Here is a 72,089-nt window from a genome sequence, read left to right as displayed (position 1 = left end):
TTATCTTTATGGGGTGTCTTGCTAAGTTTACACTGATCATCGCAGTTTGCAGCATTTGTTCAAGCAGAGGGATCTAAATTTGAGGCAGCGCAGATGGCTGGATTTACTAAAAGATTATGACATTACTATCTTGTATCATCCGGGCAAAGCAAATGTGGTTGCAGATGCCTTGAGCAGCATGGCGGAGAGTATGGGTAGTTTGGCTTTCATTTCAGCAGAGTAAAGACCATTAGCCTCAGATATTCAGTCTTTGGCTAACAGACTTGTGAGGATGGATATTTCAGAGCCCAGCCGAGTTCTTGCATGTGTTGTGGCCCGGTCTTCACTATTTGAACAGATCAAGGCTCGCCAGTATGATGACCCACACCTGGTGGTTCTTCATGAGACGGTACTACGAGGTGATACCAAGGAAGTTACTATTAGAGCGGATAGTGTTCTGCGACTCCAGGATTGTCTGTGTGTTCCTAATGTGGATGAACTAAGGAAAAAGATCCTAGAAGAGGCACACAGTTCTCGATATTCTATTCATCCTGGTGCTACTAAGATGTATCGTAACTTGAGGCAACACTATTGGTGGCGACGAATGAAAAAGGACATAGTAGAGTATATAGCTTGGTGTCTAAATTGCCAGCAAGTTAAATATGAGCACCAGAGGCCAGGTGGCCTACTCCAACAGATGACCATACCAGAGTGGAAATGGGAACGAATTACTATGGATTTTGTAGTTGGGTTGCCGCGGACCTTGAGGAAGTTTGATGCAGTTTGGGTGATTGTTGACAGGTTGACCAAGTCGGCACATTTTATTCCTGTTGTGACTACGTATACTTCAGAGAGGTTGGCCCAGATTTATATTCAGGAGATAGTTCGGTTGCACGGTGTGCCAATTTCCATCATATCAGATAGAGGCCCTCAGTTTACTTCACATTTCTGGAGAGCATTACAGAGTGAGTTAGGGACCCGTGTAGAGCTCAGCACAGCCTTTCATCCGCAGACTAATGGACAGTCAGAGAGGACAATTCAGATTTTAGAGGATATGCTCAGAGCATGTGTGATTGACTTTGGAGGTCAGTGGGATCGTTTCCTGCCTTTGGCCGAGTTTGCTTATAATAACAGTTACCAATCCAGCATCGAGATGGCTCCGTTTGAGGCTTTATATGGTCGGCGATGTCGTTCACCTATCGGATGGTTTGAGCCAGGTGAGGCTAAGTTATATGGTACTGATTTGGTAAGGGATGCCTTGGAAAAGGTAAAGTTGATTCAGGAGCGACTTCGTACAGCACAGTCCAGACAAAAGAGTTACGCGGATCAGAAAACGCGTGATATATCATTTATGGTAGGTGAAAAAGTTCTCTTGAAGGTTTCGCCGATGAAGGGAATTATGAGATTCGGGAAGAAGGGCAAGTTGAGCCCAAGGTTTATAGGCCCATTTGAGGTGTTGAAATGAGTTGGGGAGGTTGCTTATGAGCTTGCCTTGTCTCCCAGCCTATCGAGAGTTCATTCAGTTTTTCACGTATCTATGCTCCGGAAGTATCATGTCGACCTCTCACATGTGTTAGACTTCAGCACAGTTCAGCTAGATAATAGCTTGGGTTATGAAGAGGAGCCAATTGCCATTGTTGATAAACAGGTTCGCTAGTTGAGATCCAAGAGGATTTCTGCAGTAAAAGTCCAGTGGAGGGGCCAACCAGTCGAAGAAGCGACTTGGGAGACCGAGGAAGACATGCGGAGCAGATATCCACACTTATTCAGCACTCCATGTACAATTCTAAACCCGTTCGAGGACGAACGTTTGTTTAAGAGGTGGAGAATGTAATGACCCAACCGGTCATTTTAACTTTTAGAACCCCGTTCCCTAAAATAAAACTTTCCGGAGGTGCTTGTAATGATTTATGACTTGCGGGGATGGTTGGTTCGGGATTTGGAAGTGTTTGAGGTTAAACCGGAACACTTGATTCCTTAAGTTGGCCTTAAAGTTCTAAGTTTGACTTCGGTCAACATTTTGAGAAAACGACCCCGGAATAGAATTTTGATGATTCCAACAACTCCGTATGGTGATTTTGGACTTAGGAGCGTGATCGAAATTGTTTTTGGAAGTCCGTAGTGAAATTAGGCTTGAAATGGCTAAAATAGGAATTTAAAGTTTGAAAGTTTGACCGGGGAGTTGACTTTTTGATACCGGAGTCGGAATTCAGTTCCGAAAATTTTCATAGCTCCGTTATGTAATTTATGACTTGTGTGTAAAATTTGAGGTCAATCGGAGTTGATTTGATAGGTTCCGACATTGAATGTAGAAGTTGAAAACTCTTAGTTTCATTAAGCTTGAACTCGGGTATGATTCATGGTTTTAGCGTTGTTTGATGTGATTTAGAGGTTCGACTAAGTTCGTATGATATTTTAGGACTTGTTGGTATATTTGGTTGAGGTCCTGAGGGCCTCGGGTGAGTGTCGGATGGTTAACAGATCAAAAGTTGGACTTAAAAAGTTGCTGCAATTTTCTCTTCTGCTGCATATTCTGGGATGTGACCGACCCTCAGATCGAGCCCTAGATATCGAGCCTTAGGTCGAGCCCCAGATATCGAGCCTCAGGTCGAGCCCCAGATACCGAGCCTCAGGTGGAGCCCCAGATATCGAGCCTCAGGTCGATCCCCAGATACAGAGCCTCAGATCGAGCCCTAGATATCAAGCCTCAGGTCGAGCCCTAGATACCGAGCCTCAGATCGAGCCCCAGATATCGAGCCCACTATCGAGGCCTGAGTCGAAGTCAGGGACGAGGCTTAGTATCGAAGCATCGATCGAAGGCAAGGCTCGAGGGCATGATCGAGGGTAAGGCTCGAAGGCTCAAGCTCGATGCAATGATTGAGGCTATGATCGAAGGCCCAACCTCAATACCCTGATCGAGGCCATGACCGAGGTCCAGACTCGAACCTGTGATCGAAGTCGCGATCGAAGGTAAGGCTCGATGTCATGATCGAAGGTATGGCTCGAGGGCTAGGATCGAGGCCCAACCCTCGATGCCCTGATCGAAGGCACATGTTCGATGCCGCGATCGAGGCCCTGCTCGAGGCCAAGTTCTGAAGTGCTGGGCAGTGTTATAAAGAGAAGACATTCGTCACATTTGCCATTTTTGACGAACTTGAGCTTGAGCAGAGACGACTTTTGGCAGATTTTCAAGGGAAAAACATTGGGGTAAGTGATTTTAACTCGGATTTGATCAATATACAAGAATATATCATTGTTTTCACAATTTAATTAGTGTTTTGAGATTGAAATTTGAAAAAGTTTATAAATCTCATAGAAACAAAATTTTTAGATTTCGGTATCGATTCGGAGTCGGATTTGAGTGAAACTGGTATGGTTGGACTCGTAATTGAATGGGTTATCGGATTTCATAACTTTCGTCGGATTCCGAGATGTGGGCCCCGCGGGCAAAGTTTTAATTAATTTCGGGATTTTTATTTAAAATGTAGTATTTCCTTATAGAAGTTATTTCCTACAATTTTTAGTGATTGTACTGAATTATTTTGGCTAGATTCGAGCCAGACAGAGTTGGATTATCGTGGAAAAAGGCAAAATCTTGGATTAAATTGGAGCAAGACGAGGTAAGTCTCTTGTCTAATCTTGTGAGGGGGAAATTACCTCATAGGTAATTAAGATTAAATAATTATTGCTAATTGTTGGGGCTACGTACGCACAAGGTGACGAGAGTCCGTGTGTAGCTAATATTAATGCTAAAATCCGGGTAGTTTAGGACTCAAAAGCATGTATTACTTGTGTAAATTGTATCCTTTGATTAATTAATATTAATTGATATATATGAATATATATTGTGAATTGTTTGATAAAGATATTAAAGGATGGAAAATCTCATATTCTTGATTTCTATTTAAATCAATTAATTGTCAAAACAAATTATTCTCCTACCAAATTTATCATATAATAAATATACTCTCCTTCCGGAGGTACATAAAAATGTTTTCCTTTCTTGTGGAGCAGGCCGAACGCCTCGGCAGGATAGATGCATCTATGGATCGCGCCGCACGTCCCTCGCAGTGTACACGACACTCTGGATCGGGTCGTACGTCCTCGGCAGAAATCGTGCTTAATAATAATAATAATTACACGATGCTTTAATAATTTATTTCAGCTTGTAAAGCTAATTAGTAAATTGAAAAATCTTTGGAATTTAATGAATTATTATTCTTGCTTGTTAAGGAATTAATTGTTACTCCTGTAAATGAGATTTAATTGATAAATTAGAATTTATTTGAATTAAAGGAATTTAATTAATATATTAAAAATTTATACATTTGAAGGAATTTGATTATTTTCGCTGATTAAATAAATTCTGTAAATCACGTTGATTTAAATATTCTAGTTTTATTTCAATTGTTATTAACCTATAGTGAGTGTCAAATTCGGCCATCTCGTCTCTACCACTTTGAGATTAGGCTTGATACTTACTGGGTACACGTTGTTTACGTACTCATACTACACTTGCTGCACTTTTTGTGTAGGATCTGAGACAGGTACTAGTGGAGGACCTATCATCACATACCCACGTCATCCAGAGGCATAGTGGTGAGCTGCCTTTCTGAGCCGTTCTGCAGCTACCAGTGACTCTTCTGATATTTATATTCTGTCTATTTTATTTCAGACAGTATTTGGAGTTTTTGTATAATCTACTAGATGCTCATTCACTTGTGACACTAGGTCTTGGCACACGCATTGGTAGAGTTTGGATTTATATTTTCTTGATTTTAAATTTTATCAATGTATGCTTAATTCATTAGTTGGCTTGCCTAACTGTAGTGTTGGGAGCCATCACGACCTACATGTGAAATTGGGTCGTGACAGATTTTCAAGGAAAGACATTGGGATAAATGCTTCTAACTCGGATTTGGTCTATAAACACAAATATATCATTGTTCTCATCATTTAATTAGTGTTTTGAGATTGAAATTTGGAAAATTTTTAGAAATCTCATAAAAACGAATTTTTGAGATTTCGGTATCGATTCGGAGTCAGATTTGAGTGAAACTGGTATGGTTGGACTCATAATTGAATGGGTTGTCGGATTTCGAACTTTTGCCGGATTCCGAGACGTGGGACCCATGGACAAATTTTTAATTAATTTCGAAATTTTTATTTAAAATGTAGTATTTTCTTAAAGAATTGATTCCTATAATTTTTAGTGATTGTATCGAATTATTTTGGCTAGATTCGAGGCACACAAAGTTGGATAATCGTGGAAAAGGCCTTCTAGTGGATTAAATTCTAGCAAGACGAGGTAAGTTTCTTGCCTAATCTTGTGAGGGAGAAATTACCTCATAGGTGATTAAAATTAAATAATTATTGCTAATTGTGGGGGCCATGTACGCACGAGGTGACGAGAGTCCGTGCGTAGCTACTATTAATGCTAAAGTCCGGGTAGTTTAGGACTCAAAGCATGAATTACTTGTGTAAATTATATTCCTTGTTTAATTTATATTACTCGAGATATATGTGTGTGTGTGTGTGTGTGTATATATATATATATTGTGAATTGTTAGCTAAAAATATTAAAGGATGAAAATCTCATATGCTTGATTTTTTGTTTAAATTAATTAATTGTTAAGAGAAATTTTTCATTCTCGTGAATTTTATTTTATAATAAATATACTCTCATTCCGGAGCTACATAAGAAAATGTCCTCCTTTCTTGTGGAGCGAGCCGAACGCCTCGGCAGGATAGATGCATCTATGGATCGTGTCGCACGTCTCTCGGCAGTGTACACGAAACTCTGGATCGGGTCGTATGACCTCGGCAGAAATCGTGCTTAATAATAATAATTACACGATACTTTGATAGTTTATTGCAGCTTGTGAAGCTAATTGATAAATTGAAAATCTTTAGAATTTAATGAATTATTATTCCTGCTTGTTAAGGAATTATTGTTATTCCTGTAAATGAGACTAATTGATAAAATTGGAAGTTTTATTGAAATTGAAGGATTTAATTAATAGATTAAAAATTGTTGCATTGGAAGGATTTTTATTATTTCTGCTAAATGAATAAAAATTATTAATTTTATTTAATTATTATTATTGACTCATAGAGAGTGTCAAAGTCGGTCATCTCGTCTCTACCACTTCGAGATTAGGCTTGATACTTACTGGGTACACGTTATTTTTCATACTCATGCTGCACTTGTTGTATATTTTATTGTGCAGGTACATATATGTCTAGCGACCTTGTGGGCGCATAGGTGTGGTTAATAATTGTGGGGACATAGGTGAGCTGCATTCTGTATTACGATCCGCAACCAACAGAGTCTCCTTCAGAGATATTATATTTTCCTGTCTAACTTATATTCTGGACAGATGTTGTATTTTAAATTTTAATTCCCTAGTAAATGCTCATGTACTTGTGACACCGGATTTTGGGAATGGTTGTGAGTTGTTTAGAAATTTAGTTGCTATAAATATTTATCATTGACTCTATGAGTTTTATTTTTATTATTTCATTGAAGAAATTTTGATTTTAAATCCATTAAAATGGGTAATTAAGCTAAGTGTGTATTGTTGGCTTGCCTGACAGCGGTGTCCGGCGCCATCACGACCTTTAATGGATTTTGGATCGTGACAGTTTGTTCCTTGTTTATTCTTTATTAAATTAGCAAGTACTTAGTACTATACATTTACTAATATGAATTTTATTATCTTGTAAATTGGATTAATATTTTGATGATAATTCTCTTTTAATATAACATATATATATATTTTTTAATCTAGAAATATTCTTATTTTTTTTAAATCTCATTTTATTAACAAAATCTCATTTTATTAATATTATAGATTAGTTTCTTTTTAATTTTGATTTTGACATATAATCAAAATACTATTATATTTAAATAAAATTATAATTTTGAATTTTTTAAAAATATAAACATATATGTAATTTTACTATTTTGTCATAAATTTACTGATATTCTAAATAATTGCTATTTTTGCATTATTTGCCATAAGCAAATGAACTTTTATTTTATACCAACTCAAATATTTCTAGCTATAAAGTTGAAATAATATTTTATCTTTAAATTCGAAATCAAATTATTTTCTATATAAGAAAATATTTGAAGTATTATATATATATAGAGAGAGAGACTACCATATTAGGAAGAAACTACTCCCCAATTTTAATTTACAGTTTTGTTTTTATTATTTTGTTTTTTATTTTAGAATAATTTTACGAGTTAGATGATCAACTTTTGGAAGAAAAAAAAAAGGGTTGAAAACATTTCTGCTGGAAAGATTTGAGTTTGGGTGTGTTTATATCCCAAGTCTATCATGACTCTTAGACTTGTCTTTTGACTACTTTATGATGGACATTTTCTTTGAAGGCTGCTATGGGTGAAAGGAAAGTTTTATTACTCACAAAAATTTTGGATCAAAATAATAACATCTACTATATACAGTGCATGTGATAGGTTTAATTGGTGTAGATCCTTAGATATTACATTGGGTTTAAAGACTTTGTGCAACTTCCAGCACCAAGCTCACGTGGAAAGGCAATCTCTAGAATCTCACACATATTTTATTATCTTTTGTACAAATCATGTGATACTTCGACCTAAGATACTCGTGCAAAGCCACATAACATAAAGACTAGTAATATATTAAAAGCATTAATACTCTTAGCGAAATATCGTTCGGATTTTCTATCTTTTTAAAATCGATATTACACTGGATAAAATTATAATTTAATTTATATTCCTAATATTTTGAACTTTGAAATCTTACATTCCTAACATTTAGGACATTGAAATCTATTAAAATTTTACTTATTAAATTTTTCCATATATGAACTATACAGGTAGGAAGCCCTATTATTTAGGATTAAAAAATATATTATGCAAATAAATAATAAACGTATAAAAATTTCTCCAACAAAGTAAACCAATCTTATTACATGACATCTTTAAAATTGTATTGGAAAAAAAACTTTTTAGTTTTCGACAATAAATAACTTTGAAGACATTGTCGACACTTTCATATATTTAATATTTGACCTCCTTTCATAATATATTTTCTCTTCATCGTTTCTTTCATAATATTGGAACTATACTAAATGAACAAATCACTAAGTAATTCTTCATCGATTATATGTGTAGTACTTGAAACTACTCTCAACAATTTAAAAATAAAATAAGAAAATTAAAGAATGTAAAAACAATTTTACGCGAACAATATTGAAGGATAATAATCTTGAGATAGAATGTGAGATTATTCAATTTCATATTTGGTTGAATTTACATTTTCGACATAAGAAATTACGATAATAGTTATACCATAATTTGGTACTATTTTAATTTTATATTCAATGTGAGATAATAATATAGAGATTAGCTATGTATCACAAGAAAAAATATAAACAAATGACCTACTCCTTCAAAGCTTTTCGCCTAAATTATTTAAAAAGTCTAACGTTAAAATTAAAAATAAAAATTTATTCAAGTTTAAATATGATAAATCAAACAAATATTTTTATTATACTCCGTATATTCTATTTTAATCCAATGATTCAAACATCTACCAAAATAATTTATATCCAATAAATAATTTTGATATTATTTAATCACAACATTATAACCTACGTATAATGTTTTGCGGTATTCTAAATGAGAGTTTATTAATTATTTTCTTTCTTTTTCATTCATTCCAACAAATCTATATCTTTTTATACATTACTAAGTTATTTGTTGTAAAATATCAACACAACATTAGTCATCCCTATACTATACACTATCGCTAAAAAAGTTTTTAAACTATAGTGCAATCTCTTCATTCCCAAATCTCTAAAGATATAACGATTTAACTTTTAAATAGGTATTATTAAATAAATATTTAAAGAATTTTGATAAAAGTATTTATGCATAAATATTTATTTTTAGTATTAGGTCACAAAAAATAACAATAAAATTTCATAAATATTCACACGGAAGTCATTAAAAATTGCAATAAGGCATCTTAGAATTTATATGGAGAAGGACTTTATTAAGTCAGCTAAGTGAGATTAACATTCACTACTTTCAAGAACTTACACTTTTTTACTTTTTCTTTTATAACTAAAATATATTTAATTATTATTTATATATTTTAAATTATATATTTATTAGTATGGGGTACACGCGTGAAACACGTACCCTATGACTAGTTTTAGGATACGCGCGATACGCGTCTACCCTATATCAATGTATATAAAATTAAAAAACATATAAAATCTTGAAAATAAAATTTTAAAAAATATAAGCTCTTGAAAATGATGAATATTAATCCTATTTAGTCAAAAGTAGAGAATGACCTAGCTAAGCATGAAAACAACCAAGATAATCTTGAAAGATCAATGTTCTATTATGTATCTCTTTTTTATTTTAATTTTGTATCAAAATGATCGTCTAGGTACTTATTATAGACATGTCAACTACGAAAAATAAAAACAAAAATAGTGATGGACCAATTTCAGAGCTTAGTCGAGTTTTAGCTTGTGTGGTCGCTCGGTCTTCCCTATATGATCATATCAGAGAGTGTCAATATAAAGACCCCCATCTTCTTGTCCTCAAGGACACAATTCAGCACAACGATGCCAAAGATGTCACCATTGGGGAGGACGGTATATTACGAATGTATGGTAGGCTATGTGTGTCCAATATAGATGTTTTCTGTGAGTTAATTTTCTAGGAGGCTCGGAGATTGCGGTACTCCATTCATCTGGGTGCCACCAATATGTATTAGGACTTGAGGCAGCACTATTGGTAGAGGAAAATGAAGATGGACATAGTGGAGTATGTAGCTCGGTACCTAAACTATCAGCATGTGAAGTTTGAGCATTAGCGATCAAAAGGATTGATTTAGAGGCTAGAGATCCCAGAGTGGAAATGGGAGCAGGTTACTATGGATTTTGTTGTTGGGCTCCCACGAACTCAGATGAAGTTTGATTCAGTATGGGTGATTTTGGATATCTTAACCAAGTTGGCCTATTTCATTCTAGTGGCAATTATATATTCTTCAAAGCGGTTAGCTGAGATCTACATCCGAGAGATCGTCCATCTTCACAGTGTGCCCGTGTCTATCAATTCTGATTGAGGTACGTAGTTTACTTCACACTTCTGGAGGGCCGTGCATCATGAGTTAGACATGCAGGTTGAGTTGAGTACAACATTTCATCCCAGATGAACGGACAGTCCGAACGCACTATTCAGATATTAGGGGATATTCTTCGTGCATGTGTGATGGAGTTTGGGGGTTCTTGGAATTAGTTCTTGCCACTTCGAGTTTGCCTACAAAAACAACTACCGATCCAGCACTCAGATGGCTCTATATGAGGCTTTGTATGGGAGGCGGTATCGATCTCCAGTGGGTTAGTTCAAGACGGGTGAGGCTAGGCTACTAGGTACCGACTTGGTTCAGGATGCTTTAGAAAAGGTTAAATTGATTCAAGATTGACTTAGTACAGCCCAATCAAGAAAGAAGAGTTATGCAGATCGGAAGGTTCGCGATGTTGCATTCATGGTTGGGGAGCGAATCTTGCTCCAGGTGTCACCAATGAAGGATGTTATGAGGTTCGGAAAGAAGGCCAAGCTGAGCCCAAGGTATATCATACCTTTTGAGATTCTTGAGAGGATTGAAGAGGTGGCCTACAAGCTCACACTACCAACTAGTTTATCAGCAGTCAATCCAGTGTTCCACATTTCCATTCTCTGGAAATATCACGGTGATCCATCCCATGTGTTAGATTTCAGCTCAGTCCAATTGGACAAGAATTTGACGTATGAGGAGGAGCCGGTAGCTATTCTAGCCCGGCAGGTCTGGCAGTTGAGGTATAAGAGTTATCCTTTAGTTTGAGTGCAGTTGAGAGGTCAGTCGATCGAGGCAGTCACGTGGGCGTCTGATTTGGATATATGGACTAGATATCCATACCTTTTCACCAGCCCAGGTACTTTTCTATGTTCGTTCGAGGATTAACGTTTGTTTTAGAGGTGGAGAATGTGATGACCCGTTAGGTCATTTATAGTTTTAACCCTCAATTCTATTTTTTTGAAACCTCAATAAGCTCTGTTTATCCTACCTCGATTTGTGTGCGTAGTCTGTGTTTTTTTTTTCCGAAAGGTGTTTATATGAAAAAATGATAAAAATGCAAAAACAATTCTTTAAAACTCATTTTAGTTGACTTCGGTCAATATTTTGAGCAAAAAGAACTCGGATCAGTATTTTGACGGTTTTGGTGGGTCCATATCGTGATTTGGGACTTGGGCATATGCCCAGAATGTGTTCATATTTTAGAACTTTCGCCAAATTCCGAGACATGGGTCCCACGGACGAATTTTTAATTAATTTCAGAATTTTTATTGAAAATGTAGTATTTTCTTATAGAATTGATTCCTATAATTTTTAGTGATTGTATCGAATTATTTTTGACTATATTCGAGCCAGACAGAGTTGGATAATCGTGAAAAAGGCCTTCTAGTGGATTAAATTGGAGCAAGACGAGGTAAGTCTCTTGTTTAATCATGTGAGGGTGAAATTACCTCATATGTGATTAAAATTAAATAATTGTTGCTAATTGTGGGGGCTACGTATGCACGAGGTGACGAGAGTCCGTGCATAGCTACTATTAATGCTAAAGTCCGGGTAGTTTAGGACTCAAAGCATGAATTACTTGTGTAAATTATATTCTTTGTTTAATTAATATTAATTGATATATATGAATATATTGTGAATTGTCATATAAAGATATTAAAGGATGGAAATCTCATATGCTTGATTTTCTGTTTTAAATTAATTAATTGTTAAAAGAAATTGTTCTTTCTCCCGAATTTATCTTATAATAAATATACTCTCCTTCCGAAGGTACATAAGAAAATGTTCTCCTTTCTTGTGGAGCGGGCCGAATGCCTCGGCAGGATAGATGTATCTATGGATCGTGTTGCACGTCCCTCAGCAGTGTACACGACACTCTGGATCGGTCTGTATGTCCTCGGCAGAAATCATGCTTAATAATTAGCTAATTGATAAATTTGAGAATCCTTGGAATTTAATGAATTATTATGCCTACTTGTTAAGGAATTAATTTTTATTCATGTAAATGAGATTTAATTGATAAATTGGAAATTATTTGAATTTAAGGAATTTAATTAACATATTGAGAATTATTGCATTTGAAGGAATTTGATTATTTCCGCTGGTTAAATAAATTATTGTAAATTCTGTGAATCATGCTGATTTAAATATTCTAGTTGTATTTCAATTATTATTATTGACCCATAGTAAGTGTCAAAGTCGGCCTTCTCGTCTCTACCACTTCGAGATTAGGCTTGATACTTACTCGGTACACATTGTTTACGTACTCATATATATATATATATATATATATATATATATATATATATATATATATATATATCAAATAATATTAATTAAACAAAGAATACAATTTACACAAGTAATTCATGCTTTGAGTCCTAAACTACCCGGACTTGAGCATTAATAATAGCTATGCATGGACTCTCGTCACCTCGTGCGTACGTAGCCCCCACAATTTGCAACAATTATTACTTTAATTACCTATGGGGTAATTTTCCCCTCACAAGATTAGACAAGAGACTTACCTCGTCTTGCTCCAATTTAATCCACTAGTAGACCCTTTCCTCAATTATCCAACTCTGTCTAGCTCGAATCTAGCCAAAATAATTCGATACAATCATTTAAAATTTATAGGAATCAATTATATAAGAAAATACTATATTTTCAATAAAAAATCCGAAGTTAATTAAAATTTCGTCTGTGGGGACCACATATCTGAATCCTACAAAAATTACAAAATCCGATAACCCATTCAATTACGAGTCCAACCATACTAGTTTCACTCAAATCCGACTCCGAATCGATACCGAAATCTCAAAAATTCGTTTCTATGAGATTTTTAAAAATTTTCCAAACTTCAATCTCAAAACACTAATTAAATGGTGAAAACAATGATATATTTGTGTTTACAGACCAAATCCAAGTTAGAATCACTTACCCCAATGTCTTTCCTTAAAAATCTATCCAAAATCGCCTCTGCTCAAGCTCCAATTTGTAAAAAATGGCGAATAGGACGAATGCCCTCTTTTATAAATTCTGCCCAGGTAACCTTCGAAACTGGGCCTCGAACTGGCTTCGATCATGGCTCTCGAGCCTAGGCCTCGATCGTGACTTCGATCACAGGCTCTCGATTATAGCATCGAGCATGGGCCTCGGTCATGGCCTCGATTATGGCCCTCGAGCCTGGGCCTTCGATCAAGGCATCGATCATAGCCCTCGAGCCTGGACCTCGGTCATGGCATCGAGCCTGGACCTTCGATCGTGGCTTCAATCACAGGCTCGAGCATGAGCCTCTTCAACCCTGGGATCGATACCTGGGCTTGATGTCTGGCTCGATAACTGGGATCGATCACATCCTAGAATGTCCAACACAAGAGGAAAAATTGCAGCTGCTTTTTAAGTCCAATTTTTGATCTGTTAACCATACGAAACTCACCCGAGGCCCTCGGGACCTCAACCAAATATACCAACAAGTCCTAAAATATCATACGAACTTATTTGAAAACTCAAATCACATACAACGACGATAAAATCACGAATCATACTCCAATTCAAGATTAATGAAACATAAAATTTTCAACTTCTACATTCGATGTCGAAACCTATCAAATCAAGTCCGATTGACATTAAATTTTGCACACAAGTCATAAATGACATAACGGAACTATAAAACTTTTCAGAACTAGATTCTGACCCCGATATCAAAAAGTCAACTCCCCGGTCAAACTTTCAAACTTTAAATTTGTATTTTAGCCATTTCAAGCCTAATTTAACTACGGACTTCCAAATAAAATTTTGATCACGCTCCTAAGTCCAAAATCACCATACGGAGATGTTGGAATCATCAAAATTTTATTCTGGGGTCGTTTGCACATAATTCGATATCCGGACACTATTTAAACTTAAACTTTTATTTTTTTATCAAAATTCCATATCTCGGGTTAGGGACCTCGGAATTTGATTTCGGGCATACGCCCAAGTCCTAAATCACGATACGGACCTACCAGAACTATCAAAACACTGATCGGAGTCCGTTTGCTCAAAATATTGACCAAAGTCAACTCCATTGAGTTTTAAAGCTCTAATTCACATTTTAATCTATTTTTCACATAAAATCTTTCCAGAAAATTTTACGGACTGCGCAGGCAAGTCGAGAAATGATAAATAGTACTTTTCGAGGTCTTATAATATAAAACTAATTATTAAATTTAAAGATGACATTTTGGATCATCACACCTTGACCCTAACTCTAATGAGCCAACAGTATTTAATTCCACACAATTTAAGACTTTCTTTCTTTTATGCGCAAGAAATACTATAAAAAAAGAAAAGGAATATACTATAATTTTGATTATTGTTTGTTCCTTGTTTATTATTTATTAAATTAGCAAGTACATAGTACTATACATTTACTAATATGACTTTTATTATCTTGTAAATTAGCTTAATATTTTGATGATAATTCTCTTTTAATATAACATATATATATATATATATATATATATATTCTTAATCTAGAAATATTCTTATTTTTTAAAAATCTCATTTTATTAATAATATAGATTAGTTTCTTTTTAATTTTGATTTTGACATATAATCAAAATACTATTATATTTAAATAAAATTATAATTTTGAATTTTTTAAAAATATGATGTAACGACCCGTCCGATCGTTTTGAGAGTAATAGCCCTGATCACCTATTAACTACTTTTCCCAAATGTATTTCTGCTATTGTGACTTGCCGGGATGATTGGTTTTGAGTTTCGGAGTGTTTTGGGACACTTAGTCCCTAAATGAGAGCTTAAGCCCTAGGATTTGGATCGTAGTCGGAATTATATGAAGACGAATCCGGAATGGAATTATGTCGATTCTGTTAGCTCCGTTAGGTGATTTTAGATTTAGGAGCGTGTCCGAATTGTGTTTTGGAGGTTCGTAGCTCATTTAGGCTTGAAATGGCGAAAGTCAAATTTTTGGAGTTTTGGGTCGGTAGTGAAATTTTTTATATCGGGGTCATTTTCCTATTCCGAAAGTTGGAGTAGGTCCGTAATGTTGATTACAATTTGTGCGCAAAATTTGAGGTCAATCGGACGTGATTTGATAGGTTTCGACATCGGTTGTAGAATTTTGAAGTTTCAAATTCTTTAAGTTTGAATTGGAGGGTGATTCGTGATTTTAGCGTTGTTTGATGGGATTTGAGAGCTCGACTAAGTTCGTATGGTATTTTAGGATTGGTTGGTATATTTGGTCAAGGTCCCGGGGGCCTCGAGTGTGTTTCGGATGCTTAACGGGTTAAACTTGGACTTAGAGGAATTTCTGATTTTTTGCTGGTTTTGGTGTTTTCGCACCTGCGGTGGGGAATCCGCAGGTGCGACCTCGCAGAAGCGTAGCTTGCAGGCGCAGATGCGAGAAAGTCGAGAGTTGGCCTGGGGTCGCAGGTGCAAGGATGTTCCGCACCTGCGATGCCCGCAAATGCGCAAGATGCGCAGAAGTGGAAAGGTTGTCCTCAGGCACGAATGCGCAGGTGCGAAGGCAGAGGTGGTAAGTGAGTTGCGCAGATGCGCACGTTTTTTCGCATAAGCGCACCCGCGGGTGCGAGCCCAGGTTCCGCAGGTGCGGAAATACCTAGGCAGTGATTAAAACCGAAGGGTTTCGTGATTTTTATCATTTTTGGCTTTGCAAACTCGGGTTAGGGCAATTTTTTAGAGCATTTTCGAGGCATTTCTTGAGGTAAGTTCCTTGTGCTTATTTTTGGTCAATAATCTTGCCTTGCCATGTATTTTCCCACCTAGTTAATATGTATGTAAGGTGTAAATTTGAAGTTGGAGACTAGGGATTTGGGAGTTTGAATTGTGGATTGGAGGACCATTTGGTGTCGGATTTTAGTAAATTTGATATGGTTAGACTCGTGAGTGAATGAGCTTTCTAGTTTCGTAAATTTTGTCGGGTTTCGAGACGTGGGCCCCGGGGGCCGGGTTTGAGCCAATTTCGGGTTTTTGGCCTAATGTTTGTAGTTTTCTTGTGGGATACATTCTATTAGCGCGTATTGATGCTATTGTACTATTTTGAATAGATTCGGGCCATTTGAAGTCAGATACTCGTGGCAAGAATGTGATATCAAGTTGATTTGAGCGGTTCGAGGTAAGTGGCTTGCCTAACTCTGTGTTGGAGACTTCCCCCTTAGGATATCTTGATATTATTTGGTATGTGGGCGCCGTATACGTGAGGTGACGAGTACGTACACGGGCTATTATTGCAAAAATCTCGTTTTTCCTTTCTAAATCATAAATTATTTTTTTTCCTTATTAAATTGCACTAATACGTTTAATTGTGAAACTTAGACTAGAAAAGCATGCTTACGTGTTTTAACTGCCTAATTGACATTCTGTGCGTCATGTTTAGTTAAGTCCTTATTTGCCTTATCTGTGTCCATTATAAACTGTATAACTCGGTGTCATACCTGCCATTTCATCTTGCATTGCATATTTAAATTGGGACTACGGACGTATTTCGGGAGATCCCCATGTACTGCATATTTAAATTGGGACTACGGACGTATTCCGGGAGATCCCCTTGTACTGCATATTTAAATTGGGACTACAGACGTATTCCGGGAGATCCCCCAGTACAACATATTTACTTTGGGACTACAGACGTATTCCAGGAGATCCCCCATGTATTGCATATTCATTTGATACTACGGGACGATATCCCGAGAGATTTTCCATTGTGTTTACCTTGTTCTGAGCCGAGAGCTCCCTTTTAAACTGTGTTATCGTAAATTTTACTTATATCTTTTACTGTTTAAATTACTATATTTACTCCGGTAGGGCCTTAACCTGACTTCGTCACTACTTGACCGAGGTTAGGCTTGGCACTTACTAGGTACCATTGTGGTGTACTCATGCCCTTTCCTGCACATGTTTTTCTTGTGCAGATCCAGGTACGAGCTATAAGCCTTGGGATTAGCGCGTGTTGCTGATTCTAGGAGATTTCAAGGTATTTCTGCTTGCGTCCGCAGATATTCGGAGTCCCCTTCTACTCCCTCGTCTAGAGATTTTTCTTTATTATCTTCAGACTTTTGTATATAGCTACATAGATTATAGCAGCTTGTGACTTAGCGATATTCCGGGTCTTGAAAAATTATTTTGTATATGCCGAGTGGTACTACTCTTGGATATTTATAATATGTTGTTTATCTTTAAAATATTGTGTTTCTTTATATTTTTAGCAATATTAGGCTTACCTAGTCGCAAAGACTAGGTGCCATCACGACACCTTACGGAGGGATAATTTAGGGTCGTGACATATAAACAGATAAGTAATTTTACTATTTTGTCATAAATTTACTGATATTCTTAATAATTGCTATTTTTGCATTATTTGCCATAAGCAAATGAACTTTTATTTTATACCAACTCAAATATTTCTATCTATAAAGTTGAAATAATATTTTATCTTTAAATTCGAAATCAAATTATTTTCTATATAAGAAAATATTTGAAGTATATATATATATATATATATATATATATATATATATATATATATATATATATAGAGAGAGAGAGAGAGAGAGAGAGAGAGACTACCATATTAGGAAGAAACTACTCTCCAATTTGAATTTATAATTTTGTTTTTCTTATTTTATTTTTTATTTTAGAATAATTTTAAAACTCTAAATTTGTTAATTCAAAGAGAGTAACTAATTATTAACAACACATAATGCATAATTTAAATTTTTTAAAATTTAAATCCAAAAAGAAAACTAATTATTACCTAACCTAATTAACTTTGTCATAAATTGCCAAGTGACCTATTATGAGGTTGCCACTTAGCTTAATATGAGGACTTTTTCCTCTATTTTTAATAATATATAGATATAGATTCTACTACAACTCTTCATCCTAACGTGTCTATTTTCAGTTATGTCCTTCCATTATAAGTTCTTGTCAAAATTAATATAAATAGTTAAGGATATAAAAGTCAATTAATATTTTAAGAATATTTTAGTCACTCACCATTTAGTACAAAATATTCGTACTTTTATAATAATATAGATATAGATATAGATAGATATAAATATAGATTTTTGTTATCAAATAATGTTTTATCATCTGCAACCTTCTTCCGTTGTGAATCGACTTTCTTTTTTCCCATTTACCTATAGCTGAAATTTGAAATTCAAACAAAAAAGACAAAAAAAATAGAAATTAAGTACGAGGTACTGTAAATCAAGGCTGATTTCGTCATTTACGAACACATGCTTTCAACAATTTGACTAAAAGCCCACGTGTCCATACTTTAATAGATGTGCTTGGTGAATTACACATTTGTCCTTGACGTTGCGACTTTTTCTTCTTATGAAAGGTCTTATGTAGGGCTGTGTACGAATCGAATCCGATTAGATTTAGCACATTTCGAATTTAGGATTTTATAAAATGCAATCCAATTTTGATATGAATTAATATTGGATCGGATCGAATTTTAAGGCTTGGATCGAATAAATATTTTGGATTATCGGATCGAATTGTCCGTATTATTATAGCTTATTGCCCATCATACTCACCCTTTCTTAATGCTCTATGTATGATTGGTGCTTATCAATTAAAACAAGAATGAATTAAGTCCTGCTCTTGCTGTAGCATATGCCGCCAACTAACATAGGAATTTCCATAGACGTTTCAAATGCTGCTTAATGATTCCAGCAGTAAGATTGCTAGTTAGAACATAAGTGAAGAGAAAATACAATCTGATTAATAGGGATTTGGACTCTTGGAGAAGAGAGGCAGAAGGCGGAAGGCGGAACAGAGAAATGAGAAATGTGTGAGAGAGATATCGATATAGCCTAAGTGGGCGGTCCGAAAAATAAAATAAGAAAGAAGCCTAACCCTAAAATTTTAGTTATTATTTATATAGGTCTATATAATTTCGGATTTTGGGTCGGATCAGATTAAAATTATACCAATCCGAATCCAATTCGGATATTCGAAATTTTATAAAATATAATCCATATTCGAAATCCGAAAATCCAAAATTGAGTGGATCAGTTCGGATTTCGAATATCCGATCCAAATGCACAACCCTAGTCTTATGTGTAATTTCAGAAGGTTTGATTTATTCTTCTATTGCGGTTTTATAATTTACCAATTTTGTTTGGTAAGAGGGGAATTCCGCAGCCGTTGGGTGAGCACTCTGTGGTGAGCACTTTATGCGCACTAGGTAAACCTTCCCTGTGTAATTGCCTGCAAACCACACAGAGTATGTAAACCGCACTAGACAAGCCTTGTACGACAGCTCAACCCAGAAGACATTGATGGGGGAATCAATCCCAGGTTATCCGTATGGATGAGCGCCCTCCGAGGTCACCCGTATAATTTACCAATTGCTATCAAGTTTTTGCCATATTTTTATTTTTATTTTTTTTACGTTTGCTATCTTTTATCTGCTTTTGCTTTTGAGTGATTAGCATATGTAATTAGTTTCAGACGACAAATCAATTTTATATTTTATCCTATTTTTTGCCCTTGAATTTCTAATGTTGTGAATACACTAAAAGTATGTATATATAATTTTGATGTATAAAGAGATTAATTTATATACAAGCATCAATATTGTCACGACCCAATTTTACCTCTGTGTGACGTCGTGACGGCACCTAGTCTCTACAACTAGGTAAGCCTAACATCTTACGGAATAATGAAATAAAAATATAAATTTAACCAACTATTCAAAAATACACAACCAATCCCAAAATCCGAAACATCGTGAATCACAAACTACAGAAGTAAAAATCTAGTGTCTCTATACATAAGAGTCTAACAAGAAAAAATACAGAAGATAATGGACATGAGAAAGAGTAGAAGGGGACTTCGAGGTCTGCGGACGCGGTAGATATAACTTGAAGTCTCCAAAGCTGTCCCGGCTCACAGATAGTGCGGCTGATAAGGTGCACCTGGATCTGCACAAGAAAAATATATACAGAGAGTAGCATGAGTACACCACAATCGGTACCCAGTAAGTGCCAAGCCTAACCTCGGTCGAGTAGTGACGAGGTCAAGTCAAGGCCCTACTGGTAAATATATAAAACAATATAAAGTGTAATACCGCAATAAAATAAAGGTTGAAATTTAACAACAATGAAATCATAGAAGGTAATAGCTCAGTACACAGAAACACAACAGGGGATCTCCCGAGATACCGTCTCGTAGTCCCAAACGTAAATGTGCAGGGGGATCTCCCGGAATACGATTTCGTAGTCCCAAAATAAATGTGCAGGGGGATCTCCCGGAATACCGTTCCGTAGTCCCAAAGTAAATATGCAGCGCGAATGATAGAAATACAACTACATCACGAAATTCTTACAATTTAGACTAAGTACCAGCCAGGGAAGAAGTAGGAAATTCATTAAGCATGCTGCACATAATTCACATAAACAATTAAAATACATAGACATGTTGTATTAGACTAAACATGATAGCTACACATATTGGAATAAATCAATTAAGAATGAAAATAGATTAGTACTCATTAAAATGGTATAACTAAAAATAACAAGAAAACATGTTGCTACTCGGTAAGAATATCGAGTTTTACCACAACTAGCTCGTGTACGTACTCGTCACCTCACGTACACGGCGCTCACATAGCACAATAGTTCCAAATGTTAAGGGGATTTCCCCCACACGAAGTTAGGCAAGCCACTTACCTCGAACCAAGCTTAATCAATCGCTCACAATGCATTTCCCACAAATATCCGGCTCCGAATGGCCCAAATCTAGCCAAAAGCAATTACATATCATAAATACAACAATAATAGACTCATCTAATTAACGAAATTAACATTTTAACGAAAATTCCAAAATAACTCAAAATTCGCCCGTGGGGACCACGTCTCGGAATCAGATAAAAGTCATAAAATACAAAAGCACGTTCACTCACGAGTCTAACCATATTAAATTTACTAAAATCCGACACCAAATGGTCCTCCAAATCCACAAATCAAACTTCCAAATCCCTAGCCTCTAATTCCCAATTTTCACATTAAATACACACTAACTAGGTGAAAAAATATACGGGGAAACAAGATTATTGATAAAAAATAAGCACAATGGACTTACCTCAATAAATCTCTCGAAAATGCTCTCAAAAATCGCCCTAAACCGAGTTGCAAAGTCCAAAAATGACAAAAATTATGAAGCCCTTAGGTTTTAACCACTGCCTATGTATTTCTGCACCTGCGGAGCCTGGGCTCGAACCTGCGGGTGCGCTTGTGCGGAAAAATGTGCGCATCTGCGCAAATCACATACCCCCTCTGCCTTCGCACCTGAGATGAAAGGGCTGCACTTGCGCGTGCGCGCCTGCGGAAATCCCTTCCGCTTCTACGAACATTGTGCACCTGCGACCCCTGGCACTCCTCCATTTTTCCACTACTGCGCTTGCTTCTCCGCACGTGCGATCACGCACCTGCGGTCTCTCCACCGCAGGTGCGAAAATGACAGATGCCTGAAGACTTCAGCAGCAACTCAAATCCAACTTTTGATCCGTTAAGCACTCAAAACTCACCTGAGGCCCCCGGGACCTCAACCAAACATACCAACCAATCCTAAAACACCATACGAACTTAGTCGAGCCCACATATCACATCAACTAATTCTAAAATCACGAATCACCCTCCAATTCAAACTTAAAGAACTTGAAACTTCAAATTCCTACAACCGATGCCGAAATATATCAAACCACGTCCGAATGACCCCAAATTTTGCATACATGTCATATTCAACATTATGAACCTACTCAAACTTCCGGAATCGGAATCCGACCCCGATATCAAAATTTTCACTATCGGTCCAAAACTCCAAAAATTTAATTTTTCGCCAATTCAAGTCTAAATAAGCTACGAATCTCCAAAACACAATCCGGACACGCCCCTAAGTCCAAAATCACCTAATGGAGCTAATGAAACTGACAGTATTCCATTCCCGAACCGTCTTCACACAGTTCCGCCTACGGTCCAAATTCTAAGACTTAAGCTCTCATTTAGGGATTAAGTGTCCCAAAACACTCTGGAACTCAAAACCAATCATCCCGGCAAGTCACAATACAGAAATAGATATGGGAAAAGCAGTTAATAGGGGTTCAGGGCTCTAACTCTCAAAATGACCGGTTGGGTCGTTACATCCTCCCCCTCTTAAAACAATCGTTCGTCCTCGAACGAGCATAGAGACATACTTGAAGTGGTGAAAAGATGAGGATAACGGCGGTGCATATCCTGCTCGGTCTCCCAAGTCGCCTCCTCGACCTGCTGTCCCCTCCAATGAACCTTCACGGAAGCAATGTTCTTTGATCTTAGCTTTCTGACATGCCTGTCTAAAATAGCCACTGGCTCCTCAACATAGGATAGATCCTTTTTCCAATTGAACTGAGCTGAAATCCAACACATGGGACGGATCAACGTGATACTTTTGGAGTATAGAAACATGGAATACCAGATGAACTCCTGCTAGACTAGGAGGCAAGGCAAGCTCATAAGAAACCTCCCCAACTCGACGCAACACCTCAAATGGACCAATAAACCTTGGGCTCAGCTTGCCCTTCTTTCCAAACCTCATAACGCTCTTCATAGGCGAAACCCGGAGCAAGACTCGCTCTCCAACCATGAATGCCACATCGCGAACCTTCCGGTCCGCATAACTCTTCTGTCTGGACTGGGCTGTACGAAGTCTATGCTGAATCACCTTCACTTTTTCCAAGGCATCCTGAACCAAGTCCGTACCCAATAATCTGGCCTCACCGGGTTCGAACCAACCCACTGGGGACCGACACCTCCTACCGTACTGAGCCTCATACAGTGCTATCTGAATGCTGGACTGATAGCTATTATTGTAAGCAAACCCCGCAAATGGCAAGAATTGGTCCCAAGCACCCCCAAAATCTAACACACACGCATGGAGCATATCCTCTAATATCTGAATAGTGCGCTCGGACTGCCCGTCCGTCTAAGGGTGAAATGATGTGCTCAACTCAACCCTAGTACCCAACTCATGCTGTACAACTCTCCAGAACCATGACGTAAACTGCCTACCCCCAGTCAGAAATAATAGACATTGGTATGCCATGAAGCCTGACGATCTCACGGATGTAGATTCGAGCTAGCTTCTCGGAAGAATAGGTAGTCATCACAGGAATGAAATAAGCCGACTTGGTCAGCCTATCCACAATCACCCAAACTGCATCAAACCTCCGTTGAGTCCGTGGGAGTCCAACAACAAAATCCATAGTGATTCGCTCCCATTTCCACTCCGGAATCTCTAACTTCTGAAGCAATCCATCTGGTCGCTGATGCTCATATTTTACCTACTGGCAATTCAGACATCGAGCCGCATACTCTACTAAGTTCTTCTTCATTCTCCTCCACCAGTAATGTTGTTTCAAGTCCTGATACATCTTTGCGGCACCCGGATGAATAGAGTACCGCGAACTATGAGCCTCCTAGAGAATCAACTCACGCAAACCATCTACATTGGGCACACATAGTCTGCCATGCATCCTCAATGCACCATCATCTCCAATAGTGACCTCCTTAGCATCACCGTGCTGGACTGTGTCCTTAAGGACAAGCATATGTGGGTCATCATACTGACACTCCCTGATACGATCATAAAGAGAAGACCGAGAGACCACACAAGCCAACACTCGACTCGACTCAGAAATATCCAATATCACAAACTGGTTGGCTAAGGCCTGAACATCCAACGCCAATGGCCTCTCTATTGCTAGTAGATATGCTAAACTCCCCAAACTCTCTGCCCGGTGACTCAAAGCATCGGCCACTACATTGGCCTTCCCAGGGTGGTAAAAAAATAGTGATATCATAATCCTTAAGTAGCTCCAACCACCTCAGCTGACATAAGTTAAGATATTTCTACTTAAACAGATGCTGCAAACTCTGATGATCGGTGTAAATCTCACAAGGAACACAGTACAAATAATGCTGCCATATCTTCAAGGCATGAACAATAGCTGCTAACTCAAGGCCGTGGACATGATAGTTATTTTTGTTCACCTTTAGTTGTCTGGACGCGTAGGCAATCACCCTACCGTCCTGCATCAATACCTCGCCGAGACCAATCCGCGATGCATCACAATATACAATATAAGACCCAAACCTATAGGTAATACCAATATTGGGGCTGCAGTCAAAACTGTCTTGAGCTTCTGAAAGCTCTCCTCACATTCCTCTGTCCACCTGAACGGAGCACCCTTCTGGGTCAGCCTAGTCATAGGTGATGCAATAGATGAGAATCCTTCTACAAAGCGGTGGTAATACCCCGCCAAACTAAGAAAACTTCGAATCTCTATAGCTGAGGACGGCCTGGGCCAACTCTGCACTGCTTCAATCTTCTTCGGATCCACCTGGATCCCCTCACTCGATACTATATGACCCAAGAATACCACTGAGTCTAGCCAAAACTCACACTTTGAAAATTTTGCATATAACTTCTTTTCTCTCAAGGTCTAAAGTGCAGTCCTCAGGTGCTGCTCATGATCCTCCCGACTCGGGAGTATACCAGAATATCGTCAATAAACACAATGACGAATGAGTCAAGATAAGGTCGGAACACACTGTGCATCAAGTGCATAAAAGCTGCTGGGCATTAGTCAGCCCAAAAGACATAACAAGAAACTGATAGTGACCATATTTGGTCTTGAAAGCAGTCTTCGGGATATCTGGCTCTCGAATCTTCAACTGATGATAACCTGAATGTAAGTCAATCTTGGAAAATACTCTAGCACCCTGTAACTGATCAAATAAGTCATCAATACGAGGCAATGATACATGTTCTTTACTGTGACTTTGTTCAACTGGCGGTAATCAATACACATCCGCATAGAACCATCCTTCTTCTTCACAAATAAGACATGAGCACCCCAAGGTGACACACTGGGCCGAATGAAGCCTTTATCAAGTAATTCTTGTAACTGCTCTTTCAACTCCTTCAAGTCATGAGGAGCCATACGATATGGAGGAATAGAGATGGGTTGAGTTCCCGACAACAAATCAATGCCAAACTCAATATCTTTGTTAGGCGGCATACCCGGAAGATCAACTGGAAACACATCTGGAAAGTCCCTCACTACTGGAACTGACTCAACTGTAGTGGTATCAATACTGACATCTCTCACATAAGCTAGATACGCGTCAAACCCCTTCTCAACCATTCGTTGAGCTTTAAGAAAAGAAATAACTCTGCTAGGAGTATACTCTAAGGTACCTCTCCACTCTAATCACGGTAAACCTGGCACAACCAGTGTCACGGTTTTAGCGTGACAATCAAGAATAGCATAATGGGGTGACAATCAGTCCATGCCCAAAATAATATCAAAGTCCACAATGCTGAGCAATAATAAATTGACTCTGGTCTCAAAACCACTAAGAGCAATCAAACACGACTGATACACGCAGTCCACAACAAGAGAATCTCCCACAAGAGTAGATACATAAATAGGGGAACTCAAAGAATCCCGAGATACGCCCAAATACGGGGAAAAATAAGAGGACACATAAGAATATGTAGAGCATAGGTCAAATAATACCGACGCATCTCTACGACAGACCGGAACAATACTTGTAATGACAGAATTAGAAACAATTGCCTCTGTACGAGCAGGAAGTGCATAATATCTGGCCTGGCCTCCCCCTCTAGGGTGACCTCTACCTCCCCAACCTCCACCTTGAGCTGGTTGAGCAGGTGGGGTGGCAGCTGGTGCTGTAATCATAGCCTGAGGAACCGATGGAGTACGCTGTGACTGAAAAGTCCGTGGAGGTGCACCCTCCTAATCCTGGGGCAATCCCTCACCATGTGGCGAGTGTCGCCACACTCAAAACAAGCTCTGTGAGGGCGTGGCTGCTCAGTCTAAGTCTGCTGGACTGGCCGCTAGGAACACCCCATGTAGGAGGCAAACTAGATATTGGCGGTGCATAATAAGGCTCTTGGGGTCTAGAAGGAGCTGGAACACCGCTGGAGGCTGGAAAAGCTGAATGAACGAGGTGGCTCACATAACCCCTACCATGGCGAGCTGCTGGGGCACGAGCTCCAGAATAATAACCAGCCTCTCGAGACCTCTTGGCCTCCCTCTTCTCTCTATCCCGGGCAAACATTCCTTCGAATCTCCTGGCAATACCCACAACCTGCTGATAAGAGATATCCATCTCCAATTCCCTGGACATACTACTCCGGATGCTGGGATGGAGACCCTCAATAAACCGTCGAACCTTTTCTCAAACTGTGGCAACTAAGGCCGGTGCATGTCGGGCCAAATCACCGAAGCGAACTACAGACTCTGACATAGTCATAGCACCCTGGCACAGCTGCTCAAACTCCGCGCGCCATGAGTCCCTGAGGCTCTAAGGGACATACTCTCTCAAAAACATGTCCGAGAACTGAGTCCATGTCAGTGAAACTGCCTCAGCCAGACTACCCAACTCATAAGCACGTCACCACTGATATGCTACTCCTCTAAGCTGGAATGTGGTAAAAGATAACCCACTCGTCTCCTCTACGCCCATAGTACGGAGAATACGATGACATTCCTCCAGAAAACCCTGAGCATCATCTGTAGTCAATCCACTGAAAGTAGGTGGGTGAGTACTTCTTGTACATCTCAAGTTTGAGCTGCTCCACCTCAGAAGCTGCTGCCCTAACCTCAGGCTGAGCTGGAGCTACCGGCTGCATTAGTACAATCTCTGGAACCTGGTCGACCTGAACCCGCTGCTCTGGAGTACCGGCGACGGGAGTCTGTGCTCCTCCCCCGGCCTGAGATATGGCAGGAGCAAGTGGAATTATTCCAGCCTGAGCTAAGGTGCTAAACATGCTCAGAAACTGGGCTAGAGTCTCCTGGAGGGCTGGTGCAGCAACAGGTATCTCAGGTGTCTGCCCTCTAGCTTGAGCTACTGGGGGCTCCTCTGTAGCAGCTCGTGCGGGTGCTCTGGCTGCACCACGTGGACGTCCTCGGCCACTACCCTGGCCCCAGCCTCTTGCGGCTCTAGCAGGGGGCTGCAAGTGCCTGTTCATCACATCTGCTTGTATGTATCCTCACCATCTGTGAGAGAATAGAATACATAAATTTAGAATCTCTAAAGTCAATAATTTTCGCACAACAAGGAATCAAAGTAATGAAATGTTTTTCTAACAGTTCCATAGCCTCCCGAAGATAAGTGCAGACGTCTCCGTACCGATCCGTGAGACTCTATTAAACCGGTTTGTGACTCACGACACCTACGAACCTAGAGCTCTGATACCAACTTGTCACGGCCTAATTTCCCCTCTGTGTGACGTCGTGACGGTACCTAGTCTCTACAACTAGGTAAGCCTAACATCTTACGGAATAATGAAATAAAAATATAAATTTAACCAACTATTTAAAAATATACAACAAATCCCAAAACCCAGAACATCGTGAATCATAAACTACAGAAGGAACAATCTAGTGTCTCTATACATTAGAGTCTAACAAGGAAAAATACAGAAGATAATGGACATGAGAAAGAGTAGAAGGGGACTCTGAGGTCTGCGGATGCGGCAGATATACCTTGAAGTCTCCAAAGCTGTCCCGACTCACTGATAGTTCGGCCGATAAGGTGCACCTGGATCTGCACACGAAAAACATGTGTAGAGAGTAGCATGAGTATACCACAATTGGTACCCAGTAAGTGCCAAGCCTAACCTCGGTCGAGTAGTGACGAGGTCATGTCAGGGCCCTGCTGGTAAATATATAATAAAATAATATAGAGTGTAATACCGCAATAAAATAAAGGCTAAAATTTAACAACAATGAAATCATAGAAAGTAACAACTCAGTACAAGAAACACAACAGGGGATCTCACGAGATACCGTCTCGTAGTCCCAAACGTAAATGTGCAGGGGGATCTCCCGAAATACTATTTCATAGTCCCAAAGTAAATGTGCAGGGGGATCTCCCGAAATACCGTTCTGTAGTCCCAAAGTAAATATGCAATACATGGGGATCTCCCAGAATATCGTTCCGTAGTCCCAAAGTAAATATGCAGTACATGGGGATCTTCCAAAATACCGTTCTGTAGTCCCAAAGTAAATATGCAACGCGAATGATAGAAATACAACTACATCACAAAATTCTTACAATTTAGACTAAGTACCAGTCAAGGAAGAAGCAGAAAATTCATTAAGCATGCTGCACATAATTCACATAAATAATTAAGACACGTAGACATGTTATATTAGACTAAGCATAATAGCTACACATATTGGAATAAATCAATTAAGAATGAAAATAGATTAGTACTCATTAAAATGGTATAACTCAAAATAACAGGAAAATATGTTACTGCTCGGTAAGAAAATCGAGTTTTACAACAACTAGCCCGTGTACGTACTCGTTACCTCACGTACACGACGCTCACATAGCACAATAGTTCCAAATCTTAAGGGGATTTTCCTCACACGAAGTTAGGCAAGCCACTTACCTCGAACCAAACTCAATCAATCGGTCACAATGCCTTTCCCACGAATATCCGGCTTTGAATGGCCCAAATCTAGCAAAAAACAATTACATATCATAAATACAACAATAATAGGCTCATCTAATTAACGAAATCAATATTTTAACGAAAATTTCGAAATTAACTCAAAATTCGCCATAGGACCCACGTCTCAGAATCGGGTAAAAGTCAAAAAATACAAAAGTCCGTTCACTCACGAGTCTAACCATATCAAATTTACTAAAATCCGACACCAAATGGTCCTCCAAATCCACAAATCAAACTTCCAAATCCCTAGCCTTCAATTCCAAATTTTCACCTTAAATACATACTAACTAGGTGAAAAAATATATGGGAAAACAAGATTATTGATAAAAAATAAGCACAATGGACTTACCTCAAGAAATCTCTCGAAAATGCTCTCAAACATCGCCCTAAACCAAGTTGCAAAGTCCAAAAATAACAAAAATCGCGAAGCCCTTTGGTTTTAACCACTGCACAGGTATTTCCGCACTTGCGGAGCCTGGGCTCGCACCTGCGGGTGCGCTTGTGCGGCAAAATGTGCGTATCTGCGCAAATCACTTACCACCTTTGCCTTCGCACGTGCGATGAAAGGGCCGCACCTGCGCCTGCGCGCCTGCGGAAATCGTGACGCATTTGCGGGCATCACAGATGCGAAATTCACCTCGCACCTGCGACCCCTGGAACTCCTCCATTTTTTCGCTTTTGCGCTTGCTTCTCCGCACGTGCGATCACGCACCTGCGGTCTCTCCACTGCAGGTGCGAAAATGACAGATGCCTGAAGACTTCAGCATCAACTCAAATCCAACTTTTGATCCGTTAAGCACTTGAAACTTACCCGAGGCCCCTGGGACCTCAACCAAACATACCAACCAATTCTAAAACACCATACGAACTTAGAGCCCACATATCACATCAACTAACGCTAAAATCACGAATCACCCTCCAATTCAAACTTAAAGAACTTGAAACTTCAAATTTCTACAACCGATGCCGAAACCTAGCAAACCACGTCCGAATGACTCCCAAATTTTGCACACAAGTTATATTCAACATTACGGACCTACTCCAACTTCCAGAATCGGAATCCGACCCCGATATCAAAATTTTCATTACCTGTCCAAAACTCCAAAAAATTATTTTTTTCACCAATTCAGGCCTAAATAAGCTACAAACCTCCAAACCACAATCCGGACACGTCCCTAAGTCCAAAATTACCTAACGGAGCTAACAGAATTGACAGAATTCCATTCTGGAACCGTCTTCACATAGTTCCGACTACAGTTCAAATTCTAAGACTTAAGCTCTCATTTAGGGACTAAGAATCCCAAAACACTCCGGAACTCAAAACCAATTATCCTGGCAAGTCACAATAGCAGAAATAAATATGGAGAAAGTAGTTAATATGGGTTCAAGGCTCTAACTCTCAAAACGACCGGTCGGGTCGTTACAAATATGTTATTTAAAGTTATTACTTATAAATTTAGCAAAATGCTAATTACCAAAGGAAAAAAAAATTGCATTTTATTTCACCAAAGATAGAACCAAACATAAATGAAGCACCCGTTTGACTATAGATTTTGGGTACTTTATTTCAAGAAAAAAAAAATGAAAACATTGTTTGTTCATAGAATATGATCAATTTTTGAAAAAAAATGATCTTTTTTTTCAAGTTCCCAAAAACTGATTTAGGACCGTTTTTGAATGAAATTTTTTCTTTCACTCACAAAACTTCAAGTTTTTTTTTTCTACAAATAAAATTTATATTCAAACACAACTTCAACTCAAAAATTATTTTTCAACACAACTTTAAAAACTCTTTTATCAAGTTTCAATCAAATTTATGTCTAAATGCTAGCGAAATCACGAGCTAGAAGAACAAAAACGTTAGGTAATTGTTTTTTCATGTATTAAAACTGTCGCGATTAGCTTGGAGAAATAATTAAGATATTCTTCAAATTGCCATGAACAAATATGTTATAAAAAGATTTCGTGATTTTTACTACTCTAAATATATCTATATTTTTTAGATTATCAATTTATCTAGTAGTATTAATTTATCTTTTTGCATTCTTCTACTTTTGTCAAAAAGTAGGTTTCCAAATGTAGACCAATATTAAATTAAATTAGAAAAGAATACCTACCCAACCAAGCCCACTTGCAAAATTATCTTATTCTTATTAATCAAGAAAAATTAGAGCTTACAGATGCGGATAATAATAAGAATTAAAATACAAAACACTAGTATTAAATTTGGGCCATTCACACACATTTTGACGTACCAATGGCATTGTCTTTTGGACCCTTCTGAAAATTTTCCATTTCACACTTTCCCACGTTTTCACCTTCTGCTTTTAGACTAAGGTTGTCGGTGCCGTTAGTTTTTGCCGGCGATGGTTAGCATAATGAACGTTAGGAGTAGTAGTGAAGATGATTACATTAGAAGACATCATAGACATGATATTAGGGAAAATCAGTGTAGCTCTTCACTTGTAAAGCATATTAGAGCTCCTGTTCATCTTGTAAGTGATCCCAACTCAGTTTCTTGAAAAAAAAAGATTTGATTTTTATGCTTAGTTTAGCTTTTTTTGATAGCTCAATTTAGTTTATGGAATAAAGTTTTGATTTTTATGCTTATTTGAGCTTTTCTTGTTAGCCCAATTTAGTTTATTGAAAAAAGATTTGATTTTTATGTTTATTTCAGCTTTTCTTGCTCAGATCTATATGTGATTGACCTGTTATTCAGGCTCTGATGGTTTAATTTTGTGCTTTATAATTGATTCATACTTATGTTTAGAATTGAGACATAGTTGTAGTATGCCATACTTTTGAAGCTTAGTTTAAATTGGTGTTGTTTGCAAAAAAGGTATTTCTAGTTAGGATTTGGCTTTAAATTGTAGACAAACAAGATAAGGAACTTTATTGATGGAATTGATATACTGAAAATTTTATAGTTTTTCCATTGCATAGATCATAAGACTGAAGAATGTTTTACTGTTTTGGTTTCTGTGGTTTACATGTGTCCTATTTGAACATGGATACTGGATGTACTGCATATGTTTTTTACTGGAATTTGGTATATTTGATAGGTTTGGTCATTAGTGAGAAGGTTTGATCAGCCACAAAGGTACAAACCGTTTGTTAGCAGGTGCATCGTGCAAGGGGACCTTGAAATCGGGAGTGTCAGAGAAGTGAATGTTAAGTCCGGACTCCCAGCTACCACAAGCAAGGAAAGGTTAGAGCTTCTAAATGACGAGGAGCACATCTTTGGGGTAAAGATTGTCGGTGGGGATCACAGGCTTAGGGTATGAATCTTTTATCTTCTCATTTGATATGTTAATCGACTTGTTAGATGCTTATTTATATGTGTGCAGTGGCGGACCCACGTGGTGGCTAGCGGGTTCAACTGAACCCGCTTCACCAAAAATTAATACTGTGTATATGTATAAATTAGGATTAAAGTTGTGTAAATTTTGTATAAATATTTTATTTGAACCCACTTGACAACTACTATTTTACGACTAAAATTATGTACTTCTAAGATTGAACCCGCTTGCATAAAATCATGGGTCCGCCACTGTATGTGTGGACAACCTTTTTAAAAAGCGAATAAAAATTATATGTGCTGGAAACTTTATTGAGATAACATATTTTGAGCTTCTAATTGAAGTTCCATTTTCCTGAAAGAAGGAATACAGAATCTGATGTATTTGCACTGTTAGTAAACTATGTTACCCCAGCCATCTTGCATCATCGTCTTACTGCCATAAGTTAAACTATTTGTCCTTCATTGCTTTTTCTTGTTTGCTGAGGTGAGTGGTTCATGCTTTGCGTTTCTGTGAAAGATTTCAATGCTCTTGGATTCTTGCTACTTTTATCTAACCATCCCAAGTACTTTCTCAAGCTTGAGAGTTGAGAGCTTTTTTGAGCTTGTCTCGAGTAAAGAGTCTGATCTTTTGTTAAGTTGCCTCTGTTAAAAAGGTTCAAAACCACATCGACAGTAAAATTTCTTTCTAGTACTTGAGATAAAAAAATCATGATCATTTCTCGAACTTGAACAAAAGCTGTCACAATGTGTCTGGTGGTGGGTTTTATGTCAAGGTTCAATTCGGAAGAAAGCTGAGAACTTTTCGGGTGAATTCTTGGTGTTCCTCTTAATTAAGACTTGAGTATATTCTCAGGCCTTTTGTGTTCGAATATCATATAGAAGCTGGTTGTTACCATTCTCTAGTTGAGAGGAGTAGGGTCTCTATGGTAGTGGTTTCAAAGTACCTTGTAGTTTGATCTCACTAACTGTGTTTTGTGTAGTATTTCCATGCGTGGTAAGAACGGTTGTTTCCTATGCTGTGTATGAAAGAAGTGTAGTTGCAGATATGCAATGAGATATGGCACTGGATTTAAGATCATATACCTTAAACAAGATTGCACTACTACCTTTATAATAATATACTAAGAATAAATTCATAAGAATGTTTCAGTAACTTCCTCTCTAGGAGTCTATTATGAAACCCCAACAACTGACCTTCTATAAAGTCAATTTCTTAAGTTCTCTATTTATTCTGGACCTTTTCTTTTGATCTTTTAATTTTTTTTGTATGTGTTTCTTGGCTGTTTCACGTTGGATTCTTAAGCTCATTATTCAGATGTTCTGTGAACATTTTGGAATTAAAAACAAGAAAGGTAGGAAGTTGTCACAGGCCTTGCAGTAAATGGTATTCCATGTAGACTGGCAGCTGAATACTTCTTTAAATTCATAACTCCTTTCATATGGATTACAAATCTGAGCCAAAGATGAGAATCTAGAAAATCCCTTTATATTAGTCTCATCGTGTTTCTGTTTGTGTGAGGTTTTTTTTTTGGGGGTGGGGGTAGTGGATGTTTCTGCTGCTGTCTTTCCACCCCTGGCTGTGTAAATTATGCTATATAGTTTCTATATGTATCATTCTCACTGGTACTGTGCTTGGGAATGGAACTGCTAAATATGTGGTATTTTATTGATCTGTCGAGTGTCTTGATGTTTCTTCACAAAACTTGCAGAACTACTCATCAATTATAACTGTTCATCCGGAGGTCATTGATGGAAGGCCTGGAACAATGGTAATCGAGTCATTTGTGGTGGATGTTCCAGATGGGAATACTAAGGATGAAACATGCTACTTTGTCGAGGCCCTCATCCGGTGTAACCTCAAATCACTAGCTGATGTGTCAGAGCGCTTAGCTGTGCAGGGCCATATGGAGCCTATTGACAGAACGTAGTTTACACTTTCTGCATATGCGGCAGTCTGGACATCGATCATTTTGCTAGAGCGTACAGGGATTTGATTAGTAGACGAGTAGAGTGACTGGTTTTATGCTAGTCCCTTCTCGATCTCAGAAGTATATATACATATACATGCTTCCTTTTAATCGTCTATAAGGTCACCGCAGTTTGTAACATGCAACCGGTTTAATCTTGCAACTGGCTATTTCATAATGTAAAGAACCAGCTATAGTGTTTGTGGGCAGTGTGAATGCATTGAGCTTGGATTGTAAATATCTATGCTCATAAAAATGCTTCTTCTTGTTATAGGATCAAAACTGTGGTTATGACAAGCTCTATGCTTGTGTATCTTTGAGATTTGATGTGTTACTAAGTATTAGAAACAGTATTTAGTAAACTAAAAATAGTGTGCTTTTGCTTTTTGTTGTATACTACACTCTCCTTTATCCTTTCTGAATGTTATATTATCTCCTCCACATCACACTGTAATGCTGTATCTATCTTCCCTTGAGCCTAAGTTCTGAAGAATGGACCCCAATATTTGGCGGTCAAAGATACCCGATACATGTGATGGTGCGAGGTAGCAGGCATTCGCTGAAATTGTCTGGTGTCAAACTGCAAATTGGTCCGAATATTATCATTATGAAAAAATATCTAAAAAGAGATGCATATTGCTATTCAACAGTTTAACAACAACAAACCCAGTGTAATCCCACATGTGGGGTCTGGGGAGGCTAATGTGTACGCACACCTTATTTCTATCTTATGAAGGTAGAGAGGTTATTTACGATAGGCCCTCGGCTCAAGGAACAATGAAAATAAAGTAGGGCACAGTAACAATAACAATATAATAAGAGCAAATGAGTAAATGACACAATATGTAATAATAAAGAACCAATAATAAGAAAATACTGCTATTCAATAGTTCAAAGGCTCTAATTGACTACAATTCTCTTTTCCCAATTCCTCCCAAAGGAGACAAAAAAAACTAAAAGATATACTAATAACCTATACCATTTTCTGAAAAAGATAAAAAAAGCAACCCATTCCCCCTTTATTTGGCTGAGATAAATTGGCCAATATTAGACGATTACAAATGGACAGAATATGGTATCAACTATAGTAGAGTCGTTTAACTTTTGAAGTGGAGAATTAGTGATTTAGTGGGAACTAGCTTTAGTTGATGGGTGTGGCCACTGGCGTTGGGGGAATGGTTTGGCTTAAGAGCTTTATTCTTTATGTCAGCAATATCTTCTAGTTGCAAAAGCTTTTACGTAAAACTGTGAATCTATGCTTTAATGGGTAAGATAATAATACTATATTGAACTTTTGAAGTAGACATATATGGGTTGAGTATATAAAAAGCCAAAAAAAGGAAAAATATATATATATATTTTTAAAAATAAATAAAAATTCCATCCTTATGATGGAGGATAACGCTAGACTCCAACCAGTTCATTCCAAAAGATCATAATTACATGGAGGAGTACATACACTTTAGCCTCTATTACATGATGAAAGTTGATTGAAACCAACTTTTGTAAAAACTGAGACTCTGAGAGAGGTTAATAGACAAAGGATTGAGGGCCTCTTCCCTAAGCCTAGGAAACTTAGAGAGTTTGTATGTAGGAATTACACGTAGATATGTAACAAGGGACCAAAAACTACTACTACTACTATTAGACTCCGTTACTATAATGATATGGCGCTTCTTTCTTGTTTTGAACCTAAACCTGAAAAATATTAGGTGATCTTTTAATATGTTTAAATTTTGGTGGACAGAGTTACTCGATACAGGTGCTTGTAAAAAATAATAAATACCCTATAGAATTAATCGAGTTGTGTCCAAGTTTTTTGAACACTATACTTAAGAAAAACTAGAAGATGGTGGAGTCCGTTTTGCATAAAGTGAGCTGGCTAGTGTTCAATGCGACAAAGCCAGGGCACATGGTATTTAGCTGCCAACCAACAAGTGCAGTTATGACTCTTCACTTGATTTTTGTATTGGTTTTATTGATGCTATGGACAGAGATGGGCTCAAGATTTAACATCTATCACTGTTTTGTGACAATGTGTGTGAAGTACAGTATTTATTTTTCTTTAAAAAAGATTAATTGTATGTATATATTTAGAAAAGCCATGAATGCGGTGGGGGCAGTGTTAGAGACATTTTTACTATGAAATGTCATCCGACACAGTTTCACCCCCAAAAAAAAAAGTTCTTACATTTAAAATAATAATAATAATGCAACTTAAAATATTAGTGTGAGAGAGTAAGTACAATCTTAAAATTATCAAAATTTCATATCAGAACTTTCTTATTAGACGGATTGTAACAATAGGCCAACATTACTCAAGTAAAAGCTTGAATATGTTGCTGAGTTGCTGCACATACCTGTTATCAAAGGCTACAGCCATTGGCTACGGACAGCACAAACTGGCCAAATACGACTATAGCATCTCTTTGTAAAATTTGTACAATCTCTGGAGCTGGATCCTGCCAAAATCTGTTCTGGTGTATGTAGTGGCTTATATTTGCTAAAAAGTCGGTCAATCTTCCTACACTTGAAGTATCTAGATATAGCAAAATTATCTAAGACACCATTATTATTTAAAAAAAAGCACTATACATCCGCCATTGTTACAAATCATTGATTTGTGAACCATGCAGTAACTGACCCTGAATAATATCCGTTAGTAATAAATTGTAGAAACAGTATGCTCCGTCCGTTCAATTAACGTGAACTTATTTCTTTTTTGGTGCAATAAAAATAATTATTTTTATTTAAAAATAATTTACTTTTATACAATAATTTATATCAATATAAAATATATATATATATATATCTCATTTTACGCTATAAATTTAAAAATACTCTCTTTTCTTGAATTTTGTGACCAGTTAAATGATTTACATCTTTTTTCGTAAAGTGAGTTAAAATAAATTGAAATAGAGTAGTGTATGTAGCTCATGACGTATATCTCATTTTACGCTATAAATTTAAAAATACTCTCTTTTCTTGAATTTTGTGACCGTTAAATGATTTACATCTTTTTTCGTCAAGTGAGTTAAAATAAATTGAAATAGAGTAGTGTATGTAGCTCATGACGGTGCCTTTCTCTAGTTTTTTTTTTCCCACTTCCCTGTCGTTTACCGTTGCTTCGCTTATCTGCCTTTCTCAGTAGTCTTAATAAAACACACTCTCATAAATTGTGTGAACTCTTCTCTCTTCCTTTTTTCTTCTTCTTCAATACAATACCAGACACTTACTTGTAGACAAACCTCTGCTTTCCCATTCTCCATTCTCCAGGTATAATTCCCAATTTCAACTTTTTTTTTCTCTCTCTCATTTTGTTAGTTTCTGCTTGTTTACTTTCCAGTTCCTATTTTTCTACTGTTAATTTATATTATATACTAACTATTTCTCGACTTTAGATTGGGTTTTCCTGCATTTAACAAGATCCTTTATTTGGAGTTATCTTTTTGGAATTTCTACTGCATTTTTTGTTAGTTTCTGCTTGTTTCATTTACATTTTCAGTAGAAATTTGCTTTCTTTCTTCTTAACAATATAAAGTTCTGAACTTTCAACTCGGTTTTCATGTATATTGAATAAGATCTGTATATTTGGAGTTTTTTCTTTTTAATTTTCACTGCATTTTACCTTAATTTAGTTGAGATTGCTCAAGCTTTTCTTTCTTTCCTGGTTTTGCATTGTTGAGCACGTTTTCTTGGAGCTTTCCCCCCCTCTTCACAACACCAAAAAAAAAAAAATTGCTTTTTTGAATAATGTTGCATAATCTTCACAGTTAGCTCATGTAGTCAAATTATTAAATATCGGAATGAAACGGGTCCTAATGAAACAAATGGATATTGAGTATTCTCATAGCAAACCTGAACTAATTTAGAATTGAGATGTACTTGTTATTGTGATTGCTTGTTCTTGTTCAGAAAAGTTGTTCTTGTGATTCTTTTTTTCTCACATTTGATTAATCTTGCATAATCTTGCACTTAATTGAGTATTCTTATAGCCAGCCTGAACTAGTTTAGGATTGAGTTGCAGTTGTTATGTGATTGTTTGTAAAAGAACTTCTTTTTCTTTTTCCAGTTTTGATTGATGTTGTTTATACTTCACACATACAGCTTGTTCACGGTTTTGTTTTTCTAGTTTTCTAGAAAATGAATAAGTGGGTTGGTTCAGTTTTCCTATGCATTGTGAGCATATTGTTTCTGATGAACTGGCCGGTGGCGGCGGAGTTGGAGACGTGCTCGGGGATAGTGCCAATGCAATATCGATATGATAAGATATCAATATTGGACTATGGAGGTGTAGGCGATGGACGGACATTGAATACAAAAGCGTTTAAAGAAGCAATTTTTCGAATTCAGCACTTGAAAAGGAGGGGTGGATCGTTGCTTTACGTACCTGCTGGTGTATATTTGACTGGTCCATTTAATCTTACTAGTCGAATGACTCTTTATTTGGCCCGTGGTGCTGTTATCAAAGCCACTCAGGTATACTCTGACATTGCCTCTGTTTCTGCTTTTCTCAGCAAACTTATTCTTTATTTTTTGTATGTGTACTATATAGTATTAAAATAACTGCATTTGGACAGAACAATTAGACCCATTTTTATTCTTTTTCCTTTTGACTATCATTTGATCCATTTCAAAGGTGAAATTTGATGAATTTATTCATGACTGCTAATTATGAGCTGAGTTTGCTGTGGCATAGACAGCTGAATGGTGAGTGACATATTTTCTTGACCTAGATTTTGGTTCACGTGTTTATGCATTGTTGTTAATTTTGAATGTGGGGCATACAGCATAGGAGGAGGGCCAGCTTAAGTTTCTGGTGTTCATTCAGCGGTACTATATTTGGAGTAGGCTACAGTAAGACAAGCAGTAACATAGATATGTGCATTAAGTAATTGGTGGGCCTTTGGATAATGAAGGGACCTCACACATGTGATGGTATTTAAATACTAAGGATTGTGGTGGACAACTATGGTGTTAATTGAATTCAATAGTCTATTAAACTATCATTTGTCTTCATCAGCCACAAACAGATAAAAGAGGAATACGATGAAAGCCAACTTGATCTATGTCTCATTCTATTATTTTACATTACATGCTTGTAAATGCGAAGAGATTGATAGTTGCAAACCTGTTGTTGTATGTGAAAGAAAGAAAAGTGGACAAAAGAAAAGAAAAGAAAAGAAAAGGAAGAAATCAAAAATAGATGAACTTATGATGTAAGCGCTTACATCGACATTCGTATGATGTAAGCGCTTACATTGGCATTCGTATGATGTAAGCGCTTATATCGGCATTCCTATGATGTAAACGCTAACCTCGGCAGGGCATTCAAATACCTATAAAAGGGGTATGCATTTTCATTTGCAAATCATCACTCAACTTCTTCTTTCTCTCTTCAATTAATAAAAAGTTATTCTTTGTGTGGCTGTGGAGTAGGCAAAATTGCCGAACCACGTAAATCTTGTCTTGTCTTGTGCAATTTATTGCTTTTCTCTTTCAAATATTTTTTCCTTCTATTAGCCTGGCACGTTTCCCAACAACTGGTATTAGAGCCTCCAATGTAATTCTGATAGAAAAGTATGGTACTGGTGCAGGTACTATTCACAAGAATAGTGCGACACTATTGATCATCGTTACTATTCACAGGCACTATTCGCATAAATTATTTTGTGAAAAATGACATCGGAAGAAGGGGAGGTTAAGATTGACAAGTTCAATGGCAAAGATTTTGAATTCTGAAAAATGCAAATAGAAGATTATTTGTACTAGAAAAAATTACACTTACCTCTGACCGAGGTAAAACCAGAGACTATGGCCAAAGCGGATTGGGATCTATTAAATCGCCAAACTCTTGGTGTGATTCGTTTGACGCTTACACGAAATGTGGCGTTTATCATCATTAACGAGAAGACCACTGCAAGCCTGATGAAATCGTTATCAAATATGTACGAGAAGCCATCTGCTTCAAATAAAGTCTATTTGATGCGTCGATTGTTCAACTTAAAGATGACAGAAGGTGGATCTGTCACGGAACATATCAATGAGTTTAATGTAATATTAACTCAGTTGAGTTCTGTCAATATAACATTCGATGACGAAGTCGACGAAGTCAGGGCATTGATTCTACTATCATCTCTACTGGAGAGTTGGTCTGCAACAGTAACTGCAGTTAGCAGTTCATCGGGAAGTATCAGACTTAAATTGGATGATATTAGAGACTTGGTTCTAAGTGAAGATATTCGCCGGAGAGAATCAAGTGATTCCCCAGGATCTGCTTTGAATGCCGAAAGCAGGGGGAGAAACAACCAAAGAGGACAAAGTCATGGTCAGTGTTGTAAAGAGCGTGAAGCGAGGAAAAGCGACAACCCCCATTTCGCTTAAAGCGAGAAGTGAAGCGCTTACTTTTTTGAAGTGAAGCGGAATTTTTAAAAAAAAAATTAAAATAAATACTGCATAGACAACACATGCAATTGTAAGCAAATGTTCAATACTTTAATGTAAAGGATATAAAAATTAGAGGAATGGCAGTTTTTCTCTGTTAAAAACTGGGCAGAGAAAAGAAGAACCCAAGGATTGGCATCAATTCTGAGAAAGAATCGAAGGTAAAAAAAAAAATTCGCCAGCATTTCGCTGCTATTTGGACGTTGAAACAGTGAAAGAAAAAGAAGAACAAGAAGAAGAAGAAGAAGGAGGAGGAAAATCAGAACATACCTGTTGCTGTTGAAGACTTGAACTTGAAGTTGAAGAATAAAAGACAGAACAACTTCATTTTTAATTAAATAGTCTGGGTCTCTTTAAAAACAAAGAAGTGGTCGCTTCCTTCGCATCGCATCGCATCGCTTGGTCGCTTCTCGCTTTTTAGTGGGAAGCGGTCGCTTTTTTATACCTGAGTCGCTTCACCCATGTGAAGCGGGCACTGAGTCGCTTCACATCGCTTCTCGCTTAAAGCGAGGAAGCGAGCGCTTTTTTAATCACTGGTCATGGTCGTGTCACATCAAAGTCAAGGAGGAGAGGGCAATTCAAAAATCGCAAAGACATTATGTGTTGGAATTGCGATAAAAAGGGCCACTACAATAGTCAGTGTAGAGAGCCAAAGAAGAAAAAGAACGATCAATACAAGGATGATAATTCAGCAAATACAATTGCTGAACAAGTCGGTGATGCACTAATTTGTTGTGCAGACAGTCCAGTCGAATCTTGGATTCTCGACTCAGGTGCATCTTTTCACTCTACATCATGCAAATAATTATTGCATAATTATATTGCTGGAAAATTTAGGAAAGTTTATCTAGCAGACGGCGAACCTCTGGACATTGTCGGGAAAGGTGAAGTTCATATAAAGACTTCACAAGGCACGCTATGGAAATTGCAAAATGTCCGACATGTTTCTGGCCTCAAGAAAAATTTGATATCTATGGGTCAGATTGACAGTGAAGGATATACAACAACATTCGGCAACAGATCGTGGAAGATAACCAAAGGAAATTTGGTTGTGGCACGAGGCTTCAAGAAGGGAACACTGTATGTATGCAACTGCAATACAGCTAGATACTATAGTAACAATTGATCATGGTCGTGATACAACATTGTGGCACCAGAGGCTCGAGCATATGAGTGAGAAGGGAATGAAGTTGGCATCCAAACAAACGTTGAATTAGGTTTATGCGAAAATTGCATTTACGGGAAACAAAAGAGAGTTAGTTTCTCAAAGGTGGGAAGGACGCAAAAAAAAGAGAAGCTGGAACTAGTGCATACAGATGTGTGGGGACCAACACCTGTAACTTCTCTGGGAGGCTCACGCTATTATGTCACCTTCATTGATGATTTCACAAGAAAGGTATGGGTTTATTTTCTGAAAAATATATCTGATGTGCCTGCTACCTTTAAAAGATGGAAAGCTGAAGTTGAAAATCAGACAAGTCTAAAGTTAAAATGTCTGAAGTCTGACAATGAAGGAGAGTATGATAGTCAAGAGTTTAAAGTATTCTGCTCTGAGAATGGTATCAGAATGATCAAGACAGTTCCTGGAACACCAGAACAAAATGACGTTGCTGAGAGGATGAACATAACCCTGAATGAACGAGCTAGAAGTATGAGAATACATTCTGGATTTTCAAAGTATTTTTGGGTTGAGGCTGTTAACACGGCAACTTACCTCATAAATAGGGGACCCTTTGTACCGCTGAATTTTGAAATTCTTGAGGAGGTATGAACAAGAAAGGAGGTAACTCTCTCACATCTGAAAATTTTTGGTTGTGTTGCTTATGTGCATGTAAACTCTAATGATAGAGATAAGCTTGATCCTAAGACCAAGAAATGTTTCTTTATTAGCTATGGTGATGATAATTTTGGTTGTCGATTTTGGGACGATCAGAATAGAAAGATCCAAGACACATGAATGTCACATTTAATGAAAATGTGATGTACAAAGACAAGCTTGAAGTAGAACCAACTAGCACCAGTAGACAAACATCTGAAACAATTGACTTAGAAGAAATCTCAGAAAATGAAGTGGCTAGAGAGACTATAACTGGATCTGAAATTGAAGATGCCGAACCAGAAGCCGAATCAGGATCAGAATCAGAACCAGAACCAGAGATAGAATCAGATGGAGAACCAGATCTGGAGTCAGGACTTGAATCAAATTCGGGATCAATTAATCCTGAACCTACAATAAGGAGATCTAAACGAGCCACGAATGCTCCAGATAGGTTAACTCTCTCTCTCCACTATTTACTTTTGACTGATGCTAGAGAACCAGAGCATTTTATTGAAGCAATGCAAGTGATAAGCTCTGATAAGAGGAAGCTAGCCATGAAAGAAGAGATGAATTCTCTTCAAAAGAATAAAACATGGATACTTATAGAGTTACCAAAAGGAAAGAAGGCATTGCAAAATAAGTGAGTGTACAGGGTCAAGGAAGAGCATGATGGTAAGAAGAGATACAAAGCACGATCAAGGAAGAGCATGATGGTAAGAAGAGATACAAAGCACGATCCGTAAAAGGCTTTCAGCAGAAGGAAGGGATTGTCTACACCGAGATCTTCTCTCATGTAGTCAAATTAACTACTATCAGGTTGGTGCTAAGTATCGTAGCTGCAGAAAATTTGCATTTGGAGCAGCTAAATGTTAAAATTGCTTTCTTGCATGGTGACCTTGAAGAATACATCTACATGAAACAACCTGAAGGTTTTCAAGTTTCTGGTAAATAAAACCTTGTGTGTAAGTTGCAAAAGAGTTTGTATGGTTTGAAACAAGCACCCCGACAATGGTACAAGAAATTTGATGGATTCATGCATAAAAATGGTTTCACACGATGTGAGATGAACCATTGCTGTTATATCAAAGATCTTGATAAATCCTATATCATTTTACTGTTGTATGTTGATGATATGCTAATTGCAGGATCTAGCATAAATGAGATCAACAGGGTTAAGCAACAACTGGCAGAGGAATTTGAAATGAAAGACTTGGGCCCAGCTAAGCAAATGCTTGGGATGAGGATTAGCAGAAACAGGTCTGAAGAAACCTTAAAATTGTCAAAAGAAAAAGTACATACAGAAGGTACTAAGTAGGTTCAGTTTTCATGATGCAAAGACCAGAAGCACTCCACTCGGAAGCCATCTTAATCTGTCGAAGGACCAATCACCTAAGACAAATGAAGAAAGGAAGTACACGTCCAAAGTTCCATATGCTTCAGCAGTAGGAAGTTTGATGTATGCTATGGTTTGCACTAGACCTGACATAGCCCATGCAGTTGGAGTTGTCAGTAGATACATGTCAAATCCAGGAAAGGAGCATTGGGAAGGTGTAAAATGGATATTGCGATATCTCAAAGGCACCTCAGGTATGACACTTTGTTTTAAAAGGAGCAATATTATCTTACAAGGTTTTGCTGATGCAAATTTAGGCGGTGATCTGGATAGTCGAAAAAGTACCACAGGCTACGTGTTCACCTTGGGTGGTACTGCTGTTAGCTGGATGTCTAGACTTCAGAAAAGTGTTACTCTATCTACCACCGAAGCAGAGTACATGGCAATCTCAGAAGCTGGAAAAAAGATGATTTGGCTTAAGAATTTTTTTAAAGAGCTAGGTAAAGAGCAGGACAATTGTGAGATTTTTAGCGATAGCCAGAGTGCAATTCATCTTGCCAAGAATCTAGTGTTTCATGCAAGATAAGCATATCCAGTTGAGGTATCATCATATCTGAGAGTTGATAAGTGAAGAAACTCTTTCTCTGCAGAAGATACCAGGATCAAAGAACCCGTCAGACATGTTGACCAAAGTTGTCGGTGTTGACAAATTGAGGTACTGCCTCAGTTAGCCTTCAAGACTGATAGGGTGAAGGCGCCACCAGAGAATAGCAAATCTTTATTTTAATTTCTTTCTTGATGTAACATAGGTTTGAGGGGGAGATTGATAGTAGCAAACCCGTTGTTGTATGTGAAAGAAAGAAAAGTGGACAAAACAAAAGAAAGAAAAATAAAAAAGAGATAGAACTTATGATGTAAGCGCTTACATCGGCATTCCTATAATGTAAGCGCTTATCTCGGCAGGGCATTCAAATGCCTATAAAAGGGTATGCATTTTCATTTGCAAATCATCCCTCAACCTCTTCTTTCTCTCTTCAATTAATAAAGAGTTATTCTTTATGTGACCGTGGAGTAGGCAAAATTGCCGAACCATGTAAATCTTGTCTTGTCTTGTGCAATTATTGTTTTTCTCTTTCAAATATGTTTCACTTCTGTTAGCCTGACACGTTTCCCAACAGAGATCTCTGAGCAGAACTATGTTTAATCGAATAAGAATATACATTTCACAGGGAAGAGAAAAAAACAAGAATGCAAAACACTCAGCTACTTTACGCAAGATTTCATAGATATATCCATATAAACAGACATTTCCTTGAACGTACAAGGGGGGGTGTGAATTGTTGACTATTTAAAAATTAGTCGACTAACACAAGTATTAGTTGATTGATCACAATGCAGAATGAAAGTAAGCAGTAAAGAAGAGTAAATAACACACAGCGATTTATACTGGTTTGGTACCGTTGTGGTACTTATATCCAGTTTCCCTTGGGTTACAAGGATCCCCTTAAGATCTTTGAAAATGTTACAACACAGATGGTTTTAACGCGTTCACCACCAACGAACAGTATCACACCTTGAGTTATGAGTAATTGACACAACTCTCTTTTGTGTTTTAGATCTTTCTATCTTTTGAGACACTGATAACTTACAGTGTTTGAACTAAGAAGTAGACGGACTTAGAATACAATGTATGTAGTTGCGCAAGTCTTCTTCTTGAAAGTATCAACCTTCTTATAGGAGAGAAAAGAGCCGTTGAGTCTTCAGTGAAATCAGAGGCACGAGATCTTTGCAAAAGGGTTTTGACCCAAGGGGTAACTCTTCGAATCCTGCTCTTTGAAGAGTCCAGATTCGATTGTGACTTTCCTTGTCACCGCTTGAATTAAAGAGCCATTTACGCCTGAAGTGAGCTTAATTCTGGACACAGAATAATTGTTGGCGAGATTGACAATCTGAGTTCCTTTGATTGAGGATGAATAAATTTGCTTCTCTTGATTGACCATTGATGTAGCAACAACATCTTGCTGAGCATCTCCATTCTTTCCTTTTTGTTAGTCCTGCAAACATAAGATAATATTGTCATCATTAAAACTTAAACTTAAACCTATCAATCTCTCCCTTTTTGATGATGACAATCAAGAAGGAGTAAACAGTAATTTAAGATACTTCCCTTTGAAGATGTTTCTCCCCCTGAGTTGTGTTGCTCCTTCTGAGATTATGTTGTTTCCATCTCCTCCTGAATAACTGTAATTGCAATCCTCCTGTTGGTGTTTACTCACATTTTTTTTCTCCCCCTTTGACATCAATCAAAAAGGAAAGAATATCACACAGAATAATATAGGATAAAATATACATACTAATAAAGTGGTTAGAGCAGCAGAAATAGTGCATTCAGCAGAGGCTTAGTTAGTACATACCCAAAAAATATTGTCTAAGAGAAACCACCAACAAAAATAAGCATAAGCAAAAAAATTGGTTGCATTAATTTCTTCCCAGGAAGTATTTGAGGGTGTTGATCACTTTGGTGCAGAAGGAGTCATGGGAGTTATCAACGTCCTTGACGAGTTTGTCCATCTTTTCACTCATAGAGTTGAAAGTCCTGGTTCCTTGTCTCCGCGTGGCTCCTATGTCCATCCTGATCTTGGCCACATCTGTACTTGTCTCCTTGGTGACATCCCTGATTTTATCTACCTGTTCTTTCATCTCAACAAGAAGCAACTTGACTCCATCATGGTAATGTTGAATTTGTTGAAGATTCTGAGAGGCAGTTGACTGGGAAGCTGGTTGATCATTTTGGTCTTCAACTGGTGCTGGAGCACTTTTAACCTTGGCTCGCCTAACCCATCCACCATCACCCAGAGTGTACCCCATCATTGAAAAAGCTGTCTTATCATAAGTACCGGTGATGTACTTGGGTGTAAAGGGTGCCAAGTCTACTTTCATGACTTCTAGAATATGAGAGATGAGAAGACCATATGGCAGACATGCAGCATAGGAGGATATATCCCTGATACTCTCAAGCATATAATGACGAATCCACACAAACCAATCAAGACGTTTATTATTAACCAGACAGTAGAGGACAAAGACATCTCTAGTGGACAAAGAGCTAAGGGACCCAGATCTGGGAAGGAGAGTGGTGACAATCATGTGGGCCAAAACACGGTGTTCAAACTTAAGATTTTTGGGGCCAATGTCAGGAGGGTTATCAGACAGAAAAATTTTTGCTTCATCAAAAGACATTTCAAAGTTTTTGGGCCAAGAATTTTGGACAAACACATCATACCCACTAAACTTGGCAGAAAAGATCTTTTCAAATTGGTACGAGTCCAAAACAATTCTAGTCCCTAAAATCATAGATTCCAAATCATCTTTATCATTCACGAAAAGATTTACATAACATTCTAACAGGTTCTTCATACACAGAGTTTCCAATAGTGTCAAAGAGAGGGGAAATGTGCTGAGAATCAATAATTGCAGTCACATAACAATGAAGACTTTTTCATAAGAGAGAGACTTACAGAGCGTCTATAAGCCATGAATTTTGACTTGTAGGACTCAAACCTTGCCTTTTCACTGGGGCCGTAGAAGATTAGTTGTCCTCAGGACCAAATTCCAAGCGTTCCACTTTACCCTTCTTGCATGCAGTCTTTTTGGGGGTTTGCTCCATGGGTCTCTTGCCGGCTTTTTTCTGTCTAATGGGAGGATTTTCAGATGAATTGCTGCTTTTATTGTCTGTTCTGAGAAAATCTGAGTCAATGGACGACTCCACATCCATAGGCTCTTCAGTGTTAAGAGGTTTTTGGAATCTTCGACTGCGTCTGGTTGCAGAGGAGGGATTTCTTTTGGCCATGGTATGGAGGGTTGTTTGGTAGAGAATGAGAGGAGTATTGGAGACGAAGGGTTTTTATTGAAGATTTTAGGAAGAGCGAAGAGACGCCTTGGTTAATGGAAAGGCCAAGTTCAGACGGAAGAGATGGTACAGAAGTGACTGATTGGGGCGGTACTTGCAATAATTACGCTTACACAGAAAAGTAATTAGATCACATATAAGTAAGGAAATAAAATATTCTAGTATAGGGTAAAATATTTTAAATACTCGAGGAAATATTTGATTTACAAATTTGGCACAATGCCAATCTTTTTTCGGAGAAGGCAGAATCTTTCTTCCAAAAGAGGTTTTGTAAAAATATCAGCAAGTTGAGAATCAGTACTAATAAACTCTAAAACAATGTCACATTTTGCTACATGATCTCGAATAAAATGATGTTTAATTTCTATATGCTTTGCTCTAGAATGATGCACTAAATTCTTTGATAAACAGATAACACTAGTATTGTCACAAAAGATAGGAGTGGATGTAAGAGATAAATTAAAATCAAGTAGTTGGTGCATAATCCATAGAACTTGTGTACAACAACTTCCAACAGCTAGGTATTCTGCCTCAGTCGTTGATAGTGCAACACAATTTTGTTTCTTGCTGTGCCAAGATACTAATGCATTTCCTAACAATTGACATGTCCCACTGGTACTCTTCCTATCAATCTTGTCTCTTGCAAAATCAGCATCTGAAAAGCCTCTTAGAGAGAAATTGTTAGAGTGATCATACCATAGTCCTAGTTCAGATGTACCAATTAAATATCTAATAATTCGTTTAACAGCACAGAGATGGGATTCTTTAGGAGCCGACTGGAATCTAGCACATTTGCATACACTGAGCATGATATCTGGTCGACTGGCAGTTAAATATAGTAGAGATCCAATCATCCTTCTATACATGGTTTCATCAACTAGTTTTCCATTGCTATCTTCATCTAGCACGGTAGTTGGACTCATTGGAGTATCAATAGCCTTAGCATCTTCCATCCCAAACTTTTTGATAAACTCCTTGGTATACTTGGTTTGGCAGATGAAAATCCCTTTAGGGGATTGCTTGATTTGAAGCCCAAGGAAGAAGGTCAGTTCTCCCATCATGCTCATTTCAAACTCTCCTTTCATGGAATTTCATGGAAAGAGAAAATTCTTCAAAAAGAACAGAGTTAGGGCTACCAAAAATAATATCATCTACATAAATTTGAGTAATAAGATTACCTGAACTGAATTGCTTAATGAAAAGGGTTGTATCGATATTACCTCGTTTGAAACCTTGATTTAAAAGGAAAGAGCTTAACCTTTCATACCATGCTCGAGGAGCTTGTTTGAGACCGTACAGAGCTTTAGTCAGCTTGTATACATGATTTGGAAAGGTGGCATTTGCAAAGCCAGGTGGTTGCTTCACATATACTTCTTCAGAGATATAACCATTTAGGAACGCACTTTTAACATACATTTGAAATAGTTTGAATCCTTTGTAAGCAGCGAAGGCGAGTAGTATTCGAATAGATTCAAGTCTTGCCACAGGCGCAAAGGTTTCATCATACTCGATTCCTTCCTGTTGAGAATAACCTTGAGCCACTAGTCTTGCTTTATTTCGAACAACTTGACCTGATTCATTCAATTTGTTTCTGAAGACCCACTTAGTTCCAACAACAGAAGAGTTTTGAGGCTTTGGAATTAATTCTCATACTTTATTTCTTTCAAACTGATCTAATTCTTCTTTCATAACACTAATCCAATGAGAATCCTTTAGAGCTTCATCCACTTTCTTGGGCTCAATTTGAAAAATGAGAGCTACATGAGATTTGTTCTTTTGAGATTTCCTTGTAGTTATTCCCTCATGTGGATCTCCTATAATGAATTTGTGAGGATATCCCGGTTCACTCTTCCATTCATTTGGTGTATTTACTGGAGTCCCCCTTTCTTCGGTAGTCGACTGATCTGGCTGGGGAAGGTCAAGATCTTCTGGTGGTACTTCAGCTGATTGAGTCTGTTGATTAGCTGACTCATTTTGATGATCCTTACCTACAATAACTGACTTAGGAGCACAGAAAATTTCCTCATCTTCAGGAATATGTTCATTCCTTGGACGAGGGTTAGTATCAACAAAAACAACATGAATAGATTCTTCAATACATAAGGTTCTCTTATTATAAACTCTGTAAGCTCTACTTGAAGGAGAGTAACCAAGAAATATACCTTCATCACTTTTTGGATCAAACTTACCAAGATTATCCTTCCCATTGTTATGGATGAAGCATTTGTATCCAAAGGGGTGAAAATAGCTGATATTTGGTTTTTTACCATTCCACAGTTCATAAGGAGTCTTTTTGAGAATTGGTCGAATCAGACATCTGTTGATGATGTGACATGATGTACTCACAGCCTCTGCCCAAAAATGATGAGGTAGAGAGTTTTCCACGATCATGGTTCTTGCCATATCCTGCAAGATTCTGTTTTTACGCTCTACTACTCCATTTTGTTGTGGTGATCTTGGTGAAGAGAAGTTGTGATAGATTCCTTGATCGTTGCAGAAATTTTCAAAAGCTCTGCTTTCAAACTCTCTCCTCCACGATCACTTCTGATAGTAGAGATATAGTATCCCTTTTCTCGTTGAACCTTCTTACAAAAAACTTCAAAATTCTTTAGAGCATCATCTTTATGACTAAGAAACATAACCCAGGTAAATCTAGAGAAATCATCTACAATAACAAAAGCATATTTCTTACCTCCTATACTAACAGTTCTAGTAGGACCAAATAAATCCATATGCAGCAATTGAAGAGGTTTAGAGGTAGAAACAATGCTTTTGACTTTGAAAGATGAGCGAGTTTGTTTTCCTAGTTGACATGCATCACAAATATGATCTTTCGAAAAATCTAGTTTTGGGAGTCCAATAACAAGATCATGTTTAGACAGTTTTTGAATAGTATGCATGCTTGCATGGCCAAGTTTTCTATGCCAAACCCAAGGATCTTCAATCATAGATGTAATACAGATTTGATCCCCAAAGTTTTCTAAGTTCTTGATAGTGTAGACATTTCTGTCTCTATTACCTGAGAGAATGATATTACCTGATTCGTCTTCTATAAACCAGCCATGTTTCTTAAAACAAACCTCATAATCGTTGTCACATAGTTGACTGATGCTGAAAAGATTATAGCCAAGTTCATCAACTAGGTAGACTTCATCTACATCACATTTCCTTTGGATTTGTCACCAAAAGTAACTGTTCCTCCATCTAGCTTGGTGACTGATTTGAACAGTTGTTTGTCACCCGTCATATGTCTGGAACACGCGTTGTCGAGATACCATTTTTCTTTTCGATTCTTCTTGCGGTGTTCCTGCAAAACAATATTACTCATTTTTAGGTACCCAAGCCTGCTTGGGTCCTGAATGGTTAGACTGCTGAGTGTTAGTTTGATTTGAAGATTTTGGTCTCCAGACCCATCTCCTGTTTTTTTTGAACCTGCAATGATTTGAGGTGTGACCTCTTTTACCACAATAGGAGCAGGATGAGTTGTTAGAGTTACCAGTACTACTTTCAGCTCTAATTCTGTTCCTGCAATGGTTAGTACTATGGTCGTTTTTACCACAAAAAGAACAAGCGATTTTCTTCTTGTGATGAGCAGTCTGATTTGACTTGACTGGACTGAGACTCGTGGTCTTTTGCAAGCCATTCAATTGAAGCTTGAGTTCATTTACTTCATCTTGAAGCATATCACGCTCAATTTCGCACACTTCTAGTTTCAAGGCCCAGTCTTTCTTCTCTCTCTTTTTCTCTCTTGGTTCTTCTGAGCTCATTTACTACTTTTTCTATGTCTGCAAGAGCAATATCAACAAATTCTTGAAGTTCATAACAATTAGGGCATAAAGGAGTACGTACCTCACTAGTTCCTTCATCTGACATTGAACGAGGTTCTCTTGAGTCGTCTTCCTCATCGTTGTTGTCTGCTATTAGTCCAAGTTCTCCTGAATCTTCATTGTCACTTAGAGCCATGAAACATATGTTAGCAATTTCCTCGTGATCAGATTCTTCCTCATCACTCCATGCTCCGAAAGCTTTCTTCTTTTGCATATTTCTGCTAAGCTTCTTCTTTAATTCCGGACAGTCAGCTTGAATGTGACCAAACTTTCCACATTCGTAACACCTTCCATCATTTTTATCAGCTTCATTGCTCATCCTTCCTTTCCTGAAGTTGAACTTCCCTCTGCTGTTATTTTTGTTTCTTCTCATCATGCTGGTTACGACTTGAGAGAGCATTGCAATGTTTTCATCTTGTTCTCCTTCTTCTTCTTCTTCTTCTTCATTTTCTGGTTCAGCCACAGTTGCCTTGAAAGCAACAGTTTTCTTCTCTTGAATTTGTCTGTCAAGATGAGTTTTCGCAAAAGCAATTAGATCACCTCTGAGCTCGTCATAGGAAATTTTGTTCAGATCTTGACATTCCAACGCAATGACCTTTGGCTGCCAAATTGTAGGTGTAAGCTTCTGAGAATCTTTCTAACCCGTTCGCCACTTTTAATAGGTCTTCCAAATGATTTGAGGTCTCCAAGTATTTTGCTGAACCTGGAAAACATTTCTTCTATAGATTCACCGTCCTTCATTTGAAATAACTCATAGTCCCGAACCAAGAGGTTTATCCTAGTCTCTTTCACTTTATTGGTTCCTTCGTAAGTGACTTCCAGTTTGTCCCACATTTCTTTTGCAGTTTCGCAACTTGATATCTTTTCATATTCTTCTCCACTGATAGCATTGTACAGTAGATTTTTTGCTTTTGCATTAACAATGATGACAACAACTTGTTCATCAGTGTAATCATCCAAGTCAAGAGTATCAGTAGATACGATGACTTGACCGTTTGCATCCTTCTTGGGAGGAATTGGAAAATTTCCCTTTTTGATCATACGCCATACTTTAATGTCATATGACATAGTATACGTTTCCATGCCAACTTTCCTGTGAGAGAAATGCTGACCGTTGAAGTAAGGAGGTCGAACCTGAGAGGTTACTTCTTGAAAGAGAGCACCGGCAACAGTATTGGATCCCATGATATTTTCCTCACTAGCGATTAAGCAAGATTGTGAGCCTTGCTCTGATACCAATTGAACGTACAAGAGGGATACTTACAGAATGAAAGTAAGCAGTAAAGAAGAGTAAATAACACACAACGATTTATACTGGTTCGGTACCGTTATGGTACTTACATTCAGTTTCCCTTGGGTCACAAGGGTTCCCTTAAGATCTTTGAAAATGTTACAACACAGATGGTTTTAACGCGTTCACCACCAACGAACAGTATCACACCTTGAGTTATGAGTAATTGACACAACTATCTTTTGTGTTCTTGATCTTTCTATCTTTTGAGACACTGATAACTTACAGTGTTTGAACTAAGAAGTAGACGGACTTGGAATACAATGTATGTAGTTGCACAAGTCTTCTTCTTGAAAGTATCAGTCTTCTTATAGGAGAGAAAAGAGCCGTTGAGTCTTCAGCGAAATCAGAGGCACGAGATCTTTGCAAAAGGGTTTTGACCCAAGGGGTAACTCTTCGAATCCTGCTCTTTGAAGAGTCAAGATTCGATTGTGACTTTCCTTGTCACCGCTTGAATTAAGGAGCCATTTACGCCTAGAGTGAGCTTAATTCTGGACACAGAATAATTGCTGGCGAGATTGGCAATCTGAATTCCTTTGATTGAGGACGAATAAATTTGCTTCTCTTGATTGACCATTGATGTAGCAACAGCATCTTGTTGAGCATCTCCATTCTTTCCTTTTTGTTAGTCCTGCAAACATAATATAATATTGTCATCATTGAAACTTAAACTTAAACCTATCATTTGCCACCGGCCTTTGGTCTAGCAGTAAGAGCGCAACTCGTAATGTGTGGGTAAAAGTCTGGTATTCAAGTGTAGAAGGGTAGAGGGGTGGCCTATTATCCATTGAGTTTCAAAGTATACGCAACTGAACCTCGGGGATTTCTCGGTTATAAAAAAAAGGAAACAAAAAGTAAACAGATATCCATTTCTTGTTCGTCTGGCTCCCACAAGGTCATCTCATGATCTTTGATAATAAAGCCAAAGTAGTATTACATGCCATGGCAATGGGAAAAAAAAAGAAACCATAGGTTCTTACGCTGGTTAGATTCCAGTTGTATTCTTGGACCTTAATTCAAACCTTCAATTTCAAATGATCAGAGCCTTGAGTGAGATCTGCTATCTTTAGCTAGACACATTCTTTTGAAATGCTGCAGGCTGCAGCAGCTTATTCTTCGACCTCAGTATGTTTTATACCAATCACTAGATTACCCCTCCTTGTAGGAGAGGTAATTTCTCGGATTGTAGAAATATGTGCCAGCTCAAAGATATGCTGTTTCCACTTTAACGCATCCTTTCAGCAATTGATGTATTACAAGTGTAGAAGGTTTTGATGGGATGACATTACTGTGGATATTGATTCATCACGTATTTTTGTATGAGATCGCACATTTTAGTTTGAAGTGAAGACCAATTTGTTCTGATCCTTGCAATCAATTACAATTTAGGATGCCAGTCAATGGCCATTGGTCGATCCATTGCCTTCATATGGGAGAGGAAGAGAGCGACCTGGTGGAAGGTATATGAGCTTACTCCATGGAGACGGGCTCCATGATGTGATTATCACTGGTAAATATCAATTCCCTATTCTTTTACATTTTCCTCAATACCTTTTTGGGTACAACTTGTGGCAAGCAAGAACATTCTAACCAACTTATAATGAACTTCAAGGCCTGATAAAATGTGATTCGACTGAATTATTAAACATATTTCTCAGGTGAGAATGGTACTATTGATGGCCAGGGTGATGTTTGGTGGAATATGTGGAGGCAAAGAACTCTTCAATTTACAAGACCTCATCTCATTGAACTAATGAACTCCAGAGGCATAATCATTTCTAATGTCATTTTCAAGAACTCTCCCTTTTGGAATATCCACCCTGTTTATTGCAGGTATAAGTTTTGCATAATTTTGCATTTTCCCCTGTGAATTTGAAAAGCATGTAAAACAAATCTGAAAAGAAGCTGCAATCCGATTGTGTTGTTGAAGTAATCTTCTTCTTTTTATCTACTTATTTATATAATTCATTGCAGTCACATGTTCTCTGGGTCAGTTAACATCAGTTAAAGAGGTGCACCATGGATTTTATCCATATCATAGATGTGTAGGGGTGAGTGATCGACTGACAATAATCATACATGTTGCACTGAAAGTTTAAAACCTTAGAAGTTATTTACTCCATTAGGAGCTGAATTTCCAATTTTGGTCAATATGTATGATTTAACATGCAGTTGTAATAGGAATTGCTGACAAATTGATGTAACCATGCTGGTTAACCTATGTGTAATATATCATTAACAACAAGCTAGTCCATCAAGTATGATCTGATTTGGTTATTTCTTCCTTTGCCAGCAATGTTGTTATTCGATATGTCACCATATTGGCTCCAGCTGATTCTCCAAACACTGATGGAATTGATCCAGGTTTCCCCTCTTGTCTTCTGAGTCCCCTTTCATTGACACAATTCGCTATAGAATAATAGCTTTTGGGTAAATGACCTAGTGCAAAATTTTCGGCAGAATTCCGTGAACTGTTTGAAGTTGAGGTATCTAGTTTTCTTTCTTTTTGAGATGTGACATTATGCAGAAGAGACATCATATAGAGGTTATCATTACTCTGTGCAAGAACCAATGATCTTTTCAACCTTCTATTTGATGCATCATTGGAGTGTATATAATAAGCTTCCTTTTAGCATCACTTTTGTCTAGCAACAAAGAGTATTGCTAAAAGAAATTTATCTGGGCATGCGTTTATCCATTATCTTCCATAAAGAAGCTAGTTGCTTCTTGTAAGAAACGTCATTTCCACTACCCCGATTTCTGTTCTTGGAGGGTGAACTAATCGATTGCCAAGTGCGGAGCGTTCTCACTTCTCTAGACATTATCAGAAAACTGAAGACATACAGCAATTAGTGGTTGCTTCTTCTTTCTTTACGATTAATTCATTAATATATTTATTTACTATTGCAGATTCAAGCTCCCATGTCTGCATAGAAGACTCTTATATTTCCGTAGGGGATGACCTAGTAGCCGTGAAGAGTGGGTGGGATCAATATGGCATTGCTTATGGTCGCCCTAGTCATGGCATAACCATCCGAAGGATAACTGGATCATCTCCATTTGCTGGAATTGCTGTTGGAAGTGAAACTTCTGGTGGCGTAGTGGATGTTTTAGCTGAGCATATAAACCTTTTCAACATGGGAGTTGGCATCCACATTAAGACAAACATTGGTCGAGGAGGGGTTATCAGGAACATTACGGTCTCAAATGTCTACATGGAAAATACACGAACAGGGATTAAGATTGCAGGGGATGTTGGGGACCATCCAGATGAAAATTTCAATCCGAATGCTCTTCCAGTGGTTAAGGGTATCAAGATAAAGGATGTTTGGGGTGAAAAGGTTTTGCAGGCTGGTTTGATCCGTGGTTTGAAGAATTCCCCTTTCTCAGGGATTTGTCTCTCCAATATCAACCTTCATGGCAACAACCCCGGACCACGAAATTCCCCTTGGAAATGCTCAGATGTTAGCGGAGCTGCAATTCAAGTCAGCCCTTGGCCTTGCTCAGAACTCACCAGCAGCCAACAAACTGGTGCATGCTCTACCTACTTATGAATATCTTGTAATTCTTTGCTTCCAATTCAAGTCAGTAATCACAAAGAAGAAATGATGAATTTTATTCTTGTTCTAAGTAAAATTGTAATTTCAACTTGGTATTTCAATCATATTGTATACATGTTAGAATCCTTGCTACTACATCTCGTATGGATGCAAAGTTTGTTTACACAACTAAAAAACACACATCAACAAGCTAAAGGCTTATCCTATGGACATAGTGCTCCCCTGCTAGTGCAGGGTAGGGAGAGGGTGGTACACAACCTTCTTTTTCTACGAAGAGGTTGTCTCTAGGCCTCAACCAAAAGGAGCAATTCTACCTTTGTGCTAATACTCGCTCTCAACGAGTAATCCTACAGATACATACGTTAATACAAAATACTAAACCAAAACATGGAGCACATTAGCAAAGGTGCTTCATTCAAAGTAATGATCCAAGAACTTGCGAATGTGCCTCACGAAACCACCTGTCTTCTTTTCCTCCTTATGAGCCTCATTCTCTTCTTCAGCTATTTGCTCCTCTTCCTCATGGTGATGGTGCAAATGCGTCTTCAGTTTCTTCCTAGCAATGTTGTTATGATCATCATACTGTGTTGCCGAAATCTTGTCATCCTCATCTTCATCCTCCTCCTCATCATCAAAGGGGTCATAGAACTGATTCTTTAGTTTCAGTTTAGCAAACTTATTGTGATTTTCCCGCTTGATTATGAACTTTGACATCTTCTGTTCATCATCATCATCTTCGTTGTTGTCGTGGAGGAAACTTATCCATTCCTCCGGAACCTGATGCATGCCTCCATCGAACATTACATGGTCATCAAAATCACTGTTCTCACCAGAAGAAAGTATCATATCTTTACCACAAGGGATCTGATCATGATCATCAAGGTGTGTTTTTGGCTTCAGGTTATGTGCATGGCGGAAATGGTGGTGGCATAGTCTGTTAGGGAGCCTAGATGATCTAGCCCGAAAATGGCGGTTGATCGGACGAAGCCGAACAAACGTCAAAGGTAATGCCTTAATCTTTTTGACCTTAGGTCCAGGAAGGTCTTGATTCTCTTGAACATGGTGAGTCTCTTTGTCAAGCTGGTTTGTGGGGGTGGTGTCGCGTTCGGGAAGAGTATGGGGAAGTTTGATATCATTTTCTTGTTGAGTCAAGGGTGTGCGAGCAAATGAGAGGGTGAAAAAGAGGAAGAAAATGGCAATTGAGAGTTTGTCCATTATGTAAATTGGTTTAAAATAACTAAGTTTATTTCTGTCTAAAGGAGAAAAGGGAAGACATGGTTATATATAGGATAAAGCAACGGGAAACTCGGTTGACCATCAATGTGAATGTATTATTATTTCCTCATTTGGAAAGGTGGGCAGTAAATATGGGGAAAGAAGAGGTAAGAAGAGGGGAAACTGATAGTGACATTTGAATCCCACATTATTTGTGCGTAGAGGGAAATAGTAACCATTTGGCTGTATTTTCAATATCATTGTCCCACGTTGTTGGAGTTGAACTCCCAAAGTTTTGAACGGATCTCTAACTCACCCTGTGATCTAACGAGCAATGAAGTGGGTAAAAATTATTTGGGAATCGGGTACAAATTTCAATTCGATGATCTATTTTTATCAGTCTAAGTTTTGGTGGACAAAGTGATCTGACACTTGTGTAGGTGGGTGCGTAACACGTATTCGATAGAATAGTCAAGGCGCGTGCAAGTGGACCCAGACATTATTTTATCACGAGAAAAGAGTGAGCACAGCCTCAAATAATGTTTGAGCATAATATTTCGTGTACTCCAATTCAATTGATATTTATTTTTATAGAGTTTGAAAACACAAATAACAATGTTACCATATAAAACTAATACAGATTGAGGTTTATTAAATATAAGTTCATTTCATAATTTAAAGGAGGAGATTCTGGTCATTTGAAAGTTCCCTTATATATGCGTTTGTCAATTCTTAAATCTTGCTATCTGTTATTGGCCTAGGTAGGTTGAATTAAAAACAAAAGAAAACCTTCGTATAAAATTGCTGCACTAATTTATGAACGTTTGAGAGATTCAAGTAAAGCTCACTGGACCGATATTATCGAGAGATGAAATTTCTATACCATAAAGTTTTAATGACGCAGTTTAATACAAAACAAGAACAAAAAAGGGATCAATGTTGTCTTGAAATTGAAGTAGTATATTTTTGTATTTTCTTTATGAAGTAGGTGACGTATTCATGTCCTTTTCATTGTCCGCCTTATAGAACTCAAATATTCAGTCCTAAGAATTATTTGATCGTTACTATCTTTTTTTAATTTTCCTTTTGTGGCATTAGAAAAGGATCGAGGTAAGTAAAAAAGGAAACAAAATACTTATTTGTATTCGATGTTTACATAAAATTAAAGTAAGAATACGTATCATTTAGTCATGGTGAAGTGATATATACATATAGACAAATATCTTGTATCCGTTGATTTGATGTAAACAACTAATGCGAGTATTTTTATCACAAAATAATTAGCAGGTCGTTATCAGGGGACACAGGACAATATAATTCAGGGACAAACTTCTTTTGATCTAGCAAATATACTATCATGAATTTAATAACTCCTACGTAAGCAAGGATAAATCAAGGTATATTCCAAACAAATAAAACATTTGTGTGAAAAACAAGGACTCCAACTCACTATCTCCTTAATTAAAATCCCATAAATTAATCCTAATACCATATAATTTTGTTTTTTTTACCCACCAGGGATTCGATGTATTCTAAGATTCTATAACCAATGAGACAACACACCAAACACAATAAATTCTCTCCAAGGAACCTCTTTCTGAAAGTTTCCTTAAACACCCATTTAACTAAGTTAAAAAGATGTTATCAAGAGCTTTTGTCACTAAACACCAAGTTAGAAGGAACTTCAGCGATCATGAAGAAAACAGCTGCAGATCAATGTCTATGCATGAGCACGAGGAATTCATCATCGGATTCAAACAAGATGTACCCCTCATATTTTTCGACGAAAATAATGATCCTAATCATAACCATGGTAGTGTTGAATTATATAACCATCTCATATAAAAGTTTAAACTATCAGAAATTATATATTTTTATTCATTTAATAATATATTATGTCTCAGGTAAAGCAGTCGCTCATTCTTGCGAGCCAAGGTTGACACTAAAAGAAGTGTTAAGGGCTTCAGCTGGGGTTATGGGAGAGAGTCATTTTGGTATGACCGAGAAAGTTGTGCTTTTAAAAGGGAAAATACGTGCTCTAAAAAGGTTTAGGAAAGTGGTTGTGAAAAATAGTGAATTTGGGAAAAGAATTGAGAAATTTGCTAGGGTTATTAGACAGTGCAAGCAACTTGTTCCAATCACAGCTTATTTATACTCAAAAAGGATCAAGTTTGTTGTTTGTGATTATTATCCCATGGGTAGTCTTGCTGATTTACTTTCAGGTGAGCTTTCTTTTTCATATAATCAACCAGTTAAATATATATATAAATAATTTAATTGCGGATTAATTTGTACATTATCAATGTATATAACTTAAATACTATTTTATTTTACTTGTCGAGAAGCACCACAAGATAATTTTTAATTAAATAGGGAGAAGGTTTTTAAAATGGCATATTATGCTAAAGTTACTGATATTTAAATTAATAATTTGTACATATTAAATAGATTTTTTAAAATAAATATAGAGTTTGGATAAAAACGACTGGATTTGACCAAACTCATACCGTGAATGCTAGCTCCGCCACTAATCCAAACCCTCCTAGAAATGGTTATTGGTAGTATCAAATGAATAAAATAAGAGCTTCCTTGATATTAAAATAAGTTAAATCTGTCATGTTTGATACAACGCCAAATAAAAGGCTAAGTGCTTCTTTGACTACAAAACTAGCTAGAAGGTGAAACAGATAATCAGTTACAACATGTTAAATTTTAATCGCGTAAAAAAAGTTACATTATCAATGCATATAAATGAAATTCTTTTACTCCAATTTCTTATCCTTATAGAATTCTTGGTTGCAGGGGCAAGGGATCTAGGACAAACTGCACTAGAATGGAAACAACGTTTAAAAATAATTCTATGTATTGTTAATGGCCTTGCATTTATCCACTCTCAAAATCAACCAAAAAATCAAATTAAGGATCACAAGGACATATACTTAAATGTTCATGGCAATGTCAAGGCATCAAATATCATGATCAACATTGATTTCACTGCTTGTCTTTCCGACTATGGCTTCGCGCAATTAGCAGAGAGGACAGAGTTTTCCGATACCTGGCAAAAGAAGCCACCCCCTTATGAATATGCATATTCTCATGAATTGCTAAGCCAGAAAAGTGATGTGTATAATTTTGGTATTATTTTGTTGGACATATTAGGAAGGCAAGGGATGAAGAAAGAAGAGGTGGAAAATGGGGAGTTTGAATTTATAGTGCAAGGCAAAGAAAGAAAACAAGCTTTCAATGTATTGAATATAGCTTTGAGCTGCACAAATAGTGATCAAGAGGCTAGGCCTACAATGAAAGAAATAGTGATATACCTCGGAGATGTTTTGAGGGTAAGAAATTAGTTGGGTTTCTTTTAAATGTGCGCGTAAAATTAAAGGACGATCCAATATTTGAACTTTATATTTCTATTGATCTGAGGTCTCAAGTTAATATACAATAATAATGGGATTCACATTCAATTATTTATAGATATTTAGTGAATATATTTATACTGAATATAAGCAAAAACTACTATATTCACATTAACCCACATATTATATTATGGACCGCCCCAGCGTAAAATATATGATTGGTCCACATAGTATATGGATAAGAAAAACATACATGATGAAAAATAATGTACGTCTTGAAACATGTTTGAAACTTTTGGGTTACTGAAATGATGTTTTACAACCGGTCTTTAACCATATTTGTTGATATGTTTGATCTTTTCCAGACTATATTATTAGATACTTGGCATAAACATAATGGTCTTTGACTAAAAAAGTATCGATTCGAATTTGTATCTTTGACGTGTGATTTTTATATAATTAAGCATTTTACTAAATGTTTGGCGGGCTTAATATGAGCTTTTTATGTGCCTAATGCATCAAGGAGCTTCGTAACCGATAATCATTTAATAACTACTTTGACTTTTTCACTATTGTATTTCTCTCTATTTTGTTGTGATTATGCATGCTTGCTTTGAACTGAGGGTCTAGTGGAAACAACATCTTCACCCGCACAAGGTAAGACTGCATACACACTATCATCTCTAGGCCTCATTTATGAAATTACACTGAGTATGTTGTTGTTATTGTTAATGATGCCCCGTTCGATTCAGTTTACGCATATCTCAATGACATAATACATAAACATGCTCTCAAACTTGGCCTCTGCTGGCAAGTATGCCCTCCAATTTTGGGTGTGCACAAGTAGGTACCTCAACTTGTCTCCATTTTGTCAGTTGAACACTCTAACTTACAAAATAATCACCTAGACACCTCCAAAATGTAGGTGCCATGTCAGTGCCACGTAAGCATCTGTGTTTACGTGTTCAACTTTGTACAAGTTGAGGCGCCTACTTGTACACCCAAAGTTGGAGGGCATAGTTGCCCGCTGAGGCCAAGTTTGAGGGCATATTTATGTATTATGCCTATCTTAATCGATTGAACATAATTTTATATGGTTTTCGTCATGAGAGTAATCGTTACCACATATACAAGAATGTTATTCAATAGCTCTAATTTCTTAGTGTGATCTATTTGAGTGTGCTAAAGAAGTTGCGGTAAAGAGGGTCTTATTTTCCCCCATAATAAAGGGATCTTAGTGGGCGTTTGGACATAAGAATTGTAAAATTACAAAAAAAAATTAAAAAAAATTAAAGTGAAAATGTTATTTGAAAATTAGAGTGGTGTTTGGACATAAATATAATTTTGGGTTATTTTTGAAGTTTTGTGAGTGAAAATTTTGAAAAACGGCTTTTTAAAATTTTTAAAATTTCAAAAAATTCCAAAATTTATTTTGTGAAATTAAAAATTTTATGATCAAACACTAATTTTGAAAAAAAATAAAATTTATTTTTTAAAAAAATAAAAAAATTCTTATATCCAAACGGACTCTTAATAGGGACAGACACTGATGAAATATGGAGTAGCCTCACGTGTGGTTCTGCACTTTGATTCGTTGGTTCCTTCCTAATTTTCTATCACTAAACAGAGTCAAGAGGACCACTTTACTTCTATAATGTCACTGAATCATGTCAGATCTTACACGTGTGCTTTTATTACTACCCTTCACTCAGGGTCCTTCTAAAAATATTTGGGTGCACAAAGTATTCGGTATTCATCAAGGATGAAGCCGAACACAAAAAGTTTTGCTCAAACAATATATTTATGTCAAAAAATTAGTTAAATATGTACAAATATTAAAATTAGAATCCAGTTATTAGCAATTGAAGTCGTCGTTCTAAGATCCAGAATTCATAAAATTGATATCCTGACTCCGCCTCTTGCATTCACATATTGTCCAAGGAAAGACCGCATCTCAAGAAAATATAATTTATAAAACTTACTCTAACGCAATTATTAGTGACCGTTTCCACGAGGGTCCTCTTCCTACAATAAAAAAAAAAGATTAAGCTAGCGTTTGGCCATAAATTCCCAAATTTATTCTAAAAAATCTGATTTGGGTGAAGTTTGGTTTGAAGATGAAAATATGTTTGGACATCTGTTTTGGGTGAAGTTTGGTTTGGAAAAACATGAAATATGACTTATACCCACAAGTTCTAAAAACTATCACAAATACCCAACAGTACCATTATCAATAACATTCATTATAGTATCACAAACCATAGTCCTGAACATAAATAAATTTGATGCAAAATTATCATTTTTAGAATGAACTACATGATACACTATCAGATGACCGAGAAGACGAAGCAACATTATTACAAAATAATAAATGGTGGGCTCTTTTATAAAATACAAAAGTTTGGTGCAATTTTAAAAAAATATAATAGTGATATTTTGGCCCCAAACCAGCTATTGAGCTGGTTTTGGGATTTGGAATTTGGCCATAATGTAGGCAAAATCTATGGCTAAATATGTGTTTGCCAAATAAAATCAAAGTTTATTTTGGCAAAATCTATGGCCAAATGAGTCCTAAAAAATTGAAATTGAGTGAAAGATCTCGGACTTATTTTTGATGTTAGAACATTGATAGCGAGTTTTGAACATGTTGTAATGCAATACCGCTTCAAAGAAATTGGATAAAATTTTAAATCTTATACCATATTAGCTTTCGTGTTGTTCTGACTTCTGAGGTTTTAATTTTTCTTATTTTCAAGAGCTACTTTGTCATAAAATTTTTACCAAATTACTTAGGCACATGCAAGAATATTGTAATAATTAGCAATAGCTTTTACCGAGCGTAACTCACAAAAACAGGGGTGGAGCTAGAGTGTCGGGAGCGGGTTTGAACGAATCCAGTAGTTTTGATTCGAACCCTGTATATGTTTTTAAAATTTCATTAAATATGTATGAATTATTAGTTTAGAACTTACTAACTTAAAACGATTAACATCCCGAATGCATAAGATTGAAATCGTACTTCCGCCTCTACACGAAAATGACTTCGTTCGGATGTGGTTATTCATTAATAGTAACATTTACTTATTCTTTAAGAACTGAATTTGCATCATCATTAAATTAAACTCTATATTCCAAGTAATATACAGTTCACATTTCAAGCTCTCAAGTGTAGCGATTAAGATATAGTTCAATCAATCTCATTTAGTCACGGTATCTATGACACTTGGACCAACTACTACACATTATACCATTTTTTTCCTTTTAATAACTGAAAATATAGGTGAATAGGCCTGCAGTTGGGATATTATATTACTAACAATAACAAGCTATCATTATTTATTTGATTAAATCATGTAATTTGTTTAGCCTAATCGTACATTTTGACTGATCCCAGTAGCCAGTAGTTTACTTTAATTTTTTTTTAAAATTATAATGTGTTGACTTTGTCTTCCAAAGCGTTTGGTTAGCAGTATTTTAAGATTCTTTTAGCAGAACCCAAGGAATCAAGAAGCTTCGGGTTAGATTCATTGTGTCTCCTTAATTAAAGCATGCTTCTGCAATAATTCACATTATCTTTAGCGCTTACACGAAGGATTAAGAGATACAAAAACTTCAATATTTTTTTTCGTGAAAAACTTCACTATTTGAGAGTGGCAAATGTGAAATGTGTATAAGTCGGTGAGTACGTATTCCGTGCTTTATATATTTGTATGTATGTATGTATGTATGTATGTATAAAATTTAAAAATTATTCTAAAAAAATCATACATTTATACAAAGCTTGTACTGTCATTGCTAATTATACCATACTGAATTCCACATCTCCGTAGACGACTAATATAGTAGGGACTGCATATTTTGTTTTTTAAAAATAGTGACAAAAGGAGGACCGTTAATCAAGAATATCAAAATATCATATCGAGCCATTAAGCAGGTGTTACTATTCTATTAAGTAGCGAAGCCACATGGTCATAAGGAAGCCACATGGTCATAAGGATAGTCAACTGATCACCTTTCGTCGAAAAATTGCACTGTATACATAGGTAAAATATTACATCGTAGAGGTATATAACACATATTGAACATCCTTTATCATAATTTTTTTCACTTCTTTTAAATTTGAATACCGTTAAAAAATTTCCAGCTTCACCAATGATTCTTTTGCATTCGAATATACTGTCCATATTGGCTAAATAATTACAAAACAACTATATCGCTGCTGATAAAGGGAAGACAATATATCAAGCTTGTCCCATCGTTCGAATTTCATGCATCCTATGGGCAGCAACTTCACACTGACTGACTTAAAATTTTGAATCCTTTTTTCTAGTATTTTGGGTATTAAAAATTTTCGGGCTCACTAAACTCTAAAACAAGTAAATAGTAAATACCAAAATTGTGAGGTTAATTAAGTACTGTACTTCTCGGTAATTAAGTCAAATTGTTTTCTCTCTGTAAATCCACTTAACCCTTTTATTACTTGCAACAATTACTATATATATTTAAGTTGTAAAAGTCTGTTGACTCTCTATGTATAAATAGCACCCTGTTGAGCTTCATTTCCTCGTGCACATTTTAATCGGAAATATAAGAAGAAAAAGAAAAACTAAAGGCAGAAGAAAATGGCAAGAGGAGAGACTGAGCTTTACTTTGTTTTCATGAACTATGATCCTGAATACGAACGCCTTCAATCCAAAAGGTCAGTATTCTTCTTCTTCTTCTTTTTTCTTTTCCTTTTAAAAATATGATTTTTGTGATAAAAAGAGAGGCGGACATAAAGTGTTGGGAATGTGTTCAATCTTGAAAATTAATAACTCGTATTTTCCATGAAGTCAAAACCTTGAACTATTAAGTTTAAATCTTGTATTCGCCTCTAAGTTTAAAATATATTAGAAGTTGTATTCTTGGTTTTATATAATGATAGAAAAAAGAAGGGAAGCTATGAGCTGGATCTGTACATAAGCAAGAAACATGATGAGCTGTTAGCAAATACCTTTGAGCCAGGGAGCTATAAAAAGAGATTGTCTTTGGTTATTGTTGATGGCTTTGCAGTTGAAATCACTGATGATCAGGTTTGTTTGATAATAGCTTTCTTCTTCTTCTTCTTCTTTCCTAAAATATATATATTTATATATTCTGAATTATGTTACTTGCACTCTTCAACACTTAAAAATAAATATCTTCGGGTGCGTGTCGTCGGATCTTTCAAAAATTATTATATTTTTTATCCGATACGGATGCGACAACATTTTTAGAGAATCGTAGCTACATAAGTTTTGAGTACTTTTTTATTGTTAACATTAATTGCATTTCATGATTGCAGGCCGACGTTCTTAGATCTGCAAAAGAAGTGAGGGTTGTGGAGAAAAATCAAGAGCTTGCATAATGCCGGCCGATGACTGTTTCTTGTCAATGATTAATTCTTGGGGAGAAAATTAATGGAAATCTAAAACTCTCCCCCACCCACCCCCCTCCCCCCCCAAAAAAATTAAGAAAATGAGAAAAGAAAATTGTGGGGTTGGGTGGGGAAAGAAATATTAATTGTTTTAGTATTAATGCGTCATATTTTGGAGCTAAACTATATATATGTAAACTCATCCTTGTTTTTAAGTAATTAAGCTAACATATGGTACTGTTTTCTAGCTCTCTCCCTCTTCTCAACTGTATGTTCTCTTTTTGATTGGTAAAGGATGTATCTTCTATCTCGAACCAAAGCCTCGCATATTTAATTTCCACATTTTGTCTCACAATAATGTAATCAAATGTTAAATATGAATACACTGAACTAAAATAATGGATGTCCATAAAGTATTCTTATACATTCTTATTCGAATACAATAAACTAGGTAGATGATACATGTACTTATTAAATGTTTATTTAAGTCATGTGACTTTCAGAGTGAATTTAACACTCTGTAAATCGGGTAATCTTAGCTCGAAAGACACACTTGAATAAGATTATCTAAAAACAATCTTCGAGTTCGTTATACTTTATAACAATAAAGATATTTTAATTTATGATGGCATACCTTATGCATAATATATCTCGAACGAGCAATCTGCCAATATTATTTTGAGCATGACGAATCATTTCGTGCCAACCTCTTTCTTCTCATGCTCTCGTACGAGCATGGAAACAGGATCATTTCCAAAAAATTGATAAAGAATTGTGAATATCTTAGTTTCTGGTCATGTGTTTTAAGAAGGATACATTTGAGAAATAAAAATAGCAAGAGATGTATTTTAAGTAGTAGGTTCAGCGAAAATAAGATAGGACGAACGATTGGTGAGTCAAACACCAATTCTTTCTATTACAACTTGGTCATGTAAATCGAAAAGATAGGAGGAAAAAAAAAAGCAATAAATAATTAAGAAATCGAAAAGACAGAAGGATAAATATATGATTCAGGGGTGTAGCTAGTATATAATATTTCAATTCGGCAGAATCCAATAACTTTAGTCCAAACATTATACTTGTATTAGAAAATCACTAAATGTGTATAGAAAATAAATTTAAAACCTAACGAGTCAGTATTAGAATTCAAAACTCATAATGTTCAAATTATTGCTCCGTCTCTACTATGATTGTGTGGGGGGGGAGGGGGAGATAACCATGTGGTGGTCCTGATGAATAGATAAACAGTCAGGCAGCACTTGGAGCTATAGTCCATACAAATGCACAAACAAATTTGGTGAACAGATAATGGGAAGTCAGATTTCTGCAGTTATGGGAATCATAAGGGCAAAAATGAATAGTGAAATTCAAGACTGATGTGAAACCGCATACTCAGTACTCTGCATTTTTATCTAGTTAAGGTTATATTGGAGTACAACATTTTTACTTGCAATCCTTCCATTTTTCGACAAGTTTAAGTGCAACTAGCTAGCCCCTGACATTATTGTTGCGGGGTACTTCGTCCTTGTGCTTTTGTACTGTACTCCTTTTCAAATTCTACCTTTTTTTTTTTTTTTGGGTACGATGGAGGTTTGAGAATAAGGTCTGCGTACACCCTATTGTTTTTAGACATTACTTGTAAGATCACACTGGATATGTTATTGTTATTATTGTTGATTTTACTAGTTAGATTCCGTAGTTAAACAGATTACAACAAAACATATATTTAGATAAATGAGAAATGATTTTGAGTTGGAAGTATTGAGTCGACTCATTGTTTAGTTCAAACTGACCTGCCCATATTGACGGGCATGCACTTTGTTTCATGCGTTGTCGCGCGAGACCGCTTTGTCGAATTATTTTACTAGACATGTATAAAAAAATAAAAATATTGAGGATAAGTATAAAATGACACCACTTATTATCGTTATAGTAATTTATTTATTAGTTCACTTTTTCAAAGTGTGATACCGCTTATGAAATATTTTACGAACACTATCTTAATATTTGTTGGGTCACTACATCCTGACCCAACAAATATAGATCGGCTGAATTATGACTCAATTTATTTGGTTCAACAAAATCTTAATCCGAAATGTAACACAATCGCCCATTTGAAAAGCTGGAATAAACAAAAGCAAGCTAAGGGAACTAAAATCAAATTGACCTGGAAAATCCCTTGATTAGTTTAGTCAAACCCAAACCCGATACAGTTAATTTGCCTGGGAAGGTGGAAGTAATTGGGTCGACTAGGACTTTGTTAGTTCGCCAGAAAGTTTGGTCCAAGGAAGTTAAATATTCTAAGACAAAAAGGTCTTGGAATAACAGGGAGGTATTTCACTAGATGACTATTTTTTAGTAATACTAGTTTAATTATTTAAACTATGGGGAATGTTATGAGAGAAAACAATTAATTTAACACATCAAAAAGTCAGTCTTCCTCAAGAAACAAATACCTAAGGGGAAAAAATAATAAGTTTTTCAATAAATTAAATAAGTCGTTGGACGGTGAATCACATGCATTAACGCAGACAATAAAGATGCCCCTAAATCCCTTGGAAAGTAAAACCTCACCTAACTGAATATGATTGTCAGGAACTTGGAGTACTTTGTGATGAGTAATTCGAAGTGAAAATAAAGAAAGAAGAGTCATTTGAAGTGGTTAGGGTGAACTTCAGCAGGGAAATATATTTTGCATTTATGGATTTGAACTTTTGAACCTGTAATCTTTATAATAAAAATATAGCCCATGAATGTATCAAAGCAAGTTGTCTACAATGAAATCTTGGAGATCACCATTATCAAATTTGGATGGGATCTCTCTCCATATTTCCTGCCTTTTTGTTACTTTCAAAATTTCAATGCCAATTTTTCAGAAGGATAAGATTACGATCGAATAGTGAGAGTGTATCGGTGGAAAAAAAAGGTATGATATATGGATCATCGGCAAGGTGATAAGTGACAGATCCAGTTAAGTAAATTAAAAGAGTTGAAAAGGCATGAGCGGAATACCCCCGATGTTCCGCCAGAAAAGATACTAGACCTGACAGCTGAAAAAGAAGAAATAGGTACGGAATGGATGAAGACCATAAAGAGGGAAGATTCATGAAACTGTTATTGATAGAACCTTAGGATCCACCAAACTGTATAGAGAACCTGATTCTCTATCAGTTCCCACTGAATACGCACAATAAGAGATAGAAAAATGACACAGTAGAGTTTTACGTGGAAAACTTCCAACTCACGGGTTTAAAAACCACGACCTACACTTGTAGGATTTCAACTTCACTAACCGAGCAATTTTTAGATTACAACCTATTGTAACCTAGGAATTAAACTCTTAATCCATCACTCACTTGTAATAACTCTATTACAAGTCTCTTTGTAATAACTCTATTACAAAGTTCACAACTCGACTAACTTTAGCCAAGACACAAACACAAGGTTTATGGTTTTACAATTGGTTTCCTACACAATGCTTCTAACTAAGCTAACTAGGAATTACAAGTAAATCATTCTAACAAAGGTGCAACACAACTAGGGATATATAATAACACAATGATGGAAACTGGTCCTTCGTTATGTTGTTCTTTGTTCTTGAAGCCTAGAAATCACTTGCAAGATGGCAACACACTTGAGAGAATATTTGATTAATTCTGGAATGTGCAAGTGTATATTTTCTTCATTGCTTCATATTAATAATATCCAAGTGATGTCACTTGGATGATGCAAGCAATATCCAGTACAAGGCATGTCTCAGAAAGTGGCCGCTACACTGTTCACACTGTTACGTGTGTGTAGAAGAATAGTTGCAACAACTTTACAGTTGTGAGCAGTTGACTGGTACAGTCAGCAAGGGAACTTATGTGAATCTATTACCTCTAACGTCTCTTTGACTCTAATTGTTGGAACTTGTGGCCGACTTGAGACCTATTGTTCTTGAGCCCTGAGGATGTGTAACAGGTTCCCTATCTGGTTCTTATCATTAAGTTTGTTAGATCATCAAAACATAACAAGGCACATAACCTATCAATTTACCCTTTTTTGATGATGACAAACTTGTAATTGAAATTCCCCATGAGAACCAATATTTCATATAATAGTCACAACATTCCCCCTGAACCTGTTCCCCCTCTCAATCAACTTCCCCCTTTTGGCATTATAAAAAGAGTAGTCACAAATAATAAGTAAACAAAACTCTAGCATAGTTAACTCATACCACATGTGTGCACACAAACATGGCTAAGAACAGAGCAGAAGAGTAAAACATGCATAGTAAGAGGATGGAAAACTCATTAATTTTAAAATAAAAAGGGAGCAGGATTAGCAGTACCATTTGTTACACAACCATTTACAAAATAAAACAGCTTAAAAGTACCAGCCACAAAAAGAACAACAAACAAAAAGACCAAGATATAGGACAGACAGTTTTGAACGGGACACTGGAAAGGGAAACTGTTTAAGGAGCACTAGAAGGGGAGGCATGGATGAAGAGGCAAGAATTCGAAGGAGAATATCCATTCTGGCATTTGCAGACACTTGCTCGTTGAGTAGCCGCTCATTCAGGTCCTCGACCTGTTTCCTAAGATCTGTATTTTCCCTAGACAAATGGATAACCTCTGTGCCTTGTGCACTGCTGGAACCAGGTGCCTCATGAGCCTAACTAAGCTGCCCTTCAAGAATGGCATTTTGTGCCTTCAAACTATTTATCTCCTCAGTTGCAGCATTCTGAGCATCAATCAATTGCGAGATTGTGGAATTGTTGTCAACCCCTTATTTCTTATCAATGCACTCACACTCCTCTAAGGTAGTTCTGGAGAAGGTTTGCTTGCAAGTTCCCACTGTTGCTTTTCCCAAAGGGGCGTTGATGAAGCTAAACACCTTGGTGAGTAAGAACCCATAAGGTAACCCATGATTACCATCCTTAAAATCTGCCACTTTCTTCATGTGCTCTATCATGAGTCCAAGAATATTGATAGTAGTGTAGGCATCCAGTGCTTCTATGAGGAACAGGTCTGCTCTAGACTTAATGTAACACCGTTCTGCACGTGGGAGCAAGAACTTGTTCACCATCTCGAACAACAATTGATACAGTGGTAGGAGGGCCTTCTTGTGCACCCGTTCCCCTTGCTATTCAACATCATCCTTCAAAATTGTACTTCTGAAATTGGAAGAACAAGTCCCCTCAATGGATGAAATCCCTTCATTAGGCACCCCTAGAATGTTCCCCAACACATCCTCATCTATCACAAAGTCTATTCCATTTACCTTCAAATAGATATTATCATCTTCTACTGTGAACATGTCGGGATAGAAGCTTCTCACTTTTTCCTCAAACACCTTCGGGTTCTCATTGATGAACAAGTGTGTCTACTTTTAAAACTCACAGATATCAACCAGTTGACGCATCCATGTCATGTCCAGAATGTCAGGGGGAAATGTTCTGCCCCACAGAACCTTCTGTTTTCTCAGGTTTTCTCTGCTTATCCTTGGCCATACTTACTTTGGCCTTCTTGGAAGAACCAGGTTCCTTGTTGTCACCACCCTTCCTTTTCACAGACTTTCTCACACTTTTCTCTTTCTTTTCAGACTTCTCAAACACCTTCTCACCCGACTTGTCTACCTCAACATTCTCAATTTCCACAGCTTTCACATATGACTCTCTCCTGGGTTTTGGAACCACATGTTTCTTAGAGGACTTACAAATTAAGGAAGTAGGTTCCTTGATCTCGTCCAAGTCACACCTCTATTTGAGGTTATGAAACTGTCGATGCAATAGTAATACCTAACAAAGAGTCAGGGTCGAATTCCACATGGAGCTAAATGATTGGGATTTAGAAGTATATTATAGTGAATGAGCTTGAACTATCTTAAATTACACTTCCACAAGATTTGGTTGATTCTAGGTCTAGTTTAAACTAAGATTGCAAGATAAATAATTAAAACTAAGAAACTTTTTTTGTTGTTGCTTTCAAATAGTGTA

General features: G+C 37.0%; 4 protein-coding genes across 4 annotated transcripts; all 4 read left to right on the top strand.

Annotated features, from left to right (window-relative positions):
* The first annotated feature begins 30,872 nt into the window (after nucleotides 1–30,872).
* LOC104098597 (abscisic acid receptor PYL9-like) lies at nucleotides 30,873–34,347 on the top strand. The gene is made up of 3 exons (XM_009605382.4): nucleotides 30,873–31,180; nucleotides 31,748–31,963; nucleotides 33,696–34,347. Exons 1-3 carry the CDS (start codon nucleotides 31,052–31,054, stop codon nucleotides 33,912–33,914), a joined length of 564 nt encoding a protein of 187 aa, XP_009603677.1. The 5' UTR covers nucleotides 30,873–31,051; the 3' UTR covers nucleotides 33,915–34,347.
* Nucleotides 34,348–36,989: 2,642 nt separating this feature from the next.
* Nucleotides 36,990–56,272, top strand: LOC104098596 (probable polygalacturonase). Its single transcript, XM_033656749.2, has 6 exons — nucleotides 36,990–37,229; nucleotides 38,086–38,432; nucleotides 53,967–54,087; nucleotides 54,236–54,410; nucleotides 54,871–54,941; nucleotides 55,488–56,272. Exons 2-6 carry the CDS (start codon nucleotides 38,097–38,099, stop codon nucleotides 56,129–56,131), a joined length of 1,347 nt encoding a protein of 448 aa, XP_033512640.1. The 5' UTR covers nucleotides 36,990–37,229; nucleotides 38,086–38,096; the 3' UTR covers nucleotides 56,132–56,272.
* A 2,591-nt stretch (nucleotides 56,273–58,863) lies between these two features.
* Nucleotides 58,864–60,841, top strand: LOC104098598 (probable inactive receptor kinase At5g58300). The gene is made up of 3 exons (XM_009605383.4): nucleotides 58,864–59,165; nucleotides 59,257–59,574; nucleotides 60,155–60,841. The coding sequence occupies exons 1-3, from the start codon at nucleotides 58,991–58,993 to the stop codon at nucleotides 60,700–60,702; spliced, it is 1,041 nt and encodes a 346-aa protein (XP_009603678.1). The 5' UTR covers nucleotides 58,864–58,990; the 3' UTR covers nucleotides 60,703–60,841.
* A 4,416-nt stretch (nucleotides 60,842–65,257) lies between these two features.
* On the top strand, nucleotides 65,258–66,353 carry LOC104098595 (subtilisin-like protease SBT2.5). Its single transcript, XM_009605379.4, has 3 exons — nucleotides 65,258–65,410; nucleotides 65,636–65,783; nucleotides 66,035–66,353. The coding sequence occupies exons 1-3, from the start codon at nucleotides 65,334–65,336 to the stop codon at nucleotides 66,095–66,097; spliced, it is 288 nt and encodes a 95-aa protein (XP_009603674.1). The 5' UTR covers nucleotides 65,258–65,333; the 3' UTR covers nucleotides 66,098–66,353.
* The last annotated feature ends 5,736 nt before the right edge of the window (nucleotides 66,354–72,089 follow it).

Source organism: Nicotiana tomentosiformis, chromosome 8 (genome assembly GCF_000390325.3).
Source record: "Nicotiana tomentosiformis chromosome 8, ASM39032v3, whole genome shotgun sequence".
Lineage (NCBI taxonomy): Eukaryota > Viridiplantae > Streptophyta > Magnoliopsida > Solanales > Solanaceae > Nicotiana > Nicotiana tomentosiformis.
Note: the sequence above shows the minus strand (reverse complement) of the source record. Positions and strands in the feature narration are given on the sequence as shown.

Coding starts and splice junctions, on each gene's coding strand:
- LOC104098597 (XM_009605382.4), top strand. CDS start 31,052: ATGGTTAGCATAATGAACGTTAGGAGTAGTAGTGAAGATGATTACATT. Junction 31,181..31,747: donor TTAGAGCTCCTGTTCATCTT/GTAAGTGATCCC, acceptor TATATTTGATAG/GTTTGGTCATTAGTGAGAAG. Junction 31,964..33,695: donor GTGGGGATCACAGGCTTAGG/GTATGAATCTTT, acceptor CAAAACTTGCAG/AACTACTCATCAATTATAAC.
- LOC104098596 (XM_033656749.2), top strand. CDS start 38,097: ATGAATAAGTGGGTTGGTTCAGTTTTCCTATGCATTGTGAGCATATTG. Junction 54,411..54,870: donor ATCCACCCTGTTTATTGCAG/GTATAAGTTTTG, acceptor TTCCTTTGCCAG/CAATGTTGTTATTCGATATG. Junction 54,942..55,487: donor CACTGATGGAATTGATCCAG/GTTTCCCCTCTT, acceptor TTACTATTGCAG/ATTCAAGCTCCCATGTCTGC.
- LOC104098598 (XM_009605383.4), top strand. CDS start 58,991: ATGTTATCAAGAGCTTTTGTCACTAAACACCAAGTTAGAAGGAACTTC. Junction 59,166..59,256: donor TGATCCTAATCATAACCATG/GTAGTGTTGAAT, acceptor ATTATGTCTCAG/GTAAAGCAGTCGCTCATTCT. Junction 59,575..60,154: donor TCTTGCTGATTTACTTTCAG/GTGAGCTTTCTT, acceptor TCTTGGTTGCAG/GGGCAAGGGATCTAGGACAA.
- LOC104098595 (XM_009605379.4), top strand. CDS start 65,334: ATGGCAAGAGGAGAGACTGAGCTTTACTTTGTTTTCATGAACTATGAT. Junction 65,411..65,635: donor GAACGCCTTCAATCCAAAAG/GTCAGTATTCTT, acceptor ATATAATGATAG/AAAAAAGAAGGGAAGCTATG. Junction 65,784..66,034: donor TTGAAATCACTGATGATCAG/GTTTGTTTGATA, acceptor TCATGATTGCAG/GCCGACGTTCTTAGATCTGC.